At 41.6% G+C, this 72089-nt stretch overlaps 1 protein-coding gene across 1 annotated transcript; it reads left to right on the plus strand.

Moving 5' to 3' along the window:
• The first annotated feature begins 9799 nt into the window (after nucleotides 1–9799).
• On the plus strand, nucleotides 9800–36252 carry katnal1 (katanin p60 subunit A-like 1). Its single transcript, XM_078545366.1, has 11 exons — nucleotides 9800–9930; nucleotides 12139–12314; nucleotides 16041–16204; nucleotides 19932–20097; nucleotides 26148–26275; nucleotides 26359–26464; nucleotides 29969–30127; nucleotides 31071–31197; nucleotides 32058–32192; nucleotides 32519–32645; nucleotides 33075–36252. The coding sequence occupies exons 2-11, from the start codon at nucleotides 12153–12155 to the stop codon at nucleotides 33271–33273; spliced, it is 1473 nt and encodes a 490-aa protein (XP_078401492.1). The 5' UTR covers nucleotides 9800–9930; nucleotides 12139–12152; the 3' UTR covers nucleotides 33274–36252.
• Nucleotides 36253–72089: the final 35837 nt, after the last annotated feature.

Here is a 72089-nt window from a genome sequence, read left to right on the forward strand (position 1 = left end):
TGCACTTGCTGTTGAAAAATATCATTGTTGGTCATGGAGTTCGCAACAAGAAGAAGCCTTTGTGAAAGTTAAGAAGCTACTACATTCATCATGTCTGCTTGTACATTATGACCCATCAAAAGAATTAATATTAACCTGTGATGCATTTCCTTGCGTTGTGGGAGCTGTGTTATCACACAAGATGGAAGATGGTTCCAAAAGGCCAATCAGCTATGCCTCCAGAACCCTCTTTGCAGTCGAGAAGGGTTTGTTATGGCACAGGCGATGGTAAATGCTGAGCTGCTCAGATCCCAAAGGGAAACTTGAAACAACTTCCACAACTGTTTTGAAATTTGAATACTGCAGGTTTTGAATGCAGTAGTAATGAGACCATCGAGCCTTATAGGTTTCTTACAAAACTAAATTAAACCTTTATTAATAGAATAAATGATTTTAAGCACACACATAGATCTACAAATTACTACTATGATAACTTCTAAATCCCCTAATCAACAGTAAAACACATCGATTTTAAAAGACCCATGCAAAGTGACACACAATACCCTGAACCAGTTGAATTCAAAGTGAGTTTTCTTAACTTCAGTTCTTTGTAGACAGCAGCTTGAGGCTTAGATGCTGGAGGTTTTTCACACTTGTTAGATCTTAGTATGCCTGCCCTTACACACAGCCTTCTCTCCTTTATATATATTTTCGCCTTTGAATGCAAATTCCCATTGTTTCACTATGTCTTTGAACTTTACCTCCCTAATAATAAAAATCTCTCATAATACCAACATTACCAATAGCCTTTGGGAAAAATAAACACACTGTTTCTTAACTTCTCCTGGCAAGTGAAACATTTCATCCCTCCCTTTGAATTCAAACTAGTCTGGTTTATTTAAAAATGCAAATGTTCCCTTTACCCCTAAGTTTACCTGCTTAACATTTCAAACCTAGTTTATCACACACACACACACACACACACACACACACACACCTTTACAATAAATTCCAATAACATTATGGAAATTATTATATCTTCCTGACAGGGTTGTTCACAACTTGAAAAGGAAGGTTTATCAATAATTTTTGAAGTGAAGAAATTCCACTAGTATCTGCATGGACAACATTTCACCATTGTGTTGGGCCATACACCATTAATGGGTTTATTCAGTGAGGATAAAGCCATCCCGCCAATAATTCAGCAAGAATTCAACGTTGAGCTTTGATATTATCTGTGTATGAATATATCTTTCTGCACCGTCCTGGCTTGCATATTGCAAACGTGGACACACTCAGTCGTCTCCCGTTACCAGATAGCACTGTACATGCCCCAGTGTCACAAGAAGTTGTGCTTGTGCTGATTTTCTTGGACTCTTCGCCTGTGTGTGTGAAACAAATATGGAATTGGATGAACAGAGATCCAATTTTGTCAGGAGTCCGAGACCTTGCATTGAAAGGGTAGTCAAATTCACCAGTGTCTGAAGAGATAAGACCATTCCATGCCCATAAAACAGAGTTAAGCTGTCAAGATGGAATCATGTTGTGGGGATCAAGTGTTGTTATCCCTTCGCAAGGAAGAGGACCACTCCTGACAAGTACTTCAGAGTGCACATCCAGGCATATCGAAGATGAAGATGCTTGCACTAAGCTATGTCTGGTGGCCAGGCATTGACAGTGACATTGAAAGCATGGTCAAGACCTGCCTCCTCATCCTTAGAGTAGAAGGCAATGGCAAACCACCACTGACAAAAACTGTAACAAAGCGGCTCAGGATGAAGCATCAGCGGACAGTGAGCCAAGGACCTGCCTTTGGGCAGAGCACACATGAATAAGATCCCACTGCTCTGACACTGATTTACCTTCAAGTACCTGTTTCCAGTCCACTTTTGCTAAGTCACTTCTCAGCTTAGTAATATTGGCCTTACCCCAATTTGGAACTTTAACTCCTATTCTATCTTTGTCCTTTTCCATAATTAAGTTAAAGCTACCACCAAAATGCTCCCCCACTGTCACTCCTTCCACCTGCCCAGCTTCATTACCTAAAACTAAGTCCAGGACTGCGCCCTGGATCTCTTTTTGGACTTGTTACATACTGGCCAAAAATGTTCTTCTGAATGCACTTTAAGAATTCTGTTCCCTCCATTCCTTTCACACTAAAACTATCCCAGTTAATATTGGGGTAATTAAAATCCCCTACTATTACTGCCCTATTGTTTTTGCACTTCTCAGGGATTTGCCTACATATTTGCTCTTCTATCTCACTCTGACTATTTGGGGATTTATAGTACACTCCCAGTGGTGTGGCTTCCCCCTTTTTGTTCCGAAGCTCAATCCATTAGGCCTCTATTGATGATCCTTCCAACATATCATCCCTCCTCACAGCTGTAATTGCTTCTCTAACCAAAATTGCCAGCACCTCCTCCCTTTTTATCCCTCTTTCTATCTTGGGGAAAGCTCCTCTCAGCAACTGCTCTGTCACCAGCACCCCACCCCACCACCCCCCCATCAGAATCTTATATTTTTGAATAAGATCACCTCTCATTTTTCTAAATACCAATGAAATTAGACCTAACCTTTCCTCAAAAGATAAATCTCTCCATCCCAGGAATCAACCTAGTGAACCTTCTCTGAACTGTCTCCCATGCAAGTACATTCCTTCCTAAATAGGGAGATCAAAACTGTATGCAGTAATCTAGGTGTGGTCCCCTCAATGCTTGTACAAGTGTAGCAAGATTTCCCTACTTTTATACTCTATCCCCCTTGCAATAAAGTTCAACATTCCATTTGCCATCCCAGTTACTTGTTGCACCTATATGCTAACTTGTGTTTCATGTACAAGGTCACCCATGTGCCTCTGTACAGCAGTATTTTGCATTCTCTCTCCATTTAAATAATATTTTGATTTTCTATTCTTCCTACCAAAGCAGATAACCTCACATTTTCTCACATTATTCTCAATCTGCCAAATTTTTTTGACCACTGACTTAACCCATCTATATCCCTTTACGTACTCTTTGGGCCGGATTTTCATCTTCAGTTTGGGAATCGCTAGTCAGGCGAGTTCCTGACGTCACAGTCCCGATGTTTAAAAGTCAGTACATTCACCCAGTATTTTGGCCTCTGGGTGTCAGATGTGGGCTGGTGTTAAGGCCGCTGCCTCCCAAGGCAGGCCCAAAGCGAGCGGATGGTGAGGCCAGCAGGCTAGAAGGTCCGCATCCGTTTATTGGGACATTGATTCAAATCAATTCATGGTTGTTAGCCCCCTAGACCTCATGTTTCACCCTATTCATCTCCCCCACTCACACACTCATGACCCCTCCATACCCCCTGCATCCTTCATACCCAGTCACTCAGTATCCAGTAATGTACAGAACTCATGAGCCATTTCATAACACAGTCTCTTGAAATGCTCCTGAAGTAAAAAAAAGACAAGCTTCAACATTCCCTTTAAAAGATTTTCCCCTTTTACATTCTGATAAAACTGTCAATCAAACACAGGCAACTCAAACAATGATTCAGTGCTTTTTAGATGAAAGAGATCAGAGCTTTTTAACATCTGGATTTCTGATAGATATGCGTTTTTTATAACGAGCAAACTGGCTTTACAAACTAACTTCTTTCTGGTACTTCTGTGGTCTGCAAGAGGAAAACCAACACTGTTGCAGTAATTTTAAATAATATAAATGTTAATTTTTGAAACAATTATTGGAAAACTGTAGACGTGACTACAACTTGTTTAGGTAGGTGAATTACCAAAAATGAGGCACACATTTGGAAGAACTTTGTCATGAATACAATTATCTTTAATTACACCCAGCTATGACGGTTCATTTAAAAAAAATGTCCTGGAAGGTGTAGCAGAAACTCTATCCACTGCATAAACAGCACTTACTGGAGCAGGACTTGTGCTGGGACTTAGGAAATCTGTTGCTACACCAGTCACATTTCAGCAAGTCTTTCTGTGCTTTCAGAAAACATCAATCAAATTGATGAGACATTTGTCCTTGTTGGAGTTGTCTCTAGTTATACTCTGTTGATATCTCAACAAAATGTAAAACAGGACAAAAAAATTAAAAACTGAATTGACTTATGCAAAGAAGCATGAATAAAACAGCACCATCTACCGACCGACTTCATAGTTTCATTTTCAGTGCAGAAGAAGTGGGTTGCGACTTAACATATGCTAATTGTTCAATTAGAGTGATAGTGACAAGGGTTTTCAACTTTAACTTTGCATCCACGGGTTTCCCAGGCTTTCTAGAACTCGTCAGTGAAAACAAGGTGGGAATGCAATGCCAACAGAAGGGGTTGAAGCCATGACAAGGAGAAAAGCCAAGAAGTGCCTGGTACTGACAGCTGCTTTCTCGCCTGATTGTGGGAAAGAATTTGTTCACAGTATTTGTCCTGAGAGGTTAGTTTAGACACTTTGGAGGTTTAGAAGTCTTATCTGCACTTTGGAGCTCTAATCTATCAGGTTACAGGTACAGGTGACATTATCTTAGATTGGATGTCAGCTGAGGGCCGAGATGGCCAGCAACAGCACCACCAACAGTAGCAATGGCAACAGCAGCTGTGCCAGCTTCAGAAGCACAGCCTGCTGTTAACAGTCCTGTCACTCGGCAGGAAAGAGGGGAGCAGCAGAGAGGTGGCGTTCACAGGCCATACCAGGCATACAGGGTCAAAAAGCAGGGGATAAGCTTCCTCGAGATGTCTGAACAGAGGCATTTCGGGAGGCTCAGCATCTTGTGTCAGCTGGTAGAGGTATTTTCAGCCTGCTGGAACAAGACCTATTGTCAGCTGGAGCTGATGGCCACACTTTCCCAGTGGTTATCAAAATACCAACACAACTTTTTATTATTAATTATAATTATTAATTCCAGTCTCCCCTCACTTTAGCTACTCTTTTCCTTTTTATATACTTGTAGAAGCTTTTACTATCTGTTTTTATATTTCTTGCTACTGTAGTTTTTTTCTCAGACTCCAATTTCTGCCTCTTTGTTTTTTCAGTCATCCATTGCTAGTTTCAAAAACTTTTCTAATCTGCCTTACAACTAATCTTGGCAGCTTTGTACGCCTTTTCTCTCAATTTGATACCACCCTTACATAGAAACATAGAAAATAGGAGCAGGAGTAGGCCATTCGGCCCTTCGAGCCTGCTCCACCATTCATTATGATCATGGCTGATCATCCAACTCAATAGCCTGCTCCCGCTTTCTCCCCATATCCTTTGATCTCTTTCACCCCAAGAGCTATATCTAACTCCTTCTTGAAAACATACAATGTTTTGGCCTCAACAACTTTCTGTGGTAGCGAATTCCACAGGCTCACCGCTCTCTGGGTGAAGAAATTTCTCCTCATCTCAGTCCTAAATAGTCTACCCCATATCCTCAGACTGTGACCCCTGGTTCTGGGCTCCCCCACCATCGGGAACATCCTTCCTGCTTCTACCCTGTCTAGTCCTGTTAGAACGTTATAGGTTTCTGAGATACCCCCTCATTCTTCTGAACTCCAGCGAATATAATCCTAACCAACTCAATCCCTCCTCATACATCAGTTCCACCATCCCAGGAATCAGTCTGGTAAACCTTTGCTGCATTCCCTCTACAGCAAGAACATCCTTCCTCAGATAAGGAGACCAAAACTGCACACAACATTCCAGGTGTGGTCTCACCAAGGCCCTGTATAATTGCAGTAAGGCATCCCTGCTATACTCGAATCCTCTCGCTATGAAGGCCAACATACCATTTGCCTTCTTTACCGCCTGCTGCACCTGCATGCTTACCTTCAGTGGCTGGTGTACAAGGACACCCAGGTCTCGTTGTACATTCCCCTCTCTCAATTTATAGCCTTCATTTCGCTAACTCCTGACGATATGACTAAGGCCCTTGAGTCCTTTGAGAAGACTAAAACTCCCGGAAGCGATGGCTTGCCGGCGGAGTTTTATTCGGCTCTGTGGGACTGGTTTGGCCCAGACCTGCTAGAAGTGTACGAGAGTATGCTTCTGGCCGGCAACATGTCAGAATCCACCAGGAAAGGCATCATCACCCTCATCTACAAGCACAAGGGGAAAGGGAGGAAATTAGAAATTGGCGACCCATTTCACTGTTGAATGTGGACTATAAGATTCTGTCCAAGGTCATCGCCAATCGGGTCAAGTCCGCTCTGGAATTGGTGATCCACCCTGACCAGACCTGCACTGTGCCGGGCAGGAAGATCTCTGACAGCCTTGCGCTGCTCAGGGATACGATTGCATATGTGCAGGACAGGGGTGTGGACACCTGCCTCATCAGCCTGGATCAGGAGAAGGCCTTTGACAGGATATCGCACACCTACATGGTGGATGTGCTCTCCAAAGTGGGGTTTGGGGAGGGAATTCGCAATTGGATCCAACTGCTCTACACTAACATCAATAGCGCAGTCTCAATCAATGGGTGGGAATCAGATAGCTTTCCTATTAAATCTGGAGTCAGGCAGGGCTGCCCTCTCTCCACTGTCCTGTTTGTGTGTTGCATAGAACCCTTTGCTGAGTCCATCAGGAAGGATCCTGACATAAGAGGAGTGACGATCCCAGGCAGTGGAGGCACACAGGTCAAAGCCTCCCTGTACATGGACGATGTCACCGTCTTTTGCTCAGATCCGCTGTTGGTGCGCAGGCTGATCTACATCTGCGACCAGTTCGAACTGGCTTCAGGAACCAAGGTAAATCGTGGGAAGAGCGAGGCCATGTTCTTTGGGAACTGGGCTGACCGATCCTTTGTCCCCTTCACCATCAGGGCTGACGGTCTGAAGGTGCTGGGGATATTGTTCAGAGGGACCGGGGCATGCATCAGAAGCTGGAAGGAGCGAGTGTCTATGGTGCAAAGAAAACTGGGCATGTGGGAGCAACACTCCCTCTCTGTTGCGAGTAAGAACCTGGTCATCAGGTGTGAGGCACTCTCGCTGTTGCTGTACGTGGCACAGTTCTGGCCCATTCCAGACTCCTGCGCGATGGCGATCACCCGAGCCATCTTTCACTTTATCTGGAGGTCGAAAATGGATCATGTCCGCAGGGATGCGATGTACAAGCCTCTAGATAAGGGGGGAAAAAACGTGCCCAACATCGCCCTCATACTGATGGCCACCTTTATGTGCAGCTGCATCAAGCTGTGCGTAGACCCTCAGTTCGCAAACACCAAGTGTCACTACGTGCTGAGGTTCTACCTGTCCCCGCTTTTGAGAAGGATGGGTCTGGCCACGCTGCCGTGGAACGCTCCAAGTAGTTGGACCGTGCCGTACCACCTGTCCCTCGTGGAAAAATTTATGCAGAGAAACACCTTTGACCACAAGTTCATCAGGCAGTGGTCAGCACGTAACGTCTTAGAGGCCCTGCAGGAAAAGGAGAGGGTGGATCCTGTGGGATGGTTCCCCGAGCAGACTGTCAAAGTCATTTGGCAGAATGCCTCATTGCCAGAACTTTCCAACAAGCACCAAGATGTAGCTTGGCTGGTGGTGAGAAAGGCCCTCCCCGTCAGATCCTTCCAACACGCCAGGAGTCTCACCCCCTCTGCACGTTGCCCTCGAGGTGGCTGTGGTGGGGACGAGACCGTTGTTTACCTCCTTGTGGACTGTACCTTTGCAAAGAAGGTCTGGAGGGAGATGCAGTGGTTTCTGTTGAGGTTCATCCCGAGCAGTTCTGTAACACAGGACTCTGTGCTCTACGGGCTGTTCCACACACCAAGACAAAAATCAACTGCAGCTGGAGGATCATCAACTCGGTGAAAGATGCTCTTTGGTCTGCCCGAAACTTGTTGATCTTCCAGCACAAAGAATTGCCCCTGACCGAGTGTTGCAGACTGGCACATTCCAAGGTCCAGGACTACGTGCTGAGGGACGCACTAAAGCTTAGGCCAGCCACCGCAAAGGTGCAATGGGGAAAGGTCGATGTCTAAGACCTTTCTGCCATATTGCACCGAGGGGCTGGGAACTGTTGAGAGCCCCTCGGGCTGTACAGCTCACAATGAATGTATGCATTGAATACTAATTATATTATAATGATATTGAAGCATCTCAAAGTGCAACATGATGTATGTTGATAACTCCAATACCATTGCACTGACTGACTGTCTGTAATGACCATATTGAAATGACTGTAATGTTCATTGATTGTATTGATGCACCTGGTGATCCATGTGTAAAAGTTGAATCTGATTGTACTTTTTTGATGGTGATTTTGAAATGTTTTGGACCAGATATTTTATGAATAAAGTATATTTTTCAAAAAAAAAATCATTTGTGGAGAGAGAAACAGAGTTGATGTTTTGAGTCCGTCTGACCCTTCTTAGGATTTAAGGAGAAATAGAAATGTGATGAAATTTATACTGTTTAAGGGGGTGGAGCAGGTAAAGCTGAATAGAAGGCCAGCGATAGGTGGGGGCAAAGGAGAGATTGACAAAGATCTCGTCGGTTCCTCGGACATGAAACTTGGTTCATTCCTGACAATTGCCCTTTTACAAACGGCCTTTGCAGTACAGTGCCTTTAACATTGGCTCCCTTTAAGTTAAATGCATTCTTGCTGAAGGGCTGGCTACAGGTATCAGAAGTTTTATGTGAATAAGATCAAGAGAGCAGGAGGGAGGTGATGTAGACAAGGTGACTTTGGAGATGGTAGGTAGGGGATTGGAAAGAAACTAGAAAATGATAACAAAATTGAACTCTGACATTTAAGAAGATTAAATAAACTCGTATATGAAAATATTTTTACATATTGCAAATTTCAAATGAAAAGAAAATGTGTTTTGTCCAACATACAGGATTTTAATTTAAAAAAACTAAATGCCCTCAAACCTATCCACAATAAATCCATGGTAGAAGATCTTAATACTAAAATATTTTATTCATACAATGATAAATGTTAAGGGCTATGGAACACTTTTATCACAACTGGCAATGTTTTACTTAAGAATCATTGCTTTACTGCCAGTCTTCTGTATTTGATGCAAAAACTCTGGGGTTGATATTAACCTCCCCCCTGAGAAATGTATCCCCAACCCACTGTTTATATGTATGCTGCCATGTTATGGCAGTAGGTTGCATATATGTGTTAGTGGAGAACTTCATTACAACATTAAAATCAGGCATCCACAGTGCATTTGGGAACCTGATTTAAGGTTAACAGCTGCTGACTGGGTTTCCCAGGGTTTAGGAATCCAATGGAGATGGGAGGCAATCAATGGCTGCTGGGTAGGAATCAAAAGAAAAACTAATTCAACGGGATGTCTGCATCGTAGGTTTTAATTGTATACTTTAATTATGTTTAGTTGCAGGGGAAACAGATGGGTTCTTATGAAAATCCAGTTGTTCAGGGAAATCAGCCTTCAGGGTAGGAAATCTGCCATCCTAATCCGGTCTGGTTTACATGTAGCTCCAGACCCATCCTAATTTGGTTGACTGTTAACTGCCCTCCAAAATGGCATAGCAGGCCACTCAGTAGTAGATAGGTCATTGCCACCTGCTCAAGGGCAATTAGGGATGGGCACTAAAAGTTGCCTTGCCAGCGATGCTCACGTCCCAAGAATAAATTTTTAAAATCCTAACTGAGAAGAGAAAGCATAAGAGTTGCAAGAGGTGGGTGGGGGAGGGATTTTTCTGCTTGTATTTTTTTTTGAATTGTGCAAGAATTACAAAGGAATGAAGTCTGAGGCCAGATTCCTTGCCCACACAGTGCCTGTCAGCCCCCGCCCATGGGGTGACCTTCTGCAGGAAAGGGGTTTATCTCTATGTTCGAAAAGTCCGCCCGCGCCTCATCCCAGCTTGCCCGTTGATTGGTCGGTTGGTGATTGTGACGTGTGGCAGGGCTCCACAGCTCGCGCTGCCAATGGTAACCGCCCAGCAGCCGGCCGCCTGGCTTCCACGCCCCGCCCCGCCCCGCCCCAACCAGGACAACAGAGACTGAGAGCAGCGGCACCGCAGGTAAAAGGACACAGCAGCACCCTGACGACCCGGGGCTGCAGTCTCTGCTCAGGCCGGTTCGGTGCCCGTATTATCCTCCAGCGCGAGCTGTCCGAGTCGCATCCGCCTCCTCCGGCGAGGCCTAGTAGTCACCGCCGCCGCCACCACCCACCCTTCGCAGGTCGGCAGTGGCCGGGGCGCCGAGGCTGCTGCCGGGGATTGTAGTCCGGCTGAGGGGAGGGGAGAGGGTTGAGGAGTGGGTCCTCCTCCAGAGAAACCGAGCGGCCGGACTACAAACCCCGACATGCGCCGGCCGACTGGGGAAGGGCTGATATCGTGAAACTAGTCACTAATTGGCAACTAATTCAATCTCTGCACAATAAAATGTAGGAAAGGGGTTTGAGTCCGAGGTTGTGCCGCCCCGAGGTTGGCGGCTTTCGCGTGTTTTCCTGAGGTCTGGACGGTTGTCCTGGGAGACGAGATGCTTTCAGGGACTCACCAGTCAAATACAGTCTCGGGTTTCAGAAAACAGGGCAGCCCTGGATTACATGTGAAGCTGAGCTCTTATGGATACAAGCGAAATCTCCTCTTCATTTCTATAAAGGGGTGGCCAGGCAACGAAATTTTGTATCTTAAATTTTCTACTCATGCATACGTATGAAAATAGTGAATTCCTCTGCATTTAACCGATTGGCTGGGCATTCCTTAAGTTCCTTTGTCCACGAATGAATTTAATTCACGAGCAATTGAAAGAAAATAGTTCAAAACTCAACAGTCCTAATAATGTCAAAACGTTTTCCTCAAGGGCAACACAGGTGTTTTCTTTGTTTATTTAACTGCATACTGTGCAAAATATATTTTCTTTTAAATTTTTGTTTCTAGGCATACCTTAATTTACCAATTTCATTAATGTCAGGTACATATAGGATGTAAGCAGTTTCTAGTTCTACCGTTGATAAATTGACAGTAACATGCATGCCTTTGGAATAGTTTAGTCCGGAGTTAACATTATACTTCAGGCCAGTCTTTCACTTTCTACCATCTGTAAACTTGAGGTCACCCAGAACTCTGTTCCTGTGTCCTAACTTGCACCAAGTACATTAACCCTTCACCCTATGCTGATCTACATTGGTTGTCGGCTGTTGAACAAGGCTCGATTTTAAAATTGTCATCTTGTTTTCAAATCCCTCCATGGCCTCCCCCTTCCATTTCTCTACAATCTCCAGGCTGACACCCTCAAATATCTGTATTTTCCTGTAGCCACTTGCAAGTCCCCGATTTTAATAGCTCCACCATTGCTGGCCATGCCTTCAGCTGTCAAGACTCAAAGGCGTCAAGTCTCTAATTGCCTCCTTAAACCTCTGTGCCTGTCTTTTCTCCATTAAGACTCCTTAAAACCTATATATTTGACCATTTTTTTGTCATCTGCCCTCATATCTCCTTGTGTGACTGTCAAATCTTTTTGTTTGATAGCATTCCTATAATGTGCCTTGTGCTGTTTTACTATGTTAAATGTGCTAAAAAGTTGTTGTTGGTAATATACTCTTTAAATGGGCAGAGATGTCAGAAAAAACACATGGTTATGCCTCGTAGGCTCAAACATTATTACTGCATTTTTACTTGTTCTGACACAGTAAAGCTAACATGAGATTTAAGAAGTCATGGAGTTACGAAATATAGAGTGAATAAGGAAAACTATTTTCTTGTCTGGAAGTCAGCGAGCAGGTTGGTATCATCAATTTTGAAATTGCGACAAAGAGTGAGATAAAAGGTTAGGAGATTTTTTTGCACAGGACATTGTTGGAGTGTGGATGGAATGCTTCTGCATGGAAAGTGGTTGAGGCTGAAACCAATGCATCTCTAAAGAGTAAATTGGATAAATATTTAAAGCAAAGGAAGATGCCCAGTTACGGGAAGTGAAGGGTATGATGTGATTAATTTTAGATTGCTCTAACAGAGCTGGCAGAGATGGACTGAATTTCCTCCTGCTGTGTTGTAAACATCTATAGTTCTAAGAATGCTGTAATCAATCAACATATTGTTGAGTGAAATACTCTGAAGCTTGTCCACATTAAGAAAAAAACAATTAATCAAAAATACATATTGTAACAATTGGAATTGTCAAGCATTCAAAACTTTTTAACTTTAGTGGGACTAGCAGTTTTTTGATTTTGTGCAGATACATGGATTCCAAAGCATGTTCAATACTGTAATATTTTAATCTTTCAGGAGCGTGGAGCACCATGAGTTTGGCAGAAATTTATGATAATGTGAAAAAGGGGAGGGAATATGCCCTTCTAGGAAACTATGATTCTTCAATGGTTTACTACCAGGGAGTGATCCAGCAGATTCAAAAGCACAGTCAGTCAATCAGAGATCCATCATTAAAGGTCAAATGGCAGCAGGTATGATGATTTCCAGTACCAAATTTTCTGTTCATCCTGTACTTTAATAGGATTCTTGTTTACACATTTGCTATAGCCATGAGTTGAAACTGTCTCCAGATGGTTCTTGAATTTTAATTTTTGTTCCCTACTAAATAATACACTACATCTCTTTCTAATAAGATTGATATGGGTCTTCTATTCCAATTGCTTCGTATGTTGTAATGTTACAACCCCAGCTGATGTTAATGCTGGGCAAGTCAGATCCCAGAGTGAAACCTGGCTTGATAGATGCTAACTTTTAATTTTATTTTTTGAAACCATGGAGAACAGTTGCTGAACAAATTCATAGGTGTCTGCTGATGAACTTTTAACACACAGGATAAAACATATTAAACAAGAAAAATGAACAATGTTATACCAGACTTAAAGGTTGGAAAGATTTCAATACAAACACACAAGAAAATTATTCAAATATTCACTTTTCCTTCACCCCTGCTATATCTTAACAGGCACATACATGTTTGTAAAGATAATACAATTTATAGTATCTACCTTATACTCTAATATTCAGGGTAAGCATGCAGTGCATGTGAACTAACAGGCAAAGTGTGGTCAGACATCCCAACCCCATAACAAATGACAGATGCCACCAAAACAGATTCCATGGATTTCTCATCAACCCACCCGGATGCTCATCACACCGTGATCCAACTGGTCTCACTGAAACTCTGTCTTTCTCACAAGGTTTTCTAATCTCCACGTTTGAAGAACTCGCCTGGGAATTCTCTCCCAAAAGTCACTCTTACTTGGATGGCTTCAACCAGGATTAACCTCTTGGTTTAAATCTTGCCTTTCTCCTGGATCACCACGTACACTCAAGCTTCACCTTCCAAGCACAATTTTAGATCTTTGGCTGTTCCAAACAGAACACCACTGCTCTAAAGGCCCTTAGTAAGGAGTCGCCAACCTTCAGCTGCCTCCTCGGATCTGTAGGCTTCTCTCGAACCCACTTTGTTTCAAGTATGCTCTCCGCAGTGCACTCTCTCTAATTTGGAGCCTATTGCTCTGCTCCTTTTTCTCAGCTTTACATAACCGGATCTGTTTCTGACCTCTGTCCTTGTCCTTTACCTGGGACCTGTTTCCACTCCCTGGTTTGGGATCTTACTTGTTTGGGACCTTCTCCCTGACTCCTCCCCCTCCCTGGGATGACATCTCTGCAATAGCACTCCTCTTCAGATCACCTGACCTGCAGTTTCGCGCTGTGTCACTTTTCTTCTTTTTCTTCTCCTTTTCTCCTGCACATGCTCTCAGGACGGATTACCGGCCTAAAGAGCTAAAAGAATGAATTGCGCATGTGCGCAGGCCTGGTTCCTGCCTGAAGACAAGAAAAGCCACTAACTGCACATCTGTGGCTGTTCTCCAGCCGGCGCATACGCAGCAAACATGAAAACGAAGAAAAACTTGAACTACGTAAGTGCGGCCAATTCACTGCCAGCGCATGTGCAGATGTCCCAATGCCTGCTGGGAACTAGTCTTCCTGAACTCCAACTCCGATTTAAACTTAAGTTAAGTTTCTTTCCCCCCCCCTTTTTTCATCACAGTAATACAATGTTGATAGGTTCATGCTAAAATAAAAAAAGAGATTAATTAAATTGGACATGGAGAAGGATAGAAATCCAGAAGGGGAAGCAAGATGGAATTTTACTTAAAGAAATGGGGAAGGAGAGTGTAGAAGAAATTGGTAAACTAGGAAGAGAATTGGACACCAAATATTGGACCAGTTATTATCATTGTATCCTACTTTACCGCTTCACCTTCTGTGGGTCTGCTCTTGCATGGTTTCACTCATACCTGTCCCATGCTGTGAGCACACCTCCCAGAATGACTTCTCATCCCACCTCCGCAGTGACCTCTGTAGTCCTCAAGGATCCACTTTGTGCTGCCTCCTTTATCCTCGTCTAGATGCTGCTCTTTTCTAACATTATTTGGAGGTCAGCTTCCATATATACGCAAAAAACACTCACCTATTTCCCTTGATACCATGCCACCTCTACCTTTTAAAGTTGCCTGTATAACATTAAATCATGATAAATTTAAAAATTCTTAAATTGAACATCAAGAGGAACAATGCTATATATTTTTGACCATGCCTTATATTTTGCTTCCCAGCACTGACTTCTTCATCCCTCCTGACCCATATGTTCTGACTAAATTAGAGCATCAAGATTCCATATGTCCTATCTGACCCAGGGCAGTTGATTTCAAGCCTTACAATCTATCCACTACCAAGTCTATACTTCCACAAGCAATAACCTGCACTGGGAAGGCAGAGGGGTTTGTGGAGAGTGAAACCTGGGCAGCTAAAGGCACAGCTCCCAGTGGTGGGATGAGTGTTGCAGAACAAGCCAAAGAGAGAGGAAAGATGTATTCGGTGGGTGGGAGAGGCATTAGGAGATCAGGCGCCAATGTAGGCCAGTGAAAATGAGCTGATAGACATATGGGACTTGGTGTGGAATAAGACAAGGGCAGGGGAATTTAAGTACTGGGATTTGTGGGGGGTGGAGGCCAGCTTGGAGAGCATTGGTTTTTGTCCTTTGGTGACAAAAGCTTGAATGAGTGTTTCAGCAACAGATGGCCAGAAGTGGGGGCGGACGTGGGCAATGCCACTAAGGTGGAGATAGATAAAAGTAGGCTGTCTTTGTAATGGATAGTATGGGATCGGAAGTTCAGTTCAGAGTCAAATAGAATACCTTGGAATGTTTTGTCCGCTATATTCCATCCCTGAAAAATGTGAGCTTTTGATGTTTTAGGAGGATTGCATAGGGAAATAGGCTGCTTTTAGTATATGGTGTGATCTTTAATGGCACTACAAAATAAACCTTTTAAGATGAGGACTCTAACAAAAAAATTAACATCCTCCCCAACGTGCTCTATGCCTTGATATGGGCAGTGCTTCAACAAAAGGAACAGTTTACCTGTGATAAAAACAAAAAACTACTGCGGTTGCTGGAAATCCAAAACAAAAACAGAATTACCTGGAAAAACTCAACAGGTCCGGCAGCATCGGTGGAGAAGAGTCGACGTCTCGAGTCCTCACGACCCTTAATTCTGTTTACCTGTGATGCCTGATTGGATTGTTCATTTGTGGTGATCCTACCTTTTACTTGTTGAACAAGTACAAAGTCAGTAGGATAACAATTTGGAGCAGGCATTCTGACCAATTTTCTTCTCCAAAGACTAGAAATATGGAAAGCAATTGTAATGATTCACAGTGTTGGTTAAAATGAACTAGTTTGGCACAAGCCAGACTTCAAAGCTGGCATTTAATTAGTCTGGATGCCAGCTATACATCATTTATCTTCTGACCTATGAGGAGACAATGGAATTCTGTTCATTTGAAAAATACCATCTTTTTTCCAGTTTTTTTTGGCTTGCCTCACTTTTTTCTATTTGGATGTGACTTTTGAGGTTTATTTTAATGGGTAATTTGCATTATTGTATCATTCCTATTCAAATATGAGCTGGGCTAAAAGGAAAAGCTGCAATAAATGCACAATTTGGTCATATTAATTTTGAGATTTTCCAAGATAAGGGGCAGGGAGTGGTTTCCATTTAAATGTTCCCAGATCATTTTCAACTACAGTTAGAAAAATCTACTGTTTGAGGAGGTCAAAAAACAGGCCTCAAAGGAATTCTGTCACAGAAATAATGAACAGAAGAGTATTGCTGTGATTTCTTTTCCAGGTTCGTCAAGACTTAGTCGAAGAGTATGAGCAGGTCAAAGGTATTGTTAACACTTTGGAAAGCTTTAGAGTAGAGAAACCTCCAACTGATTTCTCTGCACCTCAGCAAGATGAATCTTCCAGAGATCCTGGTATTTGGCCACCACCTATTCCCGTTGAACACCGGTTTGTACAGTTAATACTGAATATTAGTTTTGTAAAACTGAGTTTTGAGTATGAGTTCTCCCTTTCTGTTAGTTAACACTACTTAAAATCTATATCTAACATCAGTTAGCTGTATGTATGATGATGCAAAGCATTAACTTTAAGGCAATGGCAGTAAAACTCCAACGTTTATATGCCAGCTAATTTGTGCTTAGTGGTGGGCAAATGATATAAGAAGTAGGAGAAGTAATAGGCCATATCATCCATCGAGGCTGCTGCACCATTTAGTAAGATTATGACTGAATTACATCAACTCCACTTTCCCACTCTATCCCCTATCCCATGATTCCCTTAGCACCCAAAAATTTATTGATCTTGTTCTTAAACATATTCATCGACTGAGCACCCACTGCCCTCTGGGATAGAGAATTTTGAAGATTTACAATTTGAATGGAAAAATTTCTTCTCATCACAGTTCTAATTGGCTGATCCTTTATCATGAGACTATGACCTCTAGTCGGGGGAAACAACCTTGCAGTATGTATCCTGTCAAACCCTGTAAGAATTTTATATGTTTCAATGAGATAATCTCTCATTCTTCTAAACTCCTGAGAATATTCTGCTCTTGGACAGCTGCCTCATCCAGGAATAATTTAGTAAACCTTCATTGCACCCTGTCTAGGGCAAGTATATCTTTTGGTGAAGGGGACCAAAACTGTAAACAGTACTCTAGACGTGGTCTCAACAAAGCCCTTTATAATTGTAGTAATATTTCTTCATTCTTACACACAAATCCCTTTGCAATAAATGTTAACATACCACTTGCGTTGCTGTACCTGTGTTAACTTTCTGTGATACATGTACAAGGGCCCTTAAATCTCTCTGCATACCAATATTTACTAATCTCTCACTTTAAAAAAAAATGCTGCTTTTCCAAAGTGGATAACTTCCTCTTCACCATATACACATCTGCCACCTTGCTCAATTACTTAAATCAGTCTGTATCCCTTTGCGGTTTCTTTGCCACTTTCACAGCTTACTTCCTTACATAGCTTTGCATCGTCAACAAAGTCTGATATATTACATTTGCTCTTCTCATCTAATACATTGGTATAGATTGTAAACAGCTGAGGTCCAAGTTCTTATCTTTGTGGCATTCCGCTAGACACATCTGCAATCCTGAAAATGACTCTCTTGTTCTTAACTCTCGCTTTTCCGCCCGTCAACTAATCCTCAAACTTGTGTAACACACACTTGTGTGGCATCTTATGGAATGTCATCTGAAAATCTAAACATACCACATCCACTGGTTCCCCCTTAACTACCCTGCTAGTTGCACTCAAATCCCGCACCAAAATTCTGGAGGTGACCATTAACCAGAAACTTAACTGCACCAGCCATGTAAATACTGTGGGTACAAGAGCAGTTCAGACTTGGAATTCTGCAGCAGGTAATTCACTTCCTAACTCCCTAAAATCGTCCACCATCTTAAGACACAAGTTAAAAATGTGATGGAATGCACCCCAATTGCCTGGATGAGTGTGGCTTCAACAATACTCAAGAAGCTTGACACCATTCAAGACACAGCAGTCCATTTTATCAGCACCCCATCCACACTTAAAACATGAACTCCTACAAGATATACTGCAGCAACTTGCCAAGACTTCGACAGCATGTTCCAAACCCCTGATCTCTATCTGGAAGGGCAAAGGCAATAGATGCGCGGGACCACCACCACCACCTGCAAATTCCCCTCCAAATCTCTCACTATCCTGACTTGGAATAGTATTGCCATTCCTTCACTCATGCTGAGTCAAAAGCCTAGAACCCCCTTCCTGTAAGCTTACCTACACCATGTGGACTGCAGTGGTTCAAGGCAGTGGCCCACCACCTTGAGGGCAATTAGAGATGGGCAATAAATACCTACTTGCCAGCGATGCTCACGCCCCATGAATGAATAAAAAATAGATTTGTCAAACTATTTCCCACTCAAATTTGAGGATTGATTGATGGGCGGAAAAGCAAGAGTAAGAACAAGAGAGTCATTTTCGGGATTGCAGGTGTGCTTAGCGGAATGCCGCAAAGATCAGTACTTGGACCTCAGCTGTTTACAATCTATATCAATGTATTAGACGAGAGGAGCAAGTGTAATATATCAGACTTTGTTGATGCAAAGCTACGTAAGGAAGTAAGCTGTGAAAATGACAAAGAAACTGCAAAGAGATACAGGTTGGCTGTGCCTAACTTTGTGATTTTTCACTTTACTGTTATGTTCCCATGACCTTAGTATTGGACTCTAGCATTTTCCCTACTGCTGACATCAGGGTAACTGGCCAATATTGTGCCATTCACACCTCCTGTTTGCTTCTTTACTTGCCCTATTACAATCCCTTTGGCTTTGCACCGTCAACTTTTGTCATTTAATCTTTCCTATCTTCTAGCCTATCACAGACCTTTCCTTTTGTTTTTTCCCACCTTGCCCCCCCCCCCCCCCCCGCCCCCGTTCCTCACCTTTGATGTGCTTGAAAACTAAACTAATACATTTTGAACTTTTCTAGGTCTGATGAAAGATCGTTGACCTGAAACATTTATTCAGTTTCTCTCTCCACAGATGATGTCTGAGCATTTCTATTTTTATCATAGCCCATAGATTACTGTTTTCTCTCTCTCTCGTTTTTTGAAAAGTGGAGGTACATTTGCCACCTTCCAATCCATGGGGGCCATTCTAGAATCTAGAGAATTTTGAAAGATTCTAACCAGTACCAACAATTGTCTTTACAGCCACCTCGGATACTTAGCAGCTTTTAATCACATTTATTTTCAATACTTTTTCTTTAATAATAATTTCTTTATGTTCCTCACTCTCATTTGATATTAGGTTCTCCACAATTTTCAATATATTATGTCCTTTACCGTGAAGATTAATACTTGCCTTACAAGTATGGTTTTAGATTAAAGTAGTTCTGGTGTAATAGAAAATGGAGCAAATATCAGACTGCAGATTGAAATTGGTAATTCTTCTGATTTAGAGGCTACGGTAGTTAATTACACAGTACTGTTGAAAGGTTGGCCATTTTGTCCAAGAGAAATGAAAATGATTTCTAAGCTCAAGCCATTGCCCTTCAGACATTGGTGATGGCTTTTTTTGGTTGTCAGGTTTCAAAAGTAAATGTAACTGTCAGATGGCCCAAGGATTACAGTTTATATCTGATTTGTTATCAGCTTGACTCAGTGGTAGCCCCTTGCATTTGATTTGTAAGATTATCGGTTCATGCCCCAATTTTGAGTAAGTAATTTACGATGACACTTCAGGGTGGTACTGAGGGATTGCTGCATTATTAGATGTGCCATTACATGGATATGATATTAAACTGAAGTCCAGGTGAAGGCAAAAGGTCTAATAACATTTGTTTGGAAAATATTTTTAAAATAAATTTATTGAGAATGTTTTTACATTTAAAGACATAGAATTAAATAACACATTTTTATATTGAGTGGGGTTTTAAATACTGTTTTAAAAGAATAATTTAGTATGAATTTGCAGTTTACTTGTGGATGTCAAATTTAATTGCGTTAACAATAAATAAGCTGATTTTTTTGGAAAAAATATTCATGATCAATAATTTCATTTTTCAGTTAGGCCTCTTGGAAAGATTCAGTTGGCGCTGATCGCTTAGCTTATTCTTCTGGCATCACCTGACAGGAGCATGACTGTTCCCCTAACACAGTGTCACATTGAATTTCACAGAGCTCCTTTGATGAAGCGGCAGAATCGTGAGGTTAAGCCTGCGCGAAAAGAATCACCAGTTGTCCAGGCACGAGGACTTGTGGGTCGAGGTCAGCAGGCTGGTAGAGTTGAAAAATCTAGCAGCAAGCATAGCAGTGATTCCAGAGCAAGAGGAAAAGATGACAAGGTATGCATTTGGTGCTGCTTGTTAATTATGTAACTGTGAAACTTGTTCTTTTCCCTCAGAAGCAGGATGGCAGGCTATGTTCTAATAAGTTTAGATATTAGAACTATTAAACCATATGCTTATTCAAAAACCACGTACTTTGCATTATTTTCATTATACTGTCGATCTTTCTAAGAAAGTGGTAGCCTGTTCTTCAGCTATGTCCCAGGAGTTTTTCTTATTTGTTCTTGGGATGTGGGCATTGCCGACAAGGCGAACATTCATTGTCCATCCCTCATTATCTTTAAAAAGGTGTAGGTCAGCTACCTTCTTAAACCTCTACTGTGCATGTGGTGTAGGTGCACCCACAGTGCTGTTAGAGAGGGAGTTCCAAGATTTTGACATAGCGAAGGTGAAGGAATAGCGATGTAGTTCCAAGTCAGGGTGGTGTGTGCGAACAAGGGGAACTTACAGGTGGTGCTGTTGCCATTTACTGGCTGCCCTTGTCCTTCTAGGTGGTAGAGTCATGGGTTTGGAAGACGCTGTCAGAGAAGCTTTGGTGAGTTAACTGCAATGCACCTTGTATGTATACACAACAGGCATGGTGTGCCGGTAGTAGAGGGATTAAATGTTTAAGTTGCTGCATGTGCTGCCAATCAAATGGGCTGCTTTGCCCTGGACGATGTCAGATTTCTTGAGTGTTGTTAAAGTCGCATTCATTCACGCAATTGGAGGGTATTCCATCACACTCCTGACTTGTGCCTCGTCGATAGTGGAAAAACTTTGGGGTGTTAGGAGGTGAGTTACTTGTTGCAAAATACTCAGCCGCTGAGCTGCTCTTGTAGCCACAGTATTTGTATGGCTAGTTTAAGTCTTTGGGTATTAGTGATCCCCAGGATCAGGTTTAGAGTTTAGAATTCAGCAAAAGAAGACAAAGAGATTGATTAAGAGGGGAAAAAATAGAGTAAGCTTGCATGGAACATCAAAAAGGACTGTAAAGCTTCTATTAGTACGTAAGAAGAAAAAGATCAGTGAAGACAAATGGAGGTCCCTTACTGTCCAACACGGGAGAATTTTTAATAGAGAATAAAGATATGGCAGACAAATTAAACAACTCCTTTGGATGAAGACACAAATAACTTCCCAAAAATACTAGGGAACCAAAGGTCTAGTGAGAAGGAGGAATTGAAGGAAATTAGTATTACTAAAAAAAAAGCTGAAGAAATTAATGGGACTGAAAGCTGATAAACCCCCAGGGCCTGATAATCTATATCCCAGGGTATCAAAGGAGATGGCCTTGAAAATAGTGGATGCATTGGTTGTCATTTTCCAAAATTCTGTAGATTTTGGAACAGTCCTGGCATATTGGACGGTGGCAAATGTAACCCTACTATTTTAAAAAAGGAGGGAAAAAACAGGGAATTACAGACCGGTTCGCCTAACACCAGTGGTAGGGAAAATGCTGGAGTCTATTATAAAGGATGTGATAATAGGACACTTAGAAAATATGGGATTAGACAAAGTCAACATGGATTTCTGAAAGGGAAATCATGTTTGACAAGCCTACAGGAGTTTTTTGGGGACCTAACTAGCAGAATAGATAAGGGAGAGCTAGTTGATGTGGTGTATTTGGATTTTCAGAAAGCTTTTGATAAACCCTGACATAAGAGGTTAGTCTGCAAAATTAAAGCACATGGGTTTGGGGGTAATATGTTGGCATGGATTGAGAATTGGTTATCAGACAAGAAACAGTGAATAGGAATAAATGGGTCTCTTTTGGAGTGGCAGTCAGTGACCAGTAGGGTACCACAGCGCTCAATGCTTGGGCCCTAGCTGTTCATAATGTATATCAATGATTTAGTTGAGGGAACCAAATGTAACATTTCCAAATTTGCTGATGACACAAAACTGGGTGGGAATGTGAGTGGTGAGGAGGGTGTTAAGAGGCTTCAAAGCAATTTAGACAAGCTGAGTGATTGGGCAACTACATGGCAGATGCAGTATAATTTGGATAAGTGTGAAGTTATCCATTTTGGTGCGAAAAACAGAATGGCAAAGTATTATTTTAAATGGTGATAGACTGTGAAATGTTGATGTTCAAAGGGACCTGGGTGTCCTTGTACACCAGCCATTGAAAGCAAGCATGCAGGCGCAGCAAGGAGTTAAGAAGGCAATTAGTATACTGGCCTTCATTGTGAGAGGACCTGAGTACAGTAGCAAGGATGTCTTACTGCAGCTATACAGGGCCTTGGTGAGACCACACCTGGAGTACTGTGTGCAGTTTTGATGTCCTTACCTAAGAAAGGATACACTTGCAATAGAGGGAGTGCAGCGAAGGTTAACCAGACTGATTCCTGGGATGGCAAGCTTGTCATATGAGGAGAGATTGGGCCAACTAGGCCTGTATTCACTGGAGTTTAGAAGAATGAGAGCGGATCTCATTGAAACGTACAAAATTCTGATAGGGCTGGACAGACTGGAAGCAGGGATGATGTTTCCTCTGGCTAGGGAGTCTAGAACAAAGGGTCACAAACTCAGGATATGGGGTAGGTCATTTAGGACTGAGATGAGGAGAAACTTTCTTCACTCAGAGGATTGTGAACCTGTGAAATTCTCTACCACAGAGGGCTGTGGAGGCCTAGTCACTGAATATATTTAAGAAGGAAGTAGATTTCTAGACTCAAGGCATCAAGGGGTACGAGGAGAGAATGAAAGTATGGCGTTGAGATAGAGGATCAGCCATGATCATATTGAATGGCGGAGCAGGCTCGAAGGGCCAAATGACCTACTATTATTCTATGTTTCTGGTGTTGGGAATTCAGCATTGGTAATGCTCTTGAATGTCAAGAGGAAATGTTAAACTCTTTTGTTGGAGATTGTCATTACCAGGCACTTGTGTGGCATGAATGTTACTTCAAATCCCTGATCTGGGAAGAAGAACGCCTGCTGGGAGAATCTCAGGGATGCTGTGATCAAGACTGTATTTAAGAAGGTAACTACGGAGAAGTGTCCCTGATACCTGCGCAGGGAAGATTGTTGCAAGGATCCTCCTCAACCACCACCTTCCAGTGACCGAGGAGTTCCTGCCAGAGTCGCGGTGGGGTTTTCGTCCATCGATAGGCACCACAGACATGATGTTCACTGCGTGGAAAATTTACAAAAGTGCAAGGAACAACACCAACAGCTTTGCATGGCCTTTTTCAGCCTCTCAAAAGCCTTTGACCCTGTCAACTGCAAAGGCTTATGGAATATCCTCCTCAAATTTGGCTGCCCTAAGAAATTTGTCACCATTCTCTGCCTACTCAATGATGACATGCAAGCTGTGATCCTCACCAAAGGAACCACCACAAACCCTACCTCTGTGTAGGCTGGGGTCAAACAAGGCTGTGTCATTGTACCAACTCTTTTCTCCATCTTCCTCGCTGCAATATTGCACCTCACCTCCAGCAAATTACCCACAGGCATGGAAATAATTTACAGAACAGACAGGAAACTGTTCAACCTACTCCATCGCCAGTCTAAAACCACTCCAGCCTTGGTCATAGGGTTTCAGTATGCAGGTGATGCTTGTGTGTGTGTGCTCGCTCAGAAACTGAGCTCCAGTTGACCCCTCCTCCGATGCATATGAGAAAATGGGCATTTCACTAAATGCCTGGAGAACTAAGGTCTTCTTTCAACCAGTCCTCTCAGCAGAACACGGTCCCCGTTAATTAAGGTTAGCCATGAGATCCTGGAAAATGTGGACCATTTTCCGTATCTTGGGAGCCTCCTCTTGACGAAGGGAGACATAGATGACAAAATTCATCATTGTCTTCAGTGTGCCAGCTCAGCCTTCAGCCCACTGAGGAAAAGTGTATTTGAGGACCAGAATCTCAAACCTAAGAAGGGCAGCAGTGATTCTCGCACTCCTATAAGCTTCAGAGACTTGGACAACATACAGCAGGCACGTCAAAGCACTGGAGAAGTACCATAAGCAGTGCCTTTGCAAGATCCTTCAAATCACGTGGCAAGAAAGGCAGTCCAACAACAGCATCCTCTCCCGAACATCGAAGTGCTATTCACTCAAAACCAGCTCTGCTGGGCAGGACACACAATTCGTATGCCTGACACCAGACTTCGAAGCAACTGCTCTAGAACTCGGTTGCAGTAGGAAACTCCCAGGAGGACAGCCGAAACGCATCAAAGCATCCCTGAAGAGCGCAAATTTCCCCGCTGACTCATGAGAGTCCCTGGCTTATGACCCCTTAGAACTAAGGGGTCTCTAGTTCTAGTCTCTAAGGGGAAATATCCTCACAGCATCCATCCTGGCAAGCCCTCTCAGGCTCTTTTATGTATCAATAAGATCACCTCTCAGTTTTCTAAACTCCAATCGATACAGGCCCAACCTGTCCTCATATGGGTAACCCCTTTATCCCAGGAATCAGTCAAATGAACCTATATATATGTGGTCTCACCAATGCTTTGCACAATTCTAGCAAAATTTTCCTACTTTTATATTCCATTCCCCTTGCAATAAGCCACAACATTCCATTTGCCTTCCTAATTGCTAGCTGTACCAGCATACTAACTTCTTGTGATTCATATACCACGACACCCAGATTCCTCTGTACCACAGAGTTCTGCAATCTCTTTCCATTTAAGTAATACACTGCTTCTCTATTCTTCCTACTAATGTGGACAAGTTTTTCCCACATTATACTTCATCTGGCAAATTTGTGCCCACTCACTTAACCTATCTCATCCCTTTGCAGACTCCTTATGTCCTCCTCAATTTACTTTCTTACCTATCTTGGTGTCATTAGCAAATTTAGCAACCATACATTCGGCCCTTTCATCCAAGTCATTCATATAGATTATAAATAGTTGAGGCCCTAGCACTGATCCCTGTGGCACTCCACTAATTACAGCTTGCCAACCCGAAAATAGCCTCTATCCCTACTGTCTGCTTCCTGTTAGCTAACTAATCCTCATTCACGATATGTTATCCCCTACACCGTGAACTCTTATTTTATGTAGTAACCTTTTGATGTTGTACCTTTATCAAATGCCTTTTGGAAATCCAAGTACACCCCATGTTCAGGCCCCCTTTATCCATGTTACTTGTGATTTCCTCAAAGAATAAATTAGCCAAACATGATTTCTCTTTCACAAAACCTTGTTGTGAAAGGGAAATCATATGAGCAGAATCATTTTTAAAAAATCATAAAATTATGCAGTAAAGTCTGAGTCACCTTTTTAAGCAAAAATCATAAATTTATACATATTTTTATGCATCAGAATGGTGTTAAAGAGACTTTAAACAGTTTCAAAAGTGAGATCACTCCCACAGTCAATTTGAAAGTTGAAATGCTTTCCAGTACCTGTGTTCATGGAGTGTTTGGATTTTTAAAATTATTCATGAAGAGACTTCAGAGGAGGGTCTTTATGCCTGGAAACATCAGCCCTAAAATGTTGTAGTGAAAATACTTTGTTACTCATAGGCAATCAGCCCAAATTCTTGCCAGTGCTATTTCTTACTGTTTAATCTTAAAGTCAATGAGTGCAATAGCAAAACCTCCAGGGCAGCACAAAATGGCTCCCGCTACTTCTGAATTTATGCATCACAATGCCTGTGAAGTTGCGGGGGTTCGCACCTGTGCAACGGTGGCAAGCATTGACAGCTTTGCTGTTATTAGCAGCTTTGCTGTGATATTAGCACAGGAAAATGCGGGCCATTAATTTTTGGTTACTTTGTTAGTGGGAACCAAACATTTAAAGTTGCCTATATTAAAACATTTTACAATTTCAAAATCTCAATACCCTTCAGATGGCTATTAATTTCCCATCCCTCAGCTTAAAAGAAAGATAAATGATGACCTTCTAATGTTCTGGCATTCTAAGTGGCAAAGGGTTGGGCTACTCCATTTTGGTGTTTTCATGCTCACCACTTGCTTTTCAAAGGGTGGGACTAGAATGAGACAGTATCTGCCGCCTTATATGAGCTTTGAAAATCTACTTGGTATTTTTGTATGCCTACTGACAAACGGCAATGATAATAGAGTATTAATAGTCTCCTGTCATCTTCATTACAGGGCAGAAGAAATCTGCAGGAAGCGGCAGGAGATGCAGATGGCAAAAGATTTGATGGAACTGGCTATGATAAGGACTTAGTTGATGTTCTGGAGAGAGATATTATTTCCAGGAATCCCAATGTCCATTGGTATTATGTTTAATACTAAGGTTTTAAAAATACTCAGGCTTTGGTCATGGGTGCAAGGCTTAGCATGTTCATTTTCTGTTCAGGGATGATATAGCTGATTTAGAAGATGCTAAGAGACTTTTGAGAGAAGCTGTAGTGCTACCCATGTGGATGCCTGACTTCTTCAAGGGAATAAGGCGACCCTGGAAGGTAGGAATTAGTTTTTTGTTGAGATCTTGATAGAATCGTAGGCCATTTGACCTGTTACAACTATGCCAACCCTTTGAAAGAGCTGTCCAATTCAACTTTTTCCCCATAATTCGGCATCTTCATCATCTTCATGAACATGTTGAATTGCCTTTTCAAAGTTCTTACGGAATCTGATTCCACCACCTTTTCAGGTAGTGTGTTCCAGATCTTAACCATATGTGAAGAAATTTCCCCTTATTTCCTCTAGTTATTTGGCTAGTTACTTTAAATCTATGAGGTCTACCAGCTCTGGTTATTGACCCTCTTGCCAGAAGAAATAGTTTCTCCCTACTTGCCTGATCAAAACCCCTCATAACTTAAAATACCTCGATTAGGGCTCCCCCTTAACCTTCTCTGCTCAGAGGAGAACAGTCTCAGCTTCCCCAATTTCTCCACCTAACTGATGTCCCTCATTCCTATTATCCTGGGTTAAATCTCCTCTCTACCCTCTCCAGATCTTTGACATGTGTATGTGCCCAGAATTACACACACTCCTCTGGCTGAGGTTTAACCTGAGAGTTGTGAAGGTTTAGCATAATTTCCTTGTTTTTGTATTAAATGCCTCTTTGCTAAGCCAAATATCCCATATGTTTTCTTAATGATTAAATTGTCCTGCCATCTTCAACATGCACTCCCCAGTTCTTGCACCTGTCCTCAAAACAGTACCATTTACATTAAGCTGCCTTTCCATGTTGTTTATACTTTAGTTTTTAACTTCATGTCCTCCACATTCATTATTGTGTGTTAAATGTGGACCAATGGCTATGTAAGAAGAGGAGCTATAAGAATACTACGCATAAAGTTAACCTCCCAAAGTAAAACAGGTGCGATTTAAACTCAGTATTGTGTTACTGCCTGGTAACTGTTTGTTGTTTCCTTCCTTTACTCTTGTGGCAACCAACCTGAGATCAAGTTGTCATTTGTGCGAAGAGGAAGAGTACTGATGGACTGAGCCCAATACCTGTTAGGCATAAAACATTACTGCTTGTTTAAGTCCAACCCTACATAACCTCGCCGCCCGAAACCTGATTATTTAAATTTTTATAAGAAGAAAATTCTGTGCTTCCTTTGCCACCAGAAGAACATGTGATTAGATGACCCTTTCTGGGATAAGAATTTCTATAAAATGTATTATAATTATTCTTTTTAAATCAGTATTGCTTATTTGTACCAGTTAATGGGCATATTTATTCAGTAGTTTGAGTAGAAAAGTTCCTATTTTTCAGATTCTTCTAATATGAACATAATTTTTTTTAAACCTACAAATTCTTTGTCAATGTTACCATGTAATTCTACAATTTTAATATATATGCCTTCTAAAAAGATTATTTCTAGGAAAAGATAGAGGCCATTCAAACCCTCCAGTCTGTTCTGCCATTTAATCGATCATGACTGATCTTTACACAACTCGATTTGCCTGTTTTTCTTCTAAATCCTTGATATTCTTACCCAATAAAATTCGGAGTCTTCAAAATTTTAGTTGATTCAGCATCCACAGCTTTTTGGGGGAGAAAGTTCCGCTAGCCTTTGTGTGTAAAAATGCCTCCTAGCTTTACCACTAAATGGATTCGCTTTAAGTTTAAACTAAAGCCCCTGAGTTCTGGATTCATCCATTAGAGGAACTTGGATGGCACTTTAAAAGGGAAAGAAAGAGACTTGCATTTGTATAGTGCCTTTCACGACCTCAATGTCCCAAAGCTCTTTATAGCCAATTAAGTACTTTTAAAGTGTAGTCATTATTGTAGGAAATGTGGCAGCCAACGTGGACACAGCAAACTCCCACAGACAGCAATGTGATAATGACCAGTTAAGTTTTTGTGATATTAATTGAGGGATACATAGTGGCAAGAATGCCAGGGACAGCTCTGCTTCAAAATAGTGCCATAGGATCTTTTGTGTCTGGCTGAGAGAGCAGAAGGAACTTCAGTTTAATATCTGACCTGACAGATGGCACCTCCAACAGTGCAGCATTCCCTCAGCACTGCACTGGAGTGTCAACCTAGATTTTTGTGCTTAAGTCCTGGAGTGGGACTTGAACCCATGACCTCCTGAATCAAAGGTGAGAATGCTATCCAAGGAGCCATAGCTTAGTAAATAAATTGGTCTTTTGAATAAATGGGTCTTTAAAAAAAATTATGTGCACTATTACTGGTTTTTTAAAACGTTTGAGTTGCCATGGTATAGTGGCTTCTGTCCTTGAGGTAGAAATGAGTGTGTTGCACCTGCTTTTTGGACACAACAATGTGATTACTAATTTAGTAATGGGACTGCCATTGGATTGAAGGAAATTTCTGTCTGCCTAAGTTGACTGATTATTGTAATCAAGTTACTAAAAGCACTTAATTTGACTTGAACATGATGGTTAGAAAGGATGAGATTTTTTTTTTAACCTTTCAATGGGATAGGTGAGGAGGGGAGAGGGAGGATGGGACCAGTGGGAGGAGAGTAGTATTTGTTCTAAAGTATGTGTGTGCACAGCCATATAGTAATCTGGAATGCACTGTCCATTGAAGTAAACAGGCCACTCAAATTTGTGGAAGTTCAGTGATGTTTAAAATGTAAGCTGCCCATGTTCAAGATAGTAGTGCTCAGGGGAGTTTGTAACCTACCTAGTAGAAAGAAAAATTAGAGGGAACATTGACGGGGACCACATTTTAATAAATATATGGATAGAAGGAGCAAGCGGTGTATGGTTGTCTTTTTACTTCCAGACAGTGTGAAAAGCACTGAGAGAAGTTGGGATTGCTTCCAAGTATACAGTGTACTTGCGCAATTTCACTTTTTGGACCAACAGGTGGAGTATTTTTCAAAACCCTCTGTGAACGGCAGTGGCATGGAGCTGTACATATGCGTTTACTAAGCTGTACCATCTTGACTGAGCAACTTAGCTTTGGCATTGCTGTGCTCCACAGTACTGTCCACATGCAATTCTTTGGTGGTTAGACAAATAGAAAGAATATTAGATTACATATATGGGTATATTTTTCCTCCATTGTGTGAAAGAAGCTCATCACTCCTGTACAATCCTTCTAGCTGGCTTGGAGCTTTTTGATTTCATTGTTGCATTTGAGATTTCTTGCTGTTACTTTGCATCTCAATGTTGGCCCCTCCGGGCAAACAAGTAAAGGTATGGCCTTGATTGAGGAATGATCACCCTGGCACAATTTCTTCTAAGGGATAGTGTCCCCAGGGTTTCCACCTCCCAAAGGGCGAGGGACAAGGGACGATTAACATACCTTGTTTGTATGTAGAGGCTGCACTTCCAAAATACAAGGAAGACATAGTAGGGAATCTAGTATTACTTGGGGCTGGAGATTAAACAAATAATTGTGAACACTGACACCTTGCATTCAAGAGTATAATGAGCTAGGAAAGGAAATGGTACTGTTTAAATTTTGTTTTTTATTTAAATCCTGAATAGAATTTAAAGTAACTTCTGTTGATATTCTGCATTACGTATTCCAGGGTGTCTTAATGGTTGGACCACCAGGCACAGGTAAAACCATGCTAGCTAAGGCTGTGGCTACAGAGTGTGGTACAACTTTCTTTAATGTGTCCTCTTCCACACTAACTTCCAAGTACAGAGGAGAATCTGAAAAGTTGGTTCGTTTGTTATTTGAAATGGTAAGTAAAATTGCTTTTTACCTTTATCTATTTTGTTCCTTGCTGCTGTTAATAAATAACAAGTTTAATTGAATGTAGTTTTTTCACACTAAGGAAAAGCAGGGTTAGACACAAATAGCTAAATTATAATCTCTTCCACCACCCCTCATCCCCTGCACCCACCCCCAACCACCACCACCTCCACACACACTTTCCATCCATCCCCAAGCACAAAAATGTGAGGAAAGTATCCATCCACACTTCTGTGATTAAATAAGGTGGAAACTGATATAGCACCTAAGAAAGTTATGTTGCCTCTTTCATGATTATTTTGAATGCAAACTTCTGAGTGCAAACCTGTCCTATTTATTTGGTAAGCAAGTAGTTCCATGCAGCTACAAGCCTAGCTTTCCTTTGTGCTCAGGACAGAATGAGGAAATCAGCCCAAAAAAAGTTTTTTAATTTCAGCTGGCTGGGAAATCCATGCAAGTGACTAGCTTTGCCGTGCACTATCCCATAGCTTTGATCAATTATTCTCCCAATGGAAAATGTTGGCACAAAATAGCTCAAAGCAATAAATTGGAAATGATGAGCAGAATTTGAAAACAAAACTGAATTCTAGACAGCCTGAATAAATGTGTGACTAATTCATTTAATACTTAAAATATGCTTAATATTCAAAAGATCACTCACTCACATAAGTGGTGCCACCTTATCGAAGTTTGATCATTTTGTTTCAGCTTGGCTCAGTTTGTAGTACTTGTGCCTCTGCAAAAGTTGTGTTCAACCTTCAGTCTCGAGCTTGAGGGGATAAGTTAGGCTGATACTCAAATGTAGTGTCAAGGGAGTGCTACACTAGCAGGGATCATGTCCTTTGGGTGAGAATGATAAGCCTGTTAAAATGGATGCGTAAGATTTTTATATATATAACATTCTGTATACTAAGATTTTTCTCTTCTTTCAGGCCCGATTTTATGCTCCAACAACTATTTTTATAGATGAAATAGATTCAATCTGTAGTCGCAGGGGCACATCTGATGAGCATGAAGCCAGCCGTAGAGTAAAGTCTGAGCTACTTATTCAGATGGATGGTATGTTTGCTCTATCTGTAAAAGGCATCAGTAAATTTATTGTGCATAATATTTAAATGTTATCTTTTAGCTTCATTACTACATCTTCCATCTTCTAAAGTAGTCCTACCTACCCAGATATATAAATTTGTCTATGTGCTCAGCTTTGTCTCCATTTATAGTAATTTTACTACTGTCCTGTCCTCTGGACACAACTGTAATGCTAATATTTATGGCATATTTACATATTATGTTTATTAACCCCTGGAGTTAAGATAACAGTTACAAATTACTGCCCTTCTAATGGCATAAGTTAGGCAAGTTTTGCACTTGTCATCATACCCCATTCTTGACTTTAAAGGCCTATTCTATGCTGGTGTATGCCTTAACTGCTGCAATTCAAATTTATTTTAAGTCTGCCAAATGCTGTGGTTCTGATTGTGGTTATTGTAAAAGGGAGGGAAGAAGGGCAGTGGAAGAATTTGCATTGGATTCATTGCATGGAAATTGAGCTGGTGTTTATGTTTATCTTATTAAACTCTAATTATGCTGTGACAAACCAATGACTTACAGTTTTTTTTTTATCCCATTCTTCTACCTGAACACCAGGTTCATTGATTAACTTAACACTGATAAGTTATCAACTGTTTTGGAGCACAGTTACGTGGAAAAGGTGACAAATGAGGTAGCCTGGATGTACATTAAAACAGATCTGATATGCGTGCACACTTGTTATTGCTGTCACCAAAGAAAAATCTAAACTATTTGATAGATGAGACTAGCTTAGTTTAAACTCAATTTGCTTTATTTCTGGAAGACCAAGATATTGAAAAACATTTTCCGTAACACTCGTTCAAAACGTTTAATGTTATTTATTGCAGGTGTAGGGGGTGCTTCAGATAATGAGGATCCCTCCAAAATGGTTATGGTATTGGCTGCCACAAATTTCCCATGGGATATAGATGAAGCTTTGAGGAGGAGACTGGAAAAAAGGGTATACATTTCTTTGCCTACAGGTACAGCTCCTTGAATGCTACTAATGGCATATTAGAAGTGTAGTATCTTTTGTGAATATATATAACATACATGTTATATTTTTATGTTATACTTTTAGTTACTTGATATTTGAAGCCATTTCTTCTTTTCAGTAATGAGACAATTCAGTTTGTGATTGTTTTATAATTGGTGCATGAATAACTGAAGGTATAGTCTATTATCTAAAGCCAATGCCTGAGCTTTATTAACAAACAATGTAAAAGTATTTTCTGTTTCAATTACATTCTGGAATTACTTTGTAATTTGTTGCTGTTTTAAAAGCAAAGTCATTTTCTGTTCTTAACAGCAAGTGGGAGGGCAGAACTGCTGAAAATAAATCTCCGAGGAGTAGATGTTGCTCTGGGTGTTGACGTTACAATTATTGCTGAGAAGATGGAAGGTTATTCTGGCGCAGACATCACAAACGTTTGCAGGCAAGGATTTTCAACCAAACTAAGATAAAACGGTGGTCCAAAGGGTGGCCTAGTAACTTTAGAAACAAGGTGATGTGGCCCATTCAGAAGATAAGTTTGAATCCCAGCATTAACAATCAAACTTATGTCCTTTGAATTTAACTTCAACACTAACTTGCATTGATGTAGCACGTTAATGTGGGAAATATTCTAAGACACTTCACAGGAATGTAATCGGACAAAGGAGTGTTCAAAGAGCAACAGATTGATGTGCCTAGTAGGTGGAAGGAAATTAATAGTTGGATCATGTCCATTGATCATGGAAAGGTCAATATCCAAGCTGATGGAAAGTGCAATAGTGGGGTGAAGGAAGAATCTGATGATTGAATGGAAACTTGGACTTTTTAAAAATAAATTTATGTCTATGATTACTGTTTTAACTGTTTTTAGAGATGCTTCCATGATGGCAATGCGGCGTCGAATTCAAGGCCTGTCACCAGAAGAAATCAAAGCCTTGTCCAAAGAGGAGTTACAAATGCCTGTAACCATGGATGACTTTGAGCTGTCTCTAAAGAAAATCTCCAAATCAGTTTCTGCTTCAGATCTTGAAAAGTATGCAACGTGGATGGCCGAGTTTGGTTCAGTGTAATTCTTTGCGGTAGTGTACCTCAATGTGGAAGGTATTGAGTAATATATATTGTGTGAAGTCATAGGATATGAAGATTATTTTTGCACATTTGGTTCTTAATAGACAATACATTATCAATTTAAGCCTTGAGAATCAAATTTACATCAATCCTGACTCATTACATGCAAATTGAAGCACTTTAATGCATTAATAAACTAATCTGACACATATTAGGTAAAAGAGGAAGCTATTTCAAATCATTTGATGTGTTGACCTGCTGGTAAGAAAATAGGATTCCAACCCTTGCCCCCTTGTTTATTGTTGGTCAAATTATTAATTAGCATTTCACTGACAAAGCTGTGCTGCATATTGAAAATATCTAATTTCCTTCCCTACTCATATTTATTGCCAGATACATTCTACAATTCTATATACTCCTTTGTTAGATGCTTCAAATTTATAAAATTGTTAACAGCCATATAGTGCATTGCAGTAATAGAGCCACTTGGTTTGGGTACCAAATTCGAAAGAAACCATGTTACTTAGCTACACGATCTTATAGGACCATGTGTTCAACAACCAAGGTTTCATAGTTTGCGAAATCGTAGCTAGCTATCTGTCCAATGGCAGAATATTTTAGAAGTTGCAATGATGTTTTTAAAATTAAAAATTCCTCTTTTTAAGTAGCTTGATATGGACACTTACCAAAATTCAGATATGCACTAATTGGGATGAATGCAGTGTCTAACAGTCAAGTAGCCCTCTTGAGCACATGAACATAATTTGAAATACAGTTTTACAGACGTATATTTTCACAATTGTTAAATACTTTTCTGAAAATATTTTTTTCACAGAACAAAAGGACTGAAATGTCTCAAATTCTTTAATTTTCTTAACTTCAGTATGGTGTGAGGTTATCTGATTTGTCCAACATTAAATTTGTCTTCCATTTCAGGACCCAGACCATTCATGTTAATAAGCAAATGTTACACTATTTGAATTTTTAAAAATTTATTCAAAATTGCACATTTCAAATTGCAGAGCCTCATCAAGGTACAGCCATCTATTAGCTCTAAAACCCTAATACCAGGTTGCATATCTCAGGCATGGTAGCATAAACTGCTGAGCAGCTATGTGACTTTTTTAATAAAGAAAATCAACTGAGAAAACAATCAACACTACCCAAATCTATTGTATATCTTCCAAAGCATCGCTTTGTTTTTCCCTTGATATTTGGGTTATAACCTGTGCCATGTAGCATGCCATTATGTTGATTGATTGTTTATGTCCACCCTCTTATTGCAAGCCCTTATCCCCATTTTCAGTTGCAAGTCTAGATTTAGAGACTAATATTGGCTACTCACCTACCAAAGGTATAATTTTTTTGTTTTGATAAGGGACTTAAAAGCACATAATCGGTACTTGTGTGCAACAGTTTTTAATCTTTGGAGCTATTTGGTTCTCTTTTCTCGGAACTAATCATTTTACTTTCATATGCACTGTTATTATAAAGTTGAGTTAATCAATTAACACAAGACATGCTAATTTATGAATAATTCCAAAACAGTTTCAAATGTCTTGGCACAGTAAATGCAAATTGGAAATTTATTTCTGACATGTTACATAGTGCAGGAAACAAACTAGTATTTTTAAATTAAATTTGCTCGTCATGCGGCTACAATATAGGGGCAGATGTGAACAGCCCTATTAACACATACTCAGCTCATTAGTATGTCTGTATACATAGTAACAATATAGAAAGCTAATTAGGATTCAACCCATCCTTGGATACACAGTGCAATGCATTGGAACATCAGTGTTTGCGGAACAATTTAAAATTTTCCATTCTTTTACTATGTATGATGAAGAAGCATGAGTGGGCAGGTATATCTTGTATCATTCTCAAGCTTGGTATGTTCTATAAGCCAATTGATTTTTTTTTCCAACGTTGAGACTAATATATAAAAGTGTCATTTTGGCTCTGCTGAATAGTGCTAACTCAGTATTACATGTTTAGTTATGGTTATGAGCATTCTTTTAGTACTTGCACTTTTTGTAACAAAAACTTTATAGAAAAAGAGATGCTAATGTTTTATGTCATTTTATATTGTGTCCTTATAAAAGCGTTACATGTACTGTTTTGGTAATAAGCAATTGTATTACTTATTTGAGCATATTATTTATGGTTTTTTTTTGCTGTTATGGAAGAGTTCTAAATAAAATTTCTTCTTTAGTTTTTGTGAAATCTCTGGTAATAATGGGATAATTCTGTTCAACCTGTTTAGTAAACCTACACTTTAATTATTAATGGCGTTTGGATTTTTAAAAAATAACCATGTTTAACGATATAGCTTGTATTTTATGAAAGAAGAAAGAAATTGCATTTATAAAGCATCTTTCATATTCTCAAGAGATCCCAAAATGCTTCACAATTAATTAGGTATAGCCATTTGTTGCATAAGCCAAGGCAGCAGCTAATTTGTGCATATCAGTGTGTCTTAACAGCAATGCAATAAATCACCACTTAATTTGTTTTGATATTGGTTGAAAGACAGATCTTGGCCAAGAGATGTTCAGAGACCAAATCATTCTCCAAAATGTAAGTGTGACAATTGCAATATAATGTTACCAGTGGTAACTGGTAAGCTACTGTACTCCATATACCATGATTATTATCGCATTGCTGTTTGTGGGAACTTGCTGTGCAGAAATTGATATATTTCCTAAATTACATCAGTAATAGACTGCCATTCAAAAGTATTTCATTGGCTATAAAATGCTTTGGACATCCTGTGTTCTTGGAAGATGTTATATAAATGCAAGTTCATCTTTTTAAAGTTACAGTCACTGAGCTGTACCTGCAAAATGCTTCAAAGATCATTGTGCTAACCTATGATGTTGTATGAGATAGTAAAATGAATCTATTATCTGTGTGTCATTTCAGAATAGGATGTGCATTTATATCATTTGGAGTAAATCAGAGGTTAATACTGTGGAAAATTTGGCTTCCAATTATTCAATTTCATTTGGGCAAACGGCCTACTTGCCATTGGGGAGAAATTTGTCTTAGATGGTAGTACAAAATGGATGGTATTGCAGAGGCCATCCGATGTATGCCCAAACTGAGTATCTGGTGAGATGTATAGCCTACTGGTAGTTTCTTGCTTGCATAAAACTAATTTCAGCCCCAAAATTTCTTAAGGGTAGTTTCTGCTACATAGCTGTACCTTACTAGGTTTGAGACTGCCCAGGCTTATTTGGTGTCATCTTTACTGCTTAGAAAAGGGGAACTCCATCCTGTCAGCCTGGGATAAATTTGAGCCCAGACCCTAGTCATGAAAGCCCAGTGTCCTAACCAATTCTGTTACCTCATCTTCTGACATGATTTAACTAATTTCTTGTAGAGGTGAGCCTGATCATTGATAAACTCATATTTTTACTTTTGAACTGTGTATCTCATTCACCATCAGTGTTCTTATTTGAATCTAGAAATTATTGTTGGTAATATTAGGGCACAGTTGCTCAGCTAGTTTTGAGTTTTGCCTGTTATTTTAACAGAGAATATTTGTTCAAAATAACCAGGCTAAAGCCTGTGTTAAAATACAAAACAATGCAATAGAACCCCAAGTGTGTTCAGAATCTTCAGTGGAAATATTTGAACTAGGCATTTGGTTAGCTACCCACGCAACCAACCTAACTTTTTTCCAAAAAAAATCAATTTGAAAAGTAACAGAATTGTACTGTTGCATTTCAAGAATTGGTCACAGTACAATAGAATTTAATACAATATTGGACCGAATCTTTTGAGGAATGGCAATCACTGTCGGATTTCTGCTCTGCTCCTATCTAACTTTGCACCAGATCTCCGCATTTCTCGCCCGGACTTCCGAATGAGCCTCTTCAGAAATGTGGAGCATACCTGACCTGGGAGCCCGTCGTAGTGCAAGATCATCGGGGAAAGCCAAGCTACAACTCATTTGCAGCACTAGCTGCCATACTCTGGTAAGTTCAAAGATCCCAAAACAAGCTGCGGAGAGAAGGTAACTTTGTAAGGTAAGTGGGTGAGGGGGTAGGAGAGTAGTTGGGGTGTTCAATGGAGAGTCTGGGGGTCAGTATTATAGTTACCCAGGAGTTAGAACTGGTTTTAATCCTTCTAACTTTTCCTTGGTAACTATTCTGATAAGTGACCACCTGAAATCACCAACTTCAATTCAGTTTCGGGTTCCAAACTCAGTGGAATCGCCCATCGGATGTCTAAATATCCTGGACGATTCCCACGTAGCCAGTGCGTCGGAACCTTTGAGGGGTTCCCAAGCACCTTTTGGGGGATACCTTCAGGGTACGACCACCTGGAGATCGGGCATTCTGAGAAATAATACACTTTCTGAAACTATTCAACAACATGGAATCTCTCCATTTGACTGCCTTAATTATTAGGTGATCCAAACAGATATTCATGTATTTCCAGACTGTTATGTTGTTCCAAATCAAAAATATCAACCCGTTTTTTAGGGAAGAATTCCCCAACTATATATATTGGGTGGGGAGATTTGAAAAAAATTGAAATCCCAAACTAGATGTTTTTGTAACTAAAATATACACTTTGCATAAGCTGTCTATTCTAGTGCTACTGTAAAAGCTCAGGATTTAATTAGCTTTCTCGTGATATTCTCCATCCTAGAATGTTTTTCTCTGACTAACTGCAAAGAGTTTTTGTAAAAAGTGGCTGGCACACTTATTTTAAATTCTCCCTTGTGCCTTCTCTTTGGGTATTGCTGCTGATTTGCATTTCATTCATTTTAAAGAAATTGGGACATCTTTTGTACTGTGTGCAGAATTGGGAACGCTTCATTCACCAACTAATTGAAGCTATGAACATCTGGGGAAAGTAAATATTCCGTAATACTCTTTTTCAATGGGTCCGTGATGTTATTTAAGTTGAAGATTTGAGAACAATGGCTGGAATCATCCTGTGTGTTCATGTTTTAGCCTGCTTCTGTAATTGCAGTACTTTAACATTTTCCTTTGAGAGTTGAATATAATAATTACTGCACGGTGACTAAAATAGCAGTTATTAGAGGGCATTACTACTAAGCTAAGCTGCAATTGCAATATTTTTTGCATTCATAATTCACTGTTACGTGTATGTTTTCTGTATGCAAGTAACAAGGATCTCTTCCTTTTGTGATCATGGCCCTCTAAGAATCCTTTAAGTGTGTCACAATTTTTTATTTAACCCATCTCTTGTTAGCCATGCTATTTACATTGCATACTGGATGGCATCATTGCTGTTTTTTCAATTCCATCTCTACATAATTATTCCCACTGGTTTCAGAATTAAATAAGTCACAAGCCATCTTCATTACATTAGATTATGGGATTTTCATGTGTGATTTGCAGAATATATTCCAAAATCCTTTCATAAAGTTGATATTTTTAGGTAGTATTTGAAATTATATTTATAACCAGCCTGAAATTGCTTAGAAAAAGATGTTAACCCCACTCCTCCTTGTAAGTATCTAGTTATCAGAGTGAGGCTGTTCTCCAATGTTTTCACAATCTTGAATGTGCTTGATATCATTGACCCAATTTCTGAAATCCGCATCTGCCCCCTGGTAGATGTAAAAGATCTATTTAAAGAGCAGGTGAGTTATCCTGTCCAATATTTATCACAAAAACATTCTCTTGATGTTTGTGGGAGCTTGCTGAGCACAAACTGGCTGCTGCATTTCCTAAATTGCAAGTGACTACATTTCGAAAGTAGTTTTAAGTACTGGTTGCATGGCACTTTGTGATGTCCTGTGGTTGTGAAATATATATGCAGATATTTTTCTTCTACAACTGCTTTTCAGCTTATCCATAAGCAGAGAAGCACAGTGGTGTTGACAACATATTATGACTTTGGACTGGACACTTCCCCACCCCCTTCAAGTTTTTGGTCTAATCAGGTTAGGGATTTTTTTGTTTAAAGTAGACAAGTTTTGAGATCGAAGACACTTGCTAAGAGAATAAAGCTACAAGATTCCACCGTTTCTGAACAAGAAAAATGAACTTTACAAGATCAGAAAGTTAAAACTATGCAATGTCTATTTATTCTCTAACATTCAGGGATTAACATGAGGTAAATGTGAATTAACAGGCAAATTGGTTGAATACACCACACTGCACAATAAATGGCAGATATGACCAAGACAGATCCATGGATTTCTCCACAACCCACCCAGATGTCAGTGTTCACTGAGTTACACAATCTTGTTAAAACTCTTGCCTCCTTTATGAGGAATTGTTTTCACTCTTCCCTTTCGAAGATCTAGCCTTGGACTTCTCTCCAAAAGTCCCTCTGACTCGGACTGCCTCATCAACAGCTGACCAAAGTTTCAATCTCGTCTCCCAAGGCTCCATTCCCCTGAATTCCTGAACCTGCACTCCAGCACCAACTCACGAGCACAACTTCAGTTGTTCAGCTCTGCCAACAAGAACACTACTGCACCAGAGGATTACCTTTGCCTCAACGGCCTACAGCACACAACCATCAACGTCTGCTGCCTTCTCAGATTTTCAGGACTCCTCCTGAGCCCTCACTACTTAAAGCCTGCCAACTGCAGCACTCTTACTATTTGAAGCCTCTTTCCTTGCCCTTCTTCCTGGTGGCTCCTACCAGTGGTCTCCACCTTTTGGTGGCACCTTTCCTGTTTCTCTCTTTTAACTGGGACATCTCCCTCTCCCTGCCCCCTGTCTGGTACTCCTCTCCAATGTGGCGCCCTGTGACCTTGGCTTTCATGTTTTTTTCCACAGGTCCACTGGGCTCTTGTCTTCAGCCTGAAGAACTCCAAACTCTGGACTGTGCATGCATCGCCTGCTCTCAGTCCATGCAGGTGTGGGTACTCCCAGGCCTGTTGGGACTTGTAGTTCCAGATCTCTGCCAATGACGAGATCAGTTGGAATTCTTAACAATATCTGTAGGTTGGTATGGTGAAGGGCTTCTCCTTGCCCATAGACTGAGGTATGGTAGGAATTATAACCAATTCTCTTCTCTGCAGCTTTTTCACAATAAATTGGTGTTCCTGTTCTATAGATCTTAATTGGTTCATTTAGTAAGATGCTGTTTTGCATGAATGATGGCAGTATCACCTGTTGTAAATTATAGATGTAAATAGTATAATTTTTTGGTGAGTAAGTTTCCTTAAAACAACGTAAATGTTTTCTTTTTATGGTTTAATGTATGATTGACAGTAAATACCCTACTAAATGGAATTTTTTATTTATGAAATTCAGTGCAATCTATGCATAATTCCAGCATAGTTATCACTAAAGTGACTTCTTTGCCTGCAGACAGGGTTAGGCTTATATTAGCTCCAGGATTTTCAGGTTCCTGCACACAGGTTGAAAGGTTGATCCTGTGACTATAGAGGGCAGTATTAAACAACAATTCAATCTTTTTGCAGTACTGTTGAAAAGGGGCTGATGCAATCTTTGCATGCAAAAGAACTAGACCCTTAATAATCGCTATGAAGATCAGAGTTTTAGTCTGAAAAAGTGCTTTAAAATGTTGAACATCACAGATTACCGAACTGACTTGAGATTCATTAAAAACTTTCCTTTTAAAATAAATTCAAGGATCCACAAAAATATGTTAGGTAGAAATTTGTCTGTGGTGGGAGTGCAAAGCAAGTGGGATCGCGTCGGTTTTACACCTCCCTCACTATATTCCATTCCATTGAAGTACATGGAACTGAATATTGGGTGATGGGTGAATGATTCCATTGATTTCACAATGCTGCTCAAGACCAAGTTAAATAAAATCCTAGTCACTAATGGGCATTAAAGTTAAGTCAAACTTGATTTTGGAATTATGTAACCACCTTTGTGTTGGCGTGTGGATGAAGTTATCCATCATAAGTCTATTGTGTTGCAGATAATTGAATTCATGCAATTGTTTGGGAGCCCTTTTAATGAAATGAAAGTAATGCTAGGTTGAAACTATGCCTTGAATTGGGAATAAATATTTTTAAAACCATACCAACACAAGAAAAAAAAAACTGAATGGAATAAAAATAGTGACACCTGATCCTTTAAAATATAACTTCAATAGATTTGAATAATTGTGTTTCTGGCTCACCCCTGGGTAGCAACTGCATAATTTAAAATGTTTTACCTTGCAATATCCATTCCTGCTGTAATGTAAGCTTTACCTTGCACAAATTTAGACTAGGCTGAGGGAATTGAATTTATTGTAAATTACACATCACAGTATTGTGTGGAGATCTGCTGTGACTAAATACAGTTTTTCAATCAACTAGTGTGCTGAGTTTGATTCTCTGGAAATAGCTCTCAGTCTTCATTGGTATAAAGGAGCCTTAATTTTATTATGTATCAGTAATAAATGGCTGTAAAATTCCAGTTTTGTTAGGGCAACCAAAACCACCTATCAAGTAAGTTGCAAGTGACGTTAGGTTGATGATTTCCATATGAAGTGACACACCATAAAGTCCTCTTGGCTGTAGAGATATGCCTAAAATTGAGGTTCAACCTGATCACCAGATTGCAAAAGGTTTAAATGCTGTTGTGAATTGATGTATATGTACCTTTAAGGGTGTGTATCTTAAACTGCTGTCAATCACTACTACCAAGACAGGATGTGATGCAATAATCCTGTGACTCTTGAACTCAGTTCATAGCAGTAGTTGAAGCCAGATGTATTAACCACAAGTGTCCAAATTAACATTGTATGTATATAATCTTATCTTCAAATGAAGAACCCACATTGTTGTTTTGCTAATCCCTGTCATATGCCATGTACGTTTATGTTGAATTGACGAATGTAACAAATACTTTGCTCCAAAATATTGAAATGTTTGCCCCTCATTTCACTCGTGACTTGAGAGTCTGCACTTAAAAACAGAGCAGCCATAGCAACTATACTTCTCCTTGAATTATGCTGCCAGAAACTGCCAAAATATCTATGCAAAATTCTAATAATTACACAGCATTCAATTCCTTTGCACAGAAACTGGGCTTATATTTCTTTCACCACATTAGTTGAGGATCACCTAAGGAAAAAAACTTGCATTTACGGAGAGTCTTATCATACCTTTGTGACATCCTAACAAGCTTCACATCTAATGAATAGCTTTTGAAAGTTAAGTAGGCAAATGCAGTAGCTGATTTATGGACGGCAATGTCCTCAAAAACCAGGAAATGAGGTGAACTTTTTTCTGGTGGCAATTGAGGAAGGGACTTTTGCCAGAATGCCAGGAACACTCGATGCTTCTGTTCAGATGGTGCCATGGGATATTTTTGTCCAGCTGAATAGGCAAACAGGGCCTTAGTTCAACATCTCATCTGAAAGATGGCACTTCTGATAATGCAGTACTCTCTGCTTTGAAGTGTTGTCTAGTTTACATGTTCAAACCTTGAAATGTGGTTTGAACCCACAACCTTCTGATTCAAAGATGACTGCTACCAAGGTAACAAAAGTGAAATTACAATCAGTACCCCTAACTTGGTAGAGTATAAAATGTCAGCATGCTTACATCAAAAAATACTATTTTGTAAAATTATAAAATAATGTGAATTACAGTGGAGACCATTGGTACTCATGCTTTAAAATACTGCCTTGGCTCTTTAACTAAGGACAAAAGCTTAAACCAATTATTTCAAATACTTCTGCATTGCAAAGGAACAAAACTTAAACTTATGCTCAGTGAACTCAAGCGTCAAAATTCTTATACAATCAGGTACACTTGGCGCATTAGTGAGACTGTAGATAAGATGAACTGTGATAAACTGCTGGTTGTCATCTTCACTGTGAAATCCTTAAGATACTACTGTTAAGTAATTGTCATGAAAATTGCAACCTAAAAATAAACATTTAAAGGGGCATTATCAGTGTGTATCTGTTAGCAATTACTGATATTAATAAGACCTGTCAATGCTGATGTATAGGATAGCTTGGAAAATTTGTACTGGAGAACCAAATAAACTCAATTAAAATATGTTTGTTTAACAATATTCAAATGAAGTTCAGTGGACAACTAAGGGAGCTCCATGTGGAAGACCTGTATGAAGCTTTGTTGACATTCTGAGCACAGCTACGCTCCTATATGCTTCAGAGACTTGGGCAACTTACAATAGACACAAAGCACTTGAAAAGCACTATCAGCGATGCCTTCTCAAGATCCTCCAAATCTGATGGCAAGAAAAGCAGCCCAACAAATAGTGTCTTTGCCCAAGCCAACATGCCCAGCACTGAGGCACTAATCACTAAAAATTAGCTAGGGAGGACATGTTGTTCTAATGCCTGACAGAAGATGCCTGAAACAACTGTTCTACTTGGAACTCGTTTGCAACAGGAGACTCTCGGGAGAACTGAAATGCTTTGTGGATGCCTGAAGAGATCTACCATCCCTGCCAGCTCATGGGAACCTCTGACTTTCAATAATGACCAAAATGGCGAAGGTTTATTTGGCAAGGAGCCGAACACATCGAGAGACTTTGTTGGGAGCACGCAGAGAGGCAGTTGAGGCATTGGAGACCGTGCAATAATCTCTAAACTTTTCATTTACCTGAGCCTCCAAGCACCACCCACCCTGCATGTGGTAAAATCTGCAGATTGCACATTGGACTTATCAGCCATCTCAGAGCCCATTGAACCAGAGTAAAAGCAAGTCATCCTCAATCCCAAGGGACTGCCTAAGAAGGCATGTGTTGATACAGGATGCAAAAGGTACATCAACAGCAATGTTCACTATAGATATACAGTCTGGATTTTGGCAAATATTTTGACAATCCAGTTGCAGTCTTGTAGAAGACTGATAGTCCAGCTACATCTCTCTGATATTGTAGAGGGTGGACACTGTGAATGACCTTGCTAGATCTATGAACACCAAATGCTATTTGAAATGGGACACTTGAAGCAAGACTATAATATTTCATGAGTGAGCTTTCTGGAACACTCAGGTTGCTGATGGTATGTGGGCTGACTTTCTGCAGGGTTTGCTGAGTGAAACATTGGAAGAATGTTCCCAGCTTACTTTCATAGGTTTCCTACTGACCAACTCAGAGCAATAATAGCAAAAAATAATTTGTCTGTCCCCCCCCTTTCTGCCTCGAGGTGAACAGCTCACAAATAGGATTAAATACCCTCAAAATGTGGTAACACGAGATTGGTAAAGGGAGGTTTGATGAGAGAGGAGGATTGGGACTGCTACATGTAATTATGCAGTAACAGCTGCCTCAATGGGCTCTTTGGCAAATATGGGGAGATACAGAGGGTAGCTGTGGTGTATCTAAGAGGGAATCAAGGCTAGAATAGTAGCAGGAAAATGGCAGAGTAATTATGGCTACACTAGGGATAGGATGTGTGGGAGGGAGCAATAGAATAAAGGGAGCTATGAAAGATGGCTTGACTAGGTTATAAGAGGCAGGAGACAGATAAGTAAAAAAGTAGAAAGAAGCAATGGACTTGGGTTCAGAGTGATCGCTAAGATGCATATGTGAATGGACCCATATTGGGTTTTAAGTTACAGTATTGTCCTAAGAACACCTTTGGTAAATATACAAAATATAGAACAACCCAAACCCTTGCCAGTATTGATGCTATCTCAGTGACATCACCCGCAGTACAGATATTCTGATTATCAGTTGAAGGCTATGTGATAATCTGCACAGCAGATGGGGTTCTTACCCATTTCTTTCCTGCCCCAATGCGATCACTTGTAATTTTAAGTAAGGCTTCTGCCCAAACCGGTGGGTCATCCTTAACTGCAGATTGGGCTCTGATGACAGGATCAGGGGCAAATCTGCTATTTTAACTGGAGGTTTAAGCAGGGAAGCAGAGATGGCTTCCTCAATACCTCCCCGCAAACCACCCAACCACTAGGCCAAACCTGCTGTCAGCTAGACTGGTGCCAGGGGGGATCAGGCATATAAGTTTTTTATTTAAAAAATCAGGCTTTCTTCTGGGCCAGGAGGAGGAAAGTGTATCTGCAAGGAAACCTCAGACACCTCTTGCCTCCTCTAGGACCTTATCCTCCAACAGATTAGTGAGAGATACAACAGGCCCCACTTCAGGAAAGAGCAAACTCGGGTTCAAAAGGTCTTCATGAGAATAGCCATTGTCTGCCACAGTGCCTTCGGTGTCCGCCACCACTGGTCTAGCTTTGTAAAGAATTGAGAGACCTGTAACCTCAATACCCACATGGGGTCTAGTGGATGGTGTCTCTGTGATGGAAAGAAAATCACTGCTGACTGAATAAACCTCCTCAACAGCTGTCGGATGAAAATCCACCAGTTCTGCATAAAACTACATTGTTCCAGTTGTCTAAATGCTTGTCTTCATCTGGTTTTTCCAGAGTTCCCAATAGTATGCCAACATCTCCACTCAATCAGGATGTGCATTGATTGTGAACAACATAGAATCAACAAACTGTCACACTTTGTAACGAAGAGGAGCAATTAGCCTGTACTTCATTGGAATGCCTGTGCCACCTGGAACTTGCAATTTAATGTGATTTATGAAGGAGTATTAACTGAAGCCAATCCAGATGATCAGCACGTATGTGAACGCCAGCTCCAGTTTCAATTTTAAAGTTGGTGTCAAAGTCTTTAACTTGCACTGTGACTGACCAATTGTCTTGATTTCAGACCATTTACTTCCCCTAGAAACTCTGTAATTTTGTGTCTGTCTTGATTTCCAATTTCTTGGATGGAGTGCATCTCAGAAACATTGTCTTGTCTTCTTCCTTGATTAAAGTTGTTGGACTTGCAGAAGTGCTTGAAATGTCCAGCTTTCCCACACTGGTAGCATTCTGCTTCCCTTTCTGGGCATCTGTGTTGTTTCTTTGCACCATAGTTTAAGCATCTCAAAATGGCTGCTGTGGGGTTTCCTGGCCTTTCTTCCATTTTGGCAGACTTTTGAGAGGGTGGAGCCATTGCCCATCAACCTACCCAGTTAACAGTCATCTAGACTGGCATCGCAACCAGTTATGTCACAGTTTATCTCTCTGACTTCAGCCTATCTCATGTATTGAACTACTTGATCTGAATTCAAGTAGTTTTTGGTCTGTAAAAAAAATTTGGAGCGCTTTTCATCATGCACACCTGCAGTTACAGATGAACTCATCTTTGAACTTTGATCTTTCAATGTTCATCTTTATAGCATCTGCAAGAGCTAGCTAATTGTTATAGGTCGATTAAAAAGTAATTCAACTGAGTCCCCTGGCCTTTGGGACCTTTGGTTAATGCGGGTTCGCTCTATCACTAGGTTTCCCTTTATCACTAGGTTTTGCTTCAGACTAAAATGTGTCGAAGGCTTTGAGAATGGTCTTGGAAGTCTACAGAAGAATCTTCCAACCCCTGCCTCTGAAGGACATTGTAGGCTATCGAACCCATGACTTAAAGAAGCAAACTGACCTGGCGCTTCTGCTCTTCAGCATGAAGATCTGATGCTGTTCGATATTGGAGCAAGTGTTTCCCCCATAACTCCCACTTTTGGTCTCTCCTGTGGGCCCTCGAGACATTTAAACAGATGATTTAAATGGGCAGTGACTGCTCACCGGGTACAGATATTGTTACCTCTCTCTAGTTTTCCACCTCCTTCAGTAGGTTGATTAAATTCATTCTGCTACCAAGTTTTTCTTCACTCTCCTGCTGTGATTCCATCGATGGCAGCAATGCTGCTTTAGATCGGTGTTACCACTTCTGCGACCATGTTTCGTATACTATTGGCATGGCTGCTGGCTTCTGGTATGCATGAAGCATCATACCTAGTTAGACTGTCGTCTTACCTGGTACTTGCTTTAAACTGGTTTATTAACATGATGTATAAGAGGTTACAGAATAGGTATGTCTCACCTGAGTACAGTGTTCCATCCTGTTTGTCTCTCTCAAATCTAGTACATGACAGCTGATGTCACTGATACTTCATAGCCTACATCACTCATTAGCATATCTATTCTATTAACCTATTAGATTACGAAGATCACAACCTACTGTTATCTATTTGAAGACCAACAGCCAACAGCAGTTAAAAAAAAAAATTGCGAGAGGGGTGGTGATCATTATTTTCTGGTTACTGTAATCTAATATTCAATAATCATCAAAGCTTCAAAGAAACTATGTTTAATTGTCCTAAGAGCTCGCAAAGAGTATATCTGATGCTGCATTAATCTCATTTGCTCAGCTCATCGTATGGCAATATTTTCTTACAAGGCAAATAAATTAGAAAACATTTTTTATCATCTGCATGGTATGCTTTGTCTGTGGTATAACCCACCCATGGAAAAGACAGGAGGGTTTTCTAAAGGGGATTTAAAAAAATGGATAACTAACCTAGCTGGTCAAAACATCTTGAAATGAGATAAATACTGCTCAAAAACTGGTATGAGTACAAGTACTCGGTTTCTCAGTATTTTTAAGCATTGTTTGTCTTTCTCTAGAAAGCAGAGACCAGTGAATTTTTGCTCTATTTAAAAGAAAAATATTTCTTTAGTTTTGAAACATCCCCTCCCTCCAAGTCCCTGACAAAGTGTTCTATTTATACTTTCAAATGGATATGAGTAAAGATAAAAGTTAAAGAAACTGTCTACTGTGAGTTGGAAAATGAGCTTGGAATTCTGATTGTTACACGTCTTACAAGTCTTTGGATATTCTGAGACATCTATGATACCAGTCATGAGTGCTAATGATATACTACTATTTGAAGGTGACAAAATAGCAATTTGGAGCAATTGGTCACACATAGCTTTTTAAAATCAATTTTAGCTGTTAATATTTTTAAACACTTAATTTTCTCCCCTTTGAGTTACTCATATTCAACAAATATTGGAGTGGAAATTCCAAATGATTCGCCTGATCATCTGCTGTATCTTCAGCGGAAGATTGGCAGAAACCCTGGCGACATGATGCAAACAACCATATATGCCATCTCTTAGGGATCTCTGATTTTCTATCGATGTTACAGTGGACGTTTGGAAGATTTCCCTCCACCCACTTCCACCTCTTTGGAAATTTCAGTGTTTTTCTCTTGTCTAAACCAAATTAGACCCGCATTTGTTTCTTTGACATTTATCTATATTCATATATCTATTCTATTAGTCAAATAAAGTTTAATGATTAATTAGAATAGTTTTGTTTAACATTTTTAGTCAGCCAGTGTCTGGCAAACATGGAAAATCATAACTATGTATATGAATTTGCAAAGCAAGGTATCCATTTCATTTGTCTGATGTATAAAGAACACTGGGGTTAATTTCCACTTTAGGCATGGGTGGTTGCAGATTAGTCTTGGATTACACAACCTGGCAGTATCTCCTTTTTATGGGCACCATGGTTTCACAACTTAAGGGTGGCACCCGATCTCAAGAAGGACAGGGAAGTTGTACTAAGGACACTCTGAAGGCCTCATTGAAAAGAGGACAAATTGACATCGGTGTGTGGGAGGAACTTGCCGAAAACAGTGTCTTGTGGCGACACAGCACAGAAATTGACCGTATGACTGCTGCGGAGAAGGGATGAAAGTGGAAGGATAGAGGGCAGAACCCTGGCTCGAGAACTCCCCTTCATCAGAGCAACTCCTGTCCTTTCTGCTGAAAGACCTGTGGCTCCAGGATCGGTCTGCTGATTCACATACTTGAAGACACATAAATCACGAGGCCAAGCAGATGTCATCCTTGTTTTAAGGGATTGGGGACAACAATACTGCTGGAGTTAACAATAACTTGTTTTACATAGCACCTTTCAAGTATTAAAATGCCCCAAGGTGCTTCACAGGAGTGGTATCAAACAAAATATGAAACCATGCCACAAAAGGAGACATTTAGACAGTTAAGAGTTAGGTTTTTAAGAAGCATCTTAAAGGAGGAAAGAGAGGTGGAGAGGCAGGAAATTCCAGACCTTTAAGGGCCTTGGCAGCTGAAAACATGGCTGCCAACAGTGGACTGAGTAAAATCGGGGATTCTTGAGGTCAGAGTTGTAGAAGCACAAATACCTTGGAGAATTGTAGGATTAGACAAAATTACATAGAGAGGTGAGGCCATGGAGGGATTTGAAAATGAGAATTATGATTTTAAAATCAAGGCATTGTTTAACTGGCAGCAATGTGGGTCAGTAGGGGTGATGGGTGAGTGGATCATGGTGCAAGTTAAGATATGGGCAGCAGAGTTTTAGCTACATCAAGTTTATGGATGGTAGAAAGTGGGAGATTGGCCAGGAATGGTCAAGTCCAGAGATAACAAGACATCGGTAAGGGTTTCAGCAGCAGATGAGCTGAGGCAGGGATGGAATTGGGTGATGGATTTGATGGGCTGAATGGCCTCCATCTGTGCTGTAATGACTCATGTTACTGAGGTAAAATAGGCAGCCTTAATGATGGAGCAGATATGTGGTCGGAAGCTCTGAGTCAAACATGACAAGGTTTGGGTAAGAGCAAGCAGGCCTGAGTGTAAACAGTGCTGGAGCTCTGCAGTTAAGAGTGATGTTGGAGAGTCAGTGGAAGACAAGCTGGCGGCCCTGCAGCTGTTTAAGATTGGCTGGCAGCTCTGTTGTCCCAGCAGTATTACTGGAACTGGTGGCCACTGCTGGAACTACAAGCAATCCCACCAGTCCAAGTGCCAAAGTCCACAGGACCAGCTAGGTGCGGGTTCTCACAGCGGGGTGGGAGGGGAGGCCCGGTCTGAGGGAAGAGCAGGGTTGGGGGTTGTGATGGCAAGGTCAGACAGGGAGGACGCATCAGATGGGGAAGTTGGGGGAGGATAACCTTGGGGGGAGGGGTTGCCTGATCTGGAAAAGGGGCCAGAGATGGGCCCCCCTCTTTCCTGTTTCCTGCCCCTGACCTGCGCAGGGTGATGTGCTGGGCTTTACCCTCCCTCACCCTTCACCGCACCCCCATCCCCTGCACCTGAATTCCTCCCACTAGCTGGCTGGCAAGTGGCCTTTAACCTTTAAAATAGATTTACTCCACAGGGAGAAAATAGAAGACAAAAGCAATGGCAGTCAGGTTGGCAGCAGAGACGAGACAGACTGGGAAGTGTCTGATGCCCCTGGCAAATTCAAACCGTTTAGCAGGAGGACGGAACTAAGCTTCCGAGACCAGAAGGTTGTGGATGTAGAGAAGCAGGCTAAAAGTTAGGGTCACCATAGAAAACGAAGATCTGCACAAAATTAATACCTCTGGTTTATCTGATGCTAACCAGAAGGATCCATCAAAGCAATAGGCAACTTTAGAAATAAAATTAGAATTAAATTCAATTTCAAAGTACACCACCTAGAACTCATGCAATATAGATGGAAAGTCATTGAATGCTTAGATGATTTTGTTAGCCAATGCAGAGAGAAAGCAAATGAATGTGACTTATCTGACGCTGAACTCTCGGCATGTATAATGGAGTTGGTTATCGCCTCTAGTCCTACTGAGGCGCCCTAGAAAGAACTCCTGGAAAAGCCGAGAGGACACTGCATGGAGAACGTACTACAGGATGGTTGCAGATATGAGGTAATTGTCACAGGGACATAGATCATAAGCCACTGGGAATCTGGCAAAAACCAATCACGAGTGCAAGGCCTCGACTCGAGGTCACTTATCAAGATTCACAGCTACAACTGGGATGTCGGATTCAAACCCAGCAGTCAGATGGCCCTATCAGAAACTGTGAATAGACTGCCCAACCTTGGGAAAGCACAAGACATACCATTTGGCTTCCAGGTAGGCAAAGTATGTGCAAGCTTAGAGAATGTTTACAATGAAGATCTTATGTGCCTTGGTCAAAACAAGAGTGCAGAATTCCAGCAGGAGACATAAGCTCTGTGGCAGACTATTATAGAGGTTTGGCCTGAGACCATCTAGAAGAGCCCTACGGATCTGAAAATCTTTTGGCCATATTGAGATGAAATTGGTATATCCAATGGAGTACCCTTCAAAGGATGCCAAGTCCACTCCAGCCTGATATACTTGGACAGCTCCACCAAGGAAACATGAGAATAGAGTGGATGAGACAACTTGCTCATGAGTCAGTGTTCTGGCCTGGCATCATCAAGGATATTGACCAGGTGTTGAGATCTTGTGCTTGTGTCAGGAACATCAAGCTAATAAACAGAAAGAACCCCTCCAACCGCATGACATGCCTTCATCACCATGGACAAAGATAGCAACATACCTATTCGCTGTGGGCAAAGAAGACTATCTGCTAGTGATTGATTTATCACTCCAAATTTCCAATTGTTCAGAAACTTTGCGACACATTGAGTGTAATAGTGGCCAGCACTGTTGGCACCATCTTCTGTCTTTTGGTGCACCAATGGAATTAGTATCCAACAATACATGGGAAAACTTTTCCAGGATATATGTGAATGATGGTCCATCAGCCACACCACACCACGGAATTAAAAGCTAGTGTCGCTAATAATGACCATGAAACCATTGTTAATTGTTGTAAAAACCCATTTGGTTAACTAATGTCCTTTAGGGAAGGAAATCTGCCATCCTTACCTGGTTGGCCTGCATGTGACTCGAGACCCACAGCAATGTGGTTGACTCTTAACTGCCCTCTGAAATAGCCTAGCAAGCCACTCAGTATCAAACCACTACGAAGTTGAGAAGGATGAAACTGGACAGACCAGCCAGCATGGACCTAGGCATCAGATATGACAATGGCACGCCCAACTCTGTTGACCCTGCAAACCCTTACTAGCATCTGGGGACTTGCACAAAAATTGGAAGAGCTGTCCCACAGAATAGTCAAGCAATAGCCTCACATAGTCATACTCTCAGAATCATATCTTACAGACAATATCCCAGACACCACCATCACCATCCCTGTGTATGTCCTATCCGACCAACAGGACAGATCCACCAGAACTGGTATCACAGTAGTATACGGTCGGGAGGGAGTTGCCCTGGGAGTCCTCAACATCAACTCTGGACACAATGAACTCTCATGGCATCAGGTCAAACGTGGACAAGGAAACCTCTGTTGGTTACCACCTACTGCCCCCCTCAGCTGATGAATCAATGCTCCTCCGTGTTGAACACCACTTGGAGGAAGCACAGAGGGTGGCAAGGGCACAGAATGTATTCCGGGTGGAGGACTACAATGCCTATCGCCAAGATTGACTCAGTAGCACCATTGATGACTGAGCTGACCAAGTCCTAAGGAACAGAACTGCTAGACTGGGTCTGTGGCAGGTGGTGAGGGAACCAATAAGAGGGAAAAGTGTACTTGACCTCATCCTCACCATCAACATGTTGCAGATGCATTTGTCCATGACAGTATTGGTAGGAATGGCCAGCACACAGTCCTTGTGGAGATGAAATCCTGCCTTCACATTGAGGATACTCTCCATCATGTTGCATGGCACTATCACCATACTAACTGGGATAGATTGTGATAGATCTAGCAACTCAAAACTGAGCATCCATGAGGTGCTGTGGGCCATCAGCAGCAAAAGAAATGTATATAACCACAATTTGTAACCTCATGGCCCGGCATATCCCCCACTCTAAAATTACCATCAAGCCAGGGGATCAAGCCCTGGTTCAATGAAGAATGCAGGGGGGCATGGCAAGATCAACACCAGGCATACCTAAAAATGAGGTGTCAACCTGGTGAAGCTACACAGGGACAACTTGCATGTCAAAAAGCAGAAGCAGCAAGTGATAGAAAGAGTTAAGTGATCACACTATCAACGGAACAGATAAAAGCTCTGCAGTCCTACCACATCCAGTCGTGAATGGTTGTGGACAATTAAACAATTCGCTGGAGGAGGAAGCTCCAAAAATATTTCCATGCTCTATGATGGGGGAGCCCAGCACATCAATGCAAAAGACAAGGCCGAAGCATTTGCTACAATCTTCAGCCAGAAGTGCTGAGTGGATGATCCATCTCGGCCTCCGCCGGAGGTCCCAGCATCACAGATGCCAGTCTTCAATCAATGTGATTCACTCCACATGATATCAAGAAATGGCTGAAGGCACTGGATACTGCAAAGGCTATGGGCCCTGACAATATTCTGGCAATAATACTGAAGACTTGTGCTCCAGAACTTGCCCTGCCCATAGCCAAACTGTTCCAGTACGGCTGCAACACTGGCATCTACCCGGCTATGTAGAAAATTGCCCTGGTATGTCACAAAAAGTACACAAAAAGCAGGACAAATCCAACCTGGCCAATTACCACCCCATCAGTCTACTCTCGAACATCAGTAAAATGATGGAAGGTGTCGTCAACACTGCGGCACTTAGTAATAATGTGCTGATTGACGCTCAGTTGGGTTCCACCAGGGTCACTCAGCTCCTGATCTCACGACAGCCCTGGTCCAAACATGGACAAAAAAGCTGAACTCCAGAGCTGAGGTGAGAGTGACTGCCCTTGACATCAAGACAATATTTGACTGAGTATGGCATCAAGGAGCCCTAGCAAAACTGGGGTCAATGGGAATAAGGGGGAAACTCTCCACCGGTTGGAGTCATACCTAACACAAGGAAGATTGTTGTAGTTGTTGGAGGTCAGTCATCTCAGCCCCAGGACATCATTGCAGGAGTTCTTCAGGATCGTGTCCTAGGCGCAACCATCTTCAGCTGCTTCATCAATGACCTTCCCTCCATCATAAGGTCAGAAATGGGGATGTTCCTTGATGATTGCACAATGTTCATAAGCAATCCTCATATACTGAAGTGTACCATAGGCCCCCAAACAGTCAGAGAGAAATAGAAGAGCAGATATGTAGGCAAATTTCAGAGAAGTGTAAAAATAATAGGGTAGTAACAACGAGGGATTTCGACTCCCCCAACATTAACTAGGTTAGTCATCGTGTGATAGGTTTAGAGGGAGCGGAATTCTTAAAATGCATCCAGGAGAGCTTTTTAAGCCGGTACATTGAAGGTCCTACAAGAGAGGGGGCTTAATTTTAGGGAATGAAGCCGGGCAAATGGTAGAGGTATCAGTGGGGGAGCATTTTGCAGATAGTGATCATCACTCCATTAGATTCAAGGTTGTTATGGAAAAGGACAAGGATGGGCCAGAAATCAAAGTTCTAAATTGGTGGAAGGCCGATTTTAATAAGATCAGATATGATTTGGCCAGAGTGGGCTGGGAGCAGCTACTTTTAGGTAAATCTGCGTCAGAGCAGTGGTACGCATTCAAGAAGGAAATAGGGAGAGTACAGGGCCAACATATTCCAGTAAAGACAAAGGGTGGGACCAACAAATCCAGGGAACCCTGGATGTCAAGGGATATACAGGATTGGATAAAGAGAAAAAGGGAGGCTTATGGCAGATAGCGAGGGCTCAAAACAGTGGAAGCCCTAGAGGAGTATAGAATGTGTACAGGGGAACTTAAAAAGGAAATTAGGAGAGCAAAGAAGGGGCATGAAAAAACATTGGCAGGTAAAACAAAGGAAAATTTGAAGTTATTTTACAAGTACATTAAGAGTAAGAGGAAAGAGTGGGGCCCATTAAGGACCATAGTGGTAATTTGTGTGTGGAGCCGGAAAACGTAGGTAGGGTTCTAAATGAATACTTTGTGTCAGTGTTCACAAGTGAGAGGGACAACGTGGGTATGGAAATCAGGCAGAAGAACTGTAATATAATTAAAGAAATTAGCATAGAAAGGGAGGAGATTCTAAGTGGTCTGGCAGGCTTAAAAGTAGATAAATCTCCAGGCCCGGATGAAATGTATCCCAGGCTGTTGAGTGAGGCAAGGGAGGAGCTAGCAGGGGTGCTGGCAATAATTTTCAATACCTCTCTGGCCACAGGAGAGGTGCCAGAGGACTGGAGAACAGCCAATGCGGTACCGTTATTCAAGAAGGGAGGAAGGGATAAACCAGAGATCTACAGTCCAGTCAGTCTAACCTCAGTGGTGGGGGCACTAGTGGAAGTAATTCTGAGGGGCAGAATTAATCTACACTCGGAGAGGGAGTGATTAATCAAGAACAGTCAGCATGGTTTTGTTAAGGGGAGGTCATGTCTGACCAATTTGATTGAATTTTTGAAAAGGTGACCAGGTGTGTCGATGAGGGCAATGCATTTGACATAGTCTACTTGGACTTCAGCAAGGCTTTTGATAAGGTCCTGCATGGGAGACTGATAACGAAGGTAAGAGCCCATGGGACCCAAGGCAATTTGGCAAATTAGATCCAGAATTGGCTGAGTGGCAGGAAGCAGAGGGTGATGGTCAAAGGGTGTTTTTGTGACTGGATATCTGTGTCCAGTGGGGTTCCACAAGGATCGGTGTTGGGTCTTTTGCTGTTTGTGGTATATATAAATGATTTGAATGTAGGAGGGTTGATCAGTAAGTTTGCAGATGACACGAAAATTGGTGGGGTGGTAAATAGTGAGGAGGATAGCCTTAGATTACAGGAGGATATAGACGGGCTGGTCAGATGGGCTGATCAGTGGCAAATGGTACTTAATCCGGATAAGTGTGAGGTGATGCACTTGGGCAGGACAAACAAGGCATTGGAATATACGATGAATGGTAGGACCCTGGGAAGTACCGAGGATCAGAGGGACATTGGTGTGCATGTCCACCGGTCCCTTAAGGTAGTAGGACAGGAAGATAAGGTGGTTAAGAAGGCATATGGGATACTTGACTTTATTAGCTGAGGCATAGAATATAAAAGTAGGGAGGTTATGCTGGAACTGTATAAAATGCTGGTTAGGCCACAGCTAGAGTATTGCGTGCAGTTCTGGAATCCGCATTGTGGGAAGGATGTGATTGCACTAGAGAGAGTGCAGAAGAGACTTATCAGGATGTTGCTTTGGCTGGAGAGTTTTAGTTATGAGGAGAGATTGGATAGACTGCGGTTATTTTCCCTGGAGCAGAGCAGATTGAGGGGGGACATGATTGAGGTATATAAAATTATGAGGAGCATAGATAGGGTAGACAGGAAGGAGCTTTTCCCCTTAGTGGAGGGATCAATAACCAGGGAGCATAGATTTAAGGTAAGGGGCGGGAGGTTTAGAGGGGATGTGAGGAAGAATTTTTTCACCCAGAGGGTGGTGGGAATTTGGAACTCACTGCCTGAAAGGGTGGTAGAGGCAGATACCCTCACAATGTTTAAGAAGTATTTGGATGTGCACTTGCGATGCCATGGCATACAAGGCTATGGGCCTAATGCTGGAAAATGGCAGAATAGTTAGGTACTTGTTTGACTGGTGCTGACTCGATGGGCCAAAGGGCATTTTTCTGTGCTGTTGACCTCTATGACTGAAGCAGTCCATGTCCAAATGCAGCAAGACCTGGACAATATCCAGGCTTGGACTGACAAGTGACAAGTAGCATTTGCATCAACAAGTGCCAGGCAATGACCATCTCCAACAAGAGAGAATCCAACCATCAGCCCTTGGCATCTCTGAATTCCCCGCTATCAACATCCTGGGGGTCACCATTGACCAGAAACTGAACTGGACTATCCATATGAGTACTGTGGCTACAAGAGCAGGTCGGAAGCTAGGAATTCTGCAGTGAGTAGCTCACCTCCTAATTCCCCAAAGCCTGTCCACTATCTACAAGGCTCAAATCAGGAGTGTGATGGAATACTCTCCACTTGCCTGGATGAGTGCAGCTCCGACAACGCTTATGAAGCTTGACACCAACCAGGCCAAAGCAGCCCGCTTGATTGGCATTCAAAATTCACCGATCCCTTCGCCACTGATGCAGTGGCAGCAGTGTGTACCATCTACAAGATGCACTGCAAGGCTCCTTCTGCAGCACCTTCCCAACCTGTGACCTCTACTATTTGGAAGGATAAGGGCAGCAGATATTTGGGAACACCATCACCTGCAAGTTCCCCTCCCAAGCCACTCACCATCCTGACTTGGAAATATATCGCTGTTCCTTCACTATCGCTGGGTCAAAATCCTGGAACTCCCTTCCTAACAGTACTGTGGGTGTGCCTACACAACTTGGACAGCAGCAGTTTAAGAAGGCAACTACTACCACCTTCTTGAGGGCAATTAGGGAAAGTACCTTGGGAACTTATGCCCCATGGAATCAGAGAAATTAAATGTGACCGCCCTTCAGTAAATTACTAACTTCGGCATTAATATATGAAGTTAAGAGGCATCAAACATCACGTGAAGTATGGACGTCAAAATATGGATATGTCCTCCCTTTGGCTTTACTGTGAAATGATTATTCTGGATGGAAGTTTATGAAAGCAAGGATGTGTACATGCACTCTTTTGAGTCAGTTTCCTTTGCAACGGTTTTACAAGCAAGTAAGTTTAAAATCTTTAGTAACGATCATCGTACAATTAGTTAACTCAGAAAATAGTAGGTAACAAAACAAGGCAAGATTATTGGAACATAGAGAGATGTAAAGAAAATACAACAAAGCATTGTGAAACTCAGTCAGCTTTAAAACCTTGTGGAGTGAAAACAAATCATAAAGGGTGTGATGTACTTATGAAATCAATAGTGAATAGAATTTCAGAAATATTTTGAGAAATGGATCATGTACATTTATCACATCTGAAGAAGATGAAAATTGTTAATTTGGATATTAATTCCAAAAGAAAATTTTCAATGTGATTTCACTAAATTTGAAATTACAGCAACAAGCACAATGTGGATTCCAAATGAAAGAAAAAATAATTTGAGATTGACAAAGATAGGGACACCAATTAGTCATTTGAGGTAATGAGGAATTGTCTCGGTGAAAACAAATCCGAATGTTAGAGAGCTTAAACAACAATCAAACAGACTTATAACTGAAGCATGACAGGAGGAGGCTAATAAAATTCCAAAATGGCAGGAATAGGAGAAGGAATAGCTTCAGCGTTCTTTTGGATGGGACACACTGCTACAGGATTGCTTGGATCTATCTTTCACTTTGGAAAATACCTTATGACAATTATTCTTGTTGCAGGGGTTGTACTTCTCATAATACTCTTAAAATAATGAAATTCATTTAAGTATATAGATTCATACATAAAGGACAAGAGCTTGACTCCCACGGTTTCTTTACATGATGTTGGAACATTGAATTAACGAATGTATTAACATTGTATTCTGATGTTGACACAATTGGCCACTAGAGACCACACTGACTCCAATATCATAGCATCGTTTGCTCATTTGGAACATCTGAGAATCCTTTCAAATCAAGAGGGGAATGTTAAGGAATTGACTCAGTCCATGAAAGGGTTAAAAGTTAACTCAAAAAAAATGCAGCTAAAAGTCTTCTGTGAGAAATACATGCACATTATTTTCACAGGCACGGGTCAGAATCGCCCCAGATTTGCCCTAAGTGCAGTAGCAGGCATGAAAAAAGACATTTTGCCTGCAGCAGCAATGTCAGGATTTCACGCCGTATCGTCCCCTTCCCACCCCCACTTCATTAATTATGAATTCACAGGAAACGCTCCAGATCGCTGGCCGGCAGGCTCGGATTTGCCCGCCACGTCATGACCTCAGCACTTCCTCGCTTCAGGCGCCATATTTAAAACACGCCTGAGCACATGCCTACTTCATGTCTACAGATCAGGGCTGCCCCAGGCAGCAGAAATGCCCTGAAAGCAAAGGTGATAGCAGCCCCTAAATTTAGTGACGCCTTTCTGGGGTGCCTGCTGAACACAGTGGAAAGCCACCGTGATGTCCTCTACCCCCGCCCTGGCCGTAGGAGGTACACCAATCCAGCCTGGGAAGCGGTGGCAGCAGTGGTCAGCACCACCGGAGCACAGAGGAGGTCAGTTACCCAGCGCAGGAAGAGGATGAATGCTCTCAGCCATTCTGCAAGGGTAAGTCAACCACCTCATCACTCTCAACTCACACATTCTCAAACCCATCACACACCCGCACTCACATTTCCAGGTACAACACCACTCACTCACACACACCCTCACATCTCCATCAGGCTGATATCTTCTGGAGCTCGTGTCCTCATCCCGTCCATGACTCCGCTCACCACACAAACATTCCATGCAGTGCCATGCGTCCTGCTTATACTCTCCCCATCTGTTTTCATGCAGGTGAAGCTGGCTCACAAAAGCAGGGAGAGGTCCCAGACCTGGGGTGAAGTGGCCCACATTAGACCCCTCATTCACTTTGAGGAGTGTGCCATTGCGCTGACTGATGAGGACGTGAACCGTGCCTGCGGTGACAGTGAGGTAGGTGGCAAACACCCACGTGAGGATCACGGACCAGATCACCCCTCTCTCAACGCAACTAAGTGCTTTCTCTCTCCTGCTTTTGACTCTGCTCCATGCACTAATTATTAGTACTTTGGTTCACAGAGAACTCTGCCAAGTGACCAATGCCCTCTGCCAGCCAGTCCTCAGCTCCATCCATGTCCTCACCTGCAGCCAAGCAACACCTCCTCCGTTGAAGTGCAGGAAATAAGCAGCCTGGAAGACCCGTCACAGCTCTTACCCACACCCTGCACCAGCGCAGAGGCGCACACCTCAGTGGGACCTAGACCTAGAGCAGGCTTGGGTTCACAACCTGGTGGTCACAGACATGTATCTGCAGCAGGAGGAGGCAGGTTCAGCCAAGCTCTCTGGCACTCGGAGGACTGCGAGGGAAGAGGCATCTGTGAGATTTGAGTCAGATCACAAACATCTAGATTCAGCCTTCCAACACATCGAAGACTATCAGTAGAAGGCTGAACATCACGCAGAGCTGTTGGTAGCCCTCAACAGAATGGCACACAAGTCAGAGGAGTCAGCCTGCACACATGTGCACCTAAGGAGGTCTCCATGGAAGGATGACAGACCCCATGGAGACCTTGGTTCAGTTAAACATGAAGATGCGCGCAGACCTGCACTCCATCGTGGTAGCCATGGGTGAGTTCTTGCAGTGGCAATGTGATAGTGAAACGGGGCACCTCAACATCCCTCCAGGTGCTCCTTCTCCTCAAGGTGTCAAGCCGGGGTCCTCGGGCAGCCGAAGGGAGGAGGAGCGGCAGCTGGACACCCATGGGTCATCCACTCGGGATTCTGAGAGACAGCCTCTCCCTCCAAGTTCCCTTTGCCTGTGATCCCCCTGAACCCCATCCTCTATCGCCGCAGAGGGTGCAGCTGGACAGCCAAAGCAAGCTGCGGCCCTCAAGGCCTTGGCTCTCCAGAGGACCCATGCCAAAGTCATCAGGGGCAACAGGGCCAACCATTGCACAGGCTGTCTCCACCTTTGCTGCAGATGTCAGGGCAGCACCTAGAACAAGTGATAGGCCTAGAAAAGTTAAGAAATTCTGATTACAAGTGGTTTCATGGGTGAGCACATTTTGTCACTTTGTAATCTGAAAATATATTCACTTCACTGAATAATGTGAAATGTTGTCTTTCAGCTTCATTGACAGACTTCGCGAGTCCTCCCCCTGCAACACCCTTCCCCCACACCCCCCCATAAACAGTTCAGCTGCACGCAGCTGGACCACGATTCTGAAAGGAGAAGTGTGTGTGCGGCAGAACCTTTTGGAGCCTTGTGCAGGCATTTCCCCACGCATGCGGATCCTCCCTCCATCACATTCATCTTACTGCCCCAAGCTTTTTCAATGCTGCCTGCTAAGGCTCTCTTTCAGTTGTCCATCTGAGCTGACCCACATTTCCGCCCACCCACTGACCGCACTCCCATGCAGCACCTGTGTCCGCCCAACATGAGGCTCCGCTCACTTTCGATTTCTGCAAAATGATAGTTGTCAAGTTTATCATCAGCTCCCCCATCCTCCCCCTACCCCAGTCACCCATGTCCTTTCCCACATCACTGTGGACCCCCCCAGCATCACCTTCCATCTCTGCACCGTCACCTACCAACCCGAATCTTTATCATTCCAGGATTCCCAGGTGAACGTGCACATTCCCTACCATCCTGAAAATCCCACCCCATCCATATTGACCTCCCTGACCTCCTCCTTCCCATCCCCAGGGTCTGTGTCTGCCTCACCGACCACCCTCTTCTACCGTTGCCGATGCACCCTCACCCTCTCACCCTACTAGCTCCCTCTGCCCCCTCTCACACTCACCACTCACTCCTACCACGCCCACCCTCAGTTCACTCCCCAGTAGCCAATCATTGACTCCACAGACCCACCCTTTGCACTTTGACATCCCCCTTGCTCCCTCCTCCACCCTTACTCCCTCCTCCGCCCGGACACCATCCCCCCTCCAAACTCCCTTACACCTACCTCCCCACTTGCAGCAACTTCCCCCATTACACCCTCCTCCCCCATACTCCCTCCTCTCCCTGTACTTCCTCCTCTCCCGGACACCCCCCTTCCCACTCCCAACCTTAACCCCCCCCAAATACCTTTGTGCCCCCATTCCCAACCTCACCCCCCTGACACCTTCATCCACCCCCTTCCCAACCTCAGCCCCCCAACACATTCAGCTGCCCCATCCTCACCTCACCCCAACCCAGTACACCTTCCTCTCCCACTCATACCTAGACCTTCCTCTGCCCCACTTTGTCAATCATCAGTAGCAACCAAGGCTATGATGTGCCGAAGCAGGCCTGAACCACCAATCTCCCACCTTCCGATAGCTGCTTCATGGTGGAGTCATGTGCATGAGGATCCATCCAGCATGTAACGTACGTGTACAGTAGGGTAGGGCTCTATCATCTTCTGCTCCTCCGAGATCTGAGCAAGACCCTAATGGTAAGTCTCAACTTCTGCATGTCACACTTGTCCAGACGTATTCTGCGTCTGTGTGTTTTCCTGACGGTGTAACAGTAATCGGGCATGGGGGTGATTATTCTGATTGGCCCTTACTTTGCAACTCATTACCGGGATGCAAATCGTGTTCATGTCAGCCTCCAGTGGGACTCGCGTTCCACCATGGCGGACACCATTGGATGATCTCCCTGTGAGTTAAAGCCAGATTGAAACCGATTTCTGCCCCTCACACCAATTTCTACCCCACCCCCCCCCCCCCACCCACCCCATGACGCCCACCACCAACGGGACCAGACGATTCCGCCCAGACAGACAGACAAGAAGCCTTGCAAGTGAGACCTTTCCAGACAAGAAAAAGCAGGCTTAAATTGAGAACACAAACAGCTGCATTTTGGTTTACAAGAATTCTCACTCAAACAAAGAAGCCTCATAATAACACACAATAGTATGTTTTTCTAAAACCAACAAAATTTCTTTATATTAGAAACTTAAGTAACCAAGTAGTTGGTTCTGCAAAATTCATGAGGAAGTCAGATCTCCGCAGTTATAGGGTTGAGGTCTTATTAGATCTCCCCGTAAACTGATATAAAGACAGCTGTTAGGACCAATGCAGTTGGTAAAGCTGAGTTATTTAAAAATCCCAGAGGGAAACTTTAAACTGTCATGACCTATAATTTTAAGTGTTATGTTTGAGATGTGACTCTAAATTCAGGAATCACTGGTTCTTGAGGTTTTACATTAAACTAAATGAAACATTTTATTAATTTACACAGGTTAAAATATATACATATGGCTACAAATTACTACTATCATAACTTTTTAACAAATTCCCAATCTAATCTCCATTAAGGCAACAGTAACCCAGAGACTTAACCAGACACCAGGCAAAGCATTTTCACCTTACAAATTCAAAAAGAGGTTCTTTTCACTTTGGTTCCTGTGGAGCCACTTGGAGGCTTACAGCTGCTTTTTGATATCACATTGCCTCTGCTCTGCACACCCGAAAACTGCTAAAGTTATACCTATCACTACTGATTGAATGTTAATTCTCATTGTATCAATGAGTTTAAACCTCTCTAACAATAAAACCCCTTTCATAGTACCAATTTTATTAGTAATATAAACATATTGCTTGGTAGCTGCTAGAAAAGCATCAGTTTTCACCCTACTTCTTGAATGCTCTATTCAAAAAAAGCAAATGCACATTATCTTGCTTACATATCAAAACTAGTATATATCAAAGCACCCAGACTAGCTGGCTTTAATCCAATTAAGACACACCCACAGACTAAACCTCTATTTTAAAAGAATATTTTCCAATAATATTATATACATTAATAGCTTCATGACAACAGCAAAAGTCACGCTTTATACTTTTAGTTGTAAGTATAAAATGAGTTAGTTATTTGTTTGGATATCTTTACAATTTTCATTCTTAAGTGAATTTGAGATTTAAAGTTAGAATTTTTAGATGAATTAGTTTATATTGTACTTACACTTTGTAGTATTCAAAACAATGTTATAATGTAATCCAAGATTTAAGCTTATAATAAAGTATTATATAGTAACTATTAAAAAGGTTGTAGTCTCAATCTGTAAACCTCACCACCCCTATAACACTTCTAGAATACTTAATTATAAGATTAAGTTCTGACAGAGGAGACCCTAAGAGAGACCGATCTGTTATAATGCACCATATATGTTTCTTCCTGAGGCAATTTTGTTTCCATAAGACCATAAGACATAGGAGCAGAAATTAGGCCATTCGGCCCATCGACTCTGCTCCGCCATTCAATCATGGCTGATAAGTTTCTCAACCCCATTCTCCCGCCTTCTCCCTGTAAGCTTTGATCCCCTTACCAATCAAGAACCTATCTATCTCGGTCTTAAATACACTCAATGACCTGGCCTCCACAGCCTTCTGTGGCAATGAATTCCATAGATTCACCACTCTCTGGCTAAAGAAGTTTCTCCTCATCTCTGTTCTACAAGGTCTTCCCTTTACTCTGAGGCTGTGCCCTCGGGTCCTAGTCTCTCCTACCAATGGAAACATCTTTCCCACGTCCACTCTATCCAGGCCTTTCAGTATTCTGTAAGTTTCAATCAGATCCCCCCTCATCCTTCTAAACTCCATCGAGTATAGACCCAGAGTCCTCAAACATTCCTCATATGTTAAGCCTTTCATTCCTGGGGTCGTTCTCGTGAACCTCCTCTGGACCCTCTCCAGGGCCACCACATCCTTCCTGAGATACGGGGCCCAAAATTGCTCACAATATTCTAAATGTGGTCTGACCAGAGCCTTATAAAGCCTCAGCAGCACATCCCTGCTTTTATATTCTAGTCCTCTCGAAATAAATGCCAACATTGCAATTGCCTTCCTAACTACCGACTCAAACTGCAAGTTAACCTTAAGAGAATCCTGGACTAGGACTCCCAAGTCCCTTTGCACTCCAGATTTCTGAATTCTCTCCCCATTTAGAAAATAGTCTATGCCCCTATTCTTTCTACCAAAGTGCATGACCTCACACTTCCCCACATTGCATTCCATCTGCCACTTCTTTGCCCATTCTCCTAACCTGTCCAAATCCTTCTGCAGCCTCCCCGCCTCCTCAATACTACCTGTCCCTCCACCTATCTTTGTATCATCTGCAAACTTAACCAGGATGCCCTCAGTTCCTTCATCTAGATCATTAATGTATAAAGTGAAAAGTTGTGGTCCCAACACTGACCCTTGCGGAACTCCACTAGTCACCGGCCACCATCCTAAGAAGGACCCTCTTACCCCCACTCTCTGCCTCCTGCCAGACAGCCAATCTTCTTTCCATGCTAGTACCTTGCCTCTAACACCATGGGCTCTTATCTTACTGAGCAGCCTCCTGTGTGGCACCTTGTCAAAGGCCTTCTGGAAGTCCAAGTAGATAACATCCATTGGCTCTCCTTTGTCTAACATACTTGTTACCTCAAAGAATTCTAACAGATTTGTCAGGCATGACCTCCCCTTGATGAAACCATGCTGACTTTGCCCTATTTTACAATGCACTTCCAAGTATTCTGAAATCTCATCTTTAATAATGGACTCTAAAATCTTACCAATGACCGAGGTCAGGCTAATCGGCCTGTAATTTCCCGTCTTTTGCCTCACTCCCTTCTTAAACAGGAGGGTTACATTAGCGATTTTCCAGTTCTCTGGGACCCTCCCTGACTCCGGTGATTCCTGAAAGATCACCACTAACGCCTCCACTATCTCTTCAGCTATCTCCTTCAGAACTCTGGGGTGTAATCCATCTGGCCCAGGTTATTTATCCACCTTCGGACCTTTCAGTTTTCCTAGCACCTTCTCCTTGGTAATGGCCACCATACTCACCTCTGCCTCCCGACTCTCTTGAACTTTGGGGATGTTACTCGTGTCTTCCACCGTGAAGACTGACGCAAAGTACCTATTCAGTTCCTCCGCCATTTCTTTGTTCCCCACTACTACTTCTCCAGCGTCACTTTCCAGCGGCCCAATGTCCACTTTTGCCTCTCTCTTACCCTTTATATATCTAAAAAAACTCTTGCAATCTTCTTTTATGTTACTGGCTAGTTTACCCTCATATTTAATCTTCTCCCTCCTTATTTCTTTCGTTTAAAAACTCGTAGAAGAAAGGCCATTCAGCTTAAGACCAAATTGCTATTTAGTACAGCTGATTAAGCTCTTATAATATTTTAGAATTTCTTTTTAGTTGAGTTCTTAACCTAGCAATAAGTTCAAAAGGAAGATTTACCTTTGCCGAGGGTGTTTTCATTTTTAAGTGAATGAAGGTGGGTAGAGATTACAGAACTCTAACCAGTTGATGCCTGCAGCCTTGCTGGGGAACACGACCTGGAGTGTTGCGCAAGCTTCCATTTTGTTAACAGAATTGAACTGTTCTGTTCAGGTGAGTGGGTAAAATAATTGTTCGTCTGTAGCGCCTTCACCTCAATCCAGCTCCTCCATTTTAGTCAGGCATTCCCCCCATTTCATGTATGGGCCTGTGCCTTTAGAGATTCCTGGACGTGTCTTGCCTCCCTTCAGCTCTGAGTGGCATAACTCTGCAGTTTGAGCACTACACGCTCTGGCTTCTCTTTGCCTTCCTGCTGCTGGACCTTCTGCAAAGTTTGGCCCGGTGCCTTCTAAGACTGCATGCCTTGCATGTGTCGGCATATGTTGGGCATCCATGCGGCATGTGGGAGAGTCCGCAGTTACTGCATTCCTTGTTTTGCTTGGGTGCCTTGGATATTAGACATTTAGGGCCTTAAAGCTTACAAGTACTGCCTCCCTGTGACAATTGCCTCATATCTACATGCCTCCTTCTCAGCTCTGCAGCCATTGCAGTTCGCTGCAGCTATTACAGCAACAGTTGCTCCATAGAGAGAAAAGAACAGAAGACTCAGGCAATGGCAAGAAGATATCCAGAGATGTCTGATGTCCCAGGAGAGTTCAGACAGTTTAGGCAAAGAATTGAACTATGCTTCTAAGATCATGAGGTTGTGGATCCAGAGAAGCAAGCTATCAAAGTTAGGATCACCAATGGAAATGGAGGACTCCACTGGATTAACATCTCCCGTCTGTTTGAGGATGACCAAAATAATCTAACAAAGCTCTGGGCAACCTTGGAAGGTCAGTTTAAGATTATAGTGAATTTCAGGGTACACTGCCTGGAATTCATACGGTATAGACTGAAAACCAGCAAATGCCTAGATGACTCCATTAACTGGTGCAGAGAAAAGGCAAAGGAATGTGATTTCTCTGATGCTGAGCTCCTGGAAAAGCTGAAAGGACATGGCACAGAGAACATATTACAGGATGGACACATAGTTTTACCTTACCTCAGAAATGAGCCATTACAGTTACCAGGAGCCAAATGAATTCACAGTGGGCTGAAAGCTTCTATGGTTCAATGATCATAAAAATTAGGATTATGTGAGTTGCTTAGTTGAGTAGTTTTTCTGCAACAATCATGCAAAGGTGTCTATGGAAGAAAAATTAAATGACTGATAAAATAAATATGGAAACAAGCTTAATTAATGTTTTTTTCCCCTTTCACCTTTCTGGAATTGTGTTATGGTTACAGATTTCCTGGAGATTTGCTGCACTCCCAGGGAGATAATGTGAAAAACATGGACTTATCCATTTATTTGGCTTTTTATTGCAGGAAAGTGGAAGGGTGTGCTTTTTGTAAGGTTCATAATGAGCTTGTACTGTGACACATAAATATTAAAACTTGTGCTCTTTGCCAGCACTGCAACTAGAAACTGGATGGGGCTGCATTAGAATGTACTCACACATGAAGAAATGTTGTCTGGCCATCAAAGTAATTGTCTGGGTTCTCTGTTAACATCTAACATCCGAATGTGAGTAAAGGTCTCATAACCAGAGAATCTCTCAACACCAAAATAGTGTTCAGTGTTCAGGAAATTCTCTTAGGCATTTTGCTATGGAGTTGAGGAGGGAGGGTTTGATGGCATACTCCATGTCTAGCAACTATTCTCCTTTTCTGAGTCTCATTATTGCACTGTCACACATTCTCACTCAGTAACTTGCAGGGAATATGTAAGATCACACACAGCACACATATATCGGCACCAACTCTCATGTAAGGAATTCAACCCTGAAACCTGTGTAATTCATTTTCCTTTTCCCTTTACCTTATCTTGAGAAAACCTTGACAATGTCATCTGTTGACAGCCATGAGCCAAGCTCTTCACAGTAAATTGTGCTCCTGTGTTTCGCCTATTTCGAATGCCATAATTGGAGTGGAGATCACCAAAAAGCATGATATTCTGCTTGCTGCTCAATTACCATAACTTGAAGGTTACAATGAAATTAGCATTGGCAAAAACCTCATATTCTTTTAAGTCTTTCTTCACTGCTAAACATGGTGCACTGTGAATCATGGGTACCAAGCCTATAAAATTGATCTCACAACCCCCGCTTGACCCATGTGGAATAGAGTCAAATGAAAACATCTCTACGTAGCAATGTATCTACTAATTGAAATAATAATCCAATAGACCCGTCCAAAACTTGACCAATTAAATTTTTTATATATAATTATTGTAATATTTCTTTTTCATAAGACTCCATAGTTTAGAAATTATAGCTTTTATTAATCCTCTCTCCAGTAAGTTAATGCATGCATTAGACCACTTAAAATAAACAAGCTAATGCCTCTGTTAAAATAGCAGACAAAGGAACATGGTAAACATTTACTAATATTGCCAACAGTGATGTCTCGGGCTATGTGCAGCACAATAATACATAACAGTTTAAATTGACCAAATGTCATGGCTAACTGAAAGATTAAGAATGAATAAGATCCTTTCTATGAATAAAGTGATTGCATTCAGCTTATGATATCCATGTAAATGAATGACGACAAACAAAATCATCAAAACTAAGCAACTAACAATTCTGGGTGAAGCAGTTGTTATATCAGAGAAAACAAACAGCCTAGAGTCCTACAGCGAACAAGAGTATAAAGTGTCTATTATATAGCAGAATAATACATTATAGGAAACTGAATTAAATGGCTTATTACAATTAGTTCTGCAGCATTGAAAAGTCTATCACACAAGAGAGGAGGAGGTAAGGGTGAAGAATTAATTAAAAAGCAAGCTACTATGGACAGTTAACAAAATGCTTTCAACTGACTGTGTAGTACAGAATTTTCTTTCAAATTAATAACAATTATACGAACTAAAATTTTATCCTTTAAGGTTAGGGAAGTACTTTTCATATCCAATATTAAACATGAAACTTTCAGTCATTTCATCAAATATTCCACTTGTGAAGAACATGATGATGCAAAACCAATGCAATGGCTTTGAAAGTTGTTTCAGTAACAACACAATGAAAAGATCCAGTGGCATTCACTAAAAGTTGCCAAATCCATAAAAATAACCCTATAATTGGGTTTTCAAGGTAGAAAGAAAATATTTTAGTTTTTACAATAGCCACCATCTCTGTCAAATCTGTTTCAGAAGCACTTTAATCTCCTTCCCCCTTGCCAGGCTGGAATGAGGGCATGAAAGGGCAAAACAAGTCTCTAAACTTCATGGCCAACTTTAAAAAAACCCTTTATGGTTCTTTGTGCATTGAACCCGTACAGTACCTTAGCAACAAGGCAGGAATGCAGCAGTGTTGACTGTAAGATAGGGTTGTGCTCTCTGCAGAGAAGTGATTGAATGTTTATTCTCATAGAATGGCCAACATATTCAAAGGTGCATTAATAACACTGAATAAAGTTCCCAGCAGGTATCGACAGAGAACTTTTTACGATGCAAGATTTTTGTTTATGAAAACATCAGTTATAAGTAATGAAAAACCAATCATTGAAAAGATCAACATGCTGATCTAAGAATATAAGAGCATAAGAAATAGGATCAGGAGTAGACCATCCAACTCCTCAAACCTACTCTGCCATGTAATACAATCATGGCTGATCTTTTACCTCGATTCCACTTCCCTGCCTACTCTCCATATCTCTTAATTCCCTAAGAGATCAAAAATCTATCAATATCATTCTTAATTCCCTAAGAGATCAAAAATCTATCAATCTCATTCTTGAATCAATGATGGAGAATTTGCAACCCTCTGGGGTAGGGAATTCCAAAAAATTACAATCTGGATGAAGAAGTTCCTCCTCATCTCAGTTCTAAATGATTGATTCCATATCCAAAGCCTGTGCCCTCGTGTTCTAGATTTCCCAGTCAGGGGAAACAGCCTCTCAGTACCTACCCTGTCAAGCCCCTTGAGAATCTTGTATGTTTCAATGAGGTCACCTTTCATTCTTCTAAACTCTATGTAATATAGGCCCAATTTACTCAGCCTCTCATCAGAGGACAATCGTCTCATCCCAGGAAAACAACTAGTTAACATTCACTGTACTACCTTCAAGGTAAGTATATTCGTCCTTAGATATGAAGACCAAAACTGTACACAGTGCTCCAGGCATGGTCTCACCAAAGCCCTGTACAGCTGTAGCAAAACTTCCTTATTCTTGTACTCCAATTTCATTGCAATAAAGGCCAACATGCCATTTCCCTTTTTAATTGCAAGCTGTACCTGCATGCTAACTTTCTGTGCTCCTTATACGAGTGCACCCAAGTCTCTCTGAACATCAACATTTAAAAGCTTCACATCATTTAAAAATATTCTGCTTTTCTATTCTTTCCACCAAACCAAATAACATTACATTTCTGCATGTTATATTCCATCTACCACTCACATCCTATTTTTGTAGGTAATCTTTTGCAGCCTCTTTGTCCTCATCACAGCTTACATTCCCACTGTCACTGAGCAATTTTCTTAAAGATAGCATGTATGTTGATATTGCATAAGCTGCAATTTTGGTTAATGCATAACTTTAACTATCACAGGCTATCCTGCAGGAAGGGTGGGAAAGTAGTGTGGTCATGCTAACAGATTAAAGTTACCATAGCAATAGTGTTGGCTTAAAGGCTCAGAAATGTCACTCTCCCACACTCATGTAATAAAGCTGATTTTGGAGTGTTTTAAAATTGTGGCCTTCTTATAAAGATTGCAATTGCAAGGTGTTTCTAAATGCCTAAGACACATTTCTGCTGTTTACCTGATAGTCTAAATCAGTATGTTCATAATGTATGGCTTTTTAATAATATAAATTGAATAGGTTTAAATATTGTTGAGAAAAGAGACCTGCTGGCTAATCTTTTTGTCTTTCACTCAACGGGACAGATCGCAAGATTACCAATAGTAAAGGGAACAACAATTTATACTGCATGTAACTGATCTTTGATAATTCATGGAAGTTTGGCTGTCATGATTCTCTTTGATTGTTGCCATGGTGCATGGCTCTGCTTATCTCTCTGTAGCCTTTGACATAGTTGAACACACCATTGTCTTGCAATGCCTCTCCTCCATGATCCACCTCACTGGAAGAGCCCTCACTTGCTACCATTCTTAGCTACCTTACTGTAATCAGAGCATTTCCAGAAAAGCTTCACTTTTCATACCTGCACCATGAATTTCATTCTTGGTTCCCTCCTCTTTCTCACCCATATGCTGAATTTAAAATGCCGGTCTACCCCAAATTACCATGGAAAGGCAAAGTATCTCCAAAATTTGAACAACAGGTTAAGGAAGCCACTTCATGCTGCTGCTATGCAGTGGCTAGGTGAGTGGTATTTTCCATTAACAGGATGCTGTCATCAGTCCAAAAAGAAGTTCTGCCTTCCACACAATTGAGCAAAGTTGTGTATGAATTCCAGTGTCAGTGCAATGCCACTATGTAGGCTATATTGGCTGATTGAAACAAACAGCATGTTCTTTTGGTTGTTCGTAATAGGCAGAGTACAGGCTGTACTCAATGAACTTGCACTTGCAAAACCCAAAATAAAACATCTACTATTCGATATGATTCCACGATTGAACAGCACTTGCTGAACAACCCTGAGTGTGCAAAAAGCTACAATAACAACCAATTTTAAATAATCAGCCAAGCTTGTAACATGGCTCATTTATGCTTGCTAGAAGTAACATACATTAATATGCAAGGACCTGTTCTCAGCAAATAAAAAGGCTGGATTTTCCAGCCATGCCCATGGTGGGCATCATCTAGGGTGGGACGGGAAAATTTGGAGAGCAGCCAAAAGCCAATTGGCTGGCAGGACTGGAAAATTCTGACAAACAAATATGTTCAAGGCTTGAATCTTTTTTAAATTACCAGGGAGTTTGGGAAGCCTATCGTTCCCATTTGCTTTCTCAATACCAATGCCTTGGCCAATCAGAATCAACTTGCCAACTAATCACTACCCTTTTTTCTTATATTATAAATTGTTGTGATTGTTTGAAATTTGGCATTCTTGCATTTGCCCAAAGCTTCTGTGCAAGCTTCAGCAACATGCATCTCTTTTTAGCAACGCACAGATGTAACCCTTGGACCACCTCTGTTGACTATTTCACTGTCACTATACATTTCCGGCATCCAGTCTTGGATGAACTGTAATTTCCTCCAACTAAACACTAAGAGGGCCAAAGCCATTTTCTTCAGCCTTATCTTACCTTCCACATTTTATTACCTTGCCATTGGCTTCATTCTTCTCCATGACCACGATATTATTATAACAATAACTGAATGTTTTTTTGCTTAATATTGACTATAAAAAGTACAGACTGACTAGACTGATCACAACTTTGGTGCCCTTTCCAAAGTTAAACTGACCTTTCAACCG

The sequence above is a fragment of the Cetorhinus maximus genome, chromosome 7 (genome assembly GCF_964194155.1).
Source record: "Cetorhinus maximus chromosome 7, sCetMax3.hap1.1, whole genome shotgun sequence".
Taxonomy (NCBI): Eukaryota; Metazoa; Chordata; class Chondrichthyes; order Lamniformes; family Cetorhinidae; genus Cetorhinus; species Cetorhinus maximus.

Bases quoted from the DNA above. Each gene is read 5' to 3' on its own strand.
- katnal1 (XM_078545366.1), top strand. From the start codon at position 12,153: ATGAGTTTGGCAGAAATTTATGATAATGTGAAAAAGGGGAGGGAATAT. The intron at 16,205-19,931 runs GTTTGTACAGTT...TGAATTTCACAG, and splicing joins CCTATTCCCGTTGAACACCG to AGCTCCTTTGATGAAGCGGC. The intron at 26,465-29,968 runs GTAGGAATTAGT...TACGTATTCCAG, and splicing joins GAATAAGGCGACCCTGGAAG to GGTGTCTTAATGGTTGGACC.